The sequence below is a fragment of the Cupressus sempervirens genome, chromosome 1, assembly GCF_028749045.1.
Source record: "Cupressus sempervirens isolate cs-2001-9-10 chromosome 1, ASM2874904v1, whole genome shotgun sequence".
In the NCBI taxonomy this organism is placed as follows: Eukaryota; Viridiplantae; Streptophyta; class Pinopsida; order Cupressales; family Cupressaceae; genus Cupressus; species Cupressus sempervirens.
In genome coordinates, this window is record NC_143118.1 from 191,875,853 (window position 1) to 191,947,941 (window position 72,089).

The 72,089-nt window shown below is 35.0% G+C and overlaps 1 protein-coding gene and 1 pseudogene across 5 annotated transcripts; both read right to left on the bottom strand.

Annotated features, from left to right (window-relative positions):
* Window positions 1-14,395: 14,395 nt before the first annotated feature.
* LOC149576762 (chromatin remodeling protein EBS-like) lies at window positions 14,396-54,349 on the bottom strand. Of its 5 annotated transcripts, none has more exons than XR_016362156.1 (6): window positions 54,112-54,349; window positions 53,653-53,995; window positions 53,479-53,547; window positions 18,497-18,635; window positions 16,309-16,675; window positions 14,396-14,818 (listed from the first exon to the last, which is right to left on the bottom strand). XR_016362156.1 is itself a non-coding variant. In XM_089819726.1 (6 exons), exons 1-5 carry the CDS (start codon window positions 54,182-54,184, stop codon window positions 16,351-16,353), a joined length of 690 nt encoding a protein of 229 aa, XP_089675852.1. In that variant the 5' UTR covers window positions 54,185-54,349; the 3' UTR covers window positions 14,396-14,818; window positions 16,309-16,350. The 5 variants fall into 5 exon arrangements, 4 of the variants coding, with proteins under 4 accessions (XP_089675852.1, XP_089675844.1, XP_089675871.1 ...); XM_089819726.1 differs by having other exon boundaries at window positions 16,309-16,416; XM_089819718.1 differs by having other exon boundaries at window positions 16,309-16,422.
* On the bottom strand, window positions 19,789-23,315 carry LOC149576763 (glyoxylate/succinic semialdehyde reductase 1 pseudogene; annotated as a pseudogene).
* Window positions 54,350-72,089: the final 17,740 nt, after the last annotated feature.

The window sequence follows — 72,089 nt, forward strand, 5'->3', positions numbered from 1 at the left end:
TATCAAAGATATTCCAAGATATAACTAAAGAACAGCTACAAGACATTAAACAAGATGCATATTCATATTTAGTTGTAGAGAACATAGTTGGACATAATCCCCAAAAGTACCTAGCAATGATTTTGAGAAAATGAATCAAAATTCTTTTTGGTTTTGATGTTTCTACATTATGGCCTAAGAAACCTTTAGCATTACATGATACTACTTCCCAACTTTCGAAAAATATTGTGGTATCTCAAATAATCTCCATTCCTAAAATTTCACAAACAATGACATTCCAAACATCAACACATATTGGATCCTCTTCTGTGTGGGTACACAATCAAGAACATATGACATCTCAAGGGATTCCCACTTTGCAAAATGTTGCTAGATCCTCTTCCATGGCTATCTTGTATCAAAAAAATCCTTCAACCATCATCACTCCAAACATCTGTGTCACCTCTTCAACTGGCCAAGGTTACTAGAACCCCCTTTTTTAGGTTCCAACTATCTATATGAATCTTAAAATAAATCAAGACAATTAGGATCCTTCCATTTGGTCCTACGTTCAATCAACCACCCCCAAGAGTAAAATCCTTGTTCCAACAGAAACCATGTCAACAACAACAATCTTATCTGAATCAATCCTATTTTCAATAGAACCTACCATTTGGCATCATTAATCGAATCTCTGACATATAGATAATATTCATGCATGATTATTCTAGAATCTGAGACAATCTCCTCTACCAGTTGCTAGAAAAAAGCTCAACCTTAGATACCTTCCTCAAGATCAAACTAACCTCTTTATTCAAGAATTACAAAACTTATGAATTGAGGTGTCAAACATTTCACCCTATTTCAACAGAACTTGTCATCTGACATCCATTATCAAATACTTGGTATATCTAATATTCATGCACAATGATTCTAGAATTTGAGAAAATCTCCTCTACTAGCTACCAAAAAAAAGCTGAACCTCATAGACCTTCCTCAAGATCGAATTGACCTGCTGATTCAAAAGTTGTAAAACTTGTGAAATGGGGTGTCAAACATTCTAATCAAGGGAAAATCACGTCTTGTACCTCAAAATACTTATACCCTTACCCTTTGACCACTCAATATCGATGCCTCTATTCCTTGCACACTTTGTGGTGTTGAAGTTTGACAAATACAAGGGAAAGACATATCCTATATTTGGTGCCCCTAAGAAAATAGTGGTTGATAATGCTATTAGTTCTTCGTCCTTTGAATTTTATGTATTTTTTATAGTTATGGGATCAATGATGCTCACTCTTCATATTATTACCCACAAGGAAATAGGGAGAATGAATCAAGCAATAAAAATCTTATCTTTATTATCAAAAAGTTGGTAGATGAAAATGAAAAAGAATAGCATAAATATATTTATGAAGCTCTATGAGTAATATAAGAGGGCAGTAAGGATGTCTATTTTCCAATTACTATATAGGATTGAAGGCATGCTACCTATTCCATTAGAACTAACAACATTTAAATTACAAAATATACTGAAGACAAACAAAATCCTCTCTAGTAAAGAGAATTGTGTATTTGGAAAAGCTTGGTGAACAAAGGTATGAAGCTGTAGACAAGACAGATAAACACCAAGAGGTTGTGAAGAAAATCTTTGATAATGCTAAGCAAAGAAAAATTATAGTTAGATACTCAATTTAGTTATGAGATCAAGAAGAGAGCACAAAGAATTTCAAAAAAAAATTGATTCCTTGTGGAGAGGATTTTTGCAATCCAATCAATCATCGAAGAAAATACTGTCCTCTTGGCATATCCTAATGGGACACCATTACCTCCTTGCCAATAATGGGCAAGATCTTAAGATGTACTAGTAACTTGACCAATTAATATGTTTTTTATACTATGATTTGTTATTTCCTTCATTTTTCCTTTGGAATAACACTTGGCCAAGTGCATTAGATTCTGTGTCTTTTTAAGCCCTTGTCCCCCTTCAAAGTATGTTATTTTTTATTAAGAAAATGGGTTTTGAAGGGACCCTAAAACCCAAGTACAAAGCAAGTGTCAAACTAAACAACCTACAAACCCAACCGAAAGATAAGCATTACGCTCTTCAAAATGAAATGGGGCAAAGACACAGCAAAACATAGACAAGAGAGGGGGTGCCACACATCACACAACCCCCACCAACACGAACTCGTGGTCAATGAGAGAATAAGCCTTTAAAAACTAAGTACCCTACAAATAGAAAAGACTATGGAATTAAGAATTCCCATTAACCCCCAATATGTGGGCTTTAGGAGGAGAAAGAGATGGATGTCTTTTTTAGTGTTTGCCTTTATAAGTGTAATTCATCCCTCCTCAATCTTGGTGGCGACTGAATGTTAGGCCAACAAGTTAGCGGAAAAGTTAGAATCAGCCAACCCACCACTAGTAAGATAAGGCCAGCAAAAGTACAACCAATAGCACCAGATCCACCTTTCACACAAACATTAAGGACAAGGCAAGTGGTATTAGATTTACCTACGGAATCCAAAACACCATCACTACCCACAACTCCAAGCTCAATACCTTGTTGGACTGAGCCAGAAGCATTGTTCTAATCATCAACATTAACTAAGGTAAGCACAGTGGCTCCTTGAACAGAGCTAGTGACATGACGGATCAAAGCAACAAACTTCATTTGACCAGGATCAACTTCTAGCAAATGATCAAGAGAGTGGATAGCCTCACCTTCTTGACTCTGAATAGCAACATTAGGATCTGAGGGAGCTACCCCTTCAAGTGTAGCTTTCTTGCCTACCGAATAATGTTGCAACAAAGTACCCTACCACAATGAGGAGTGTTTCTTGGATTTAGACACCTCACACTTTGTCGCGACAAGTCTGGTATTAAAAAATCTTCTACATCTAAACGGAAGCCCTCTGTAATCTAAAGAAAGGATCCAAGAATCAATAGGAGTTTGTAGTTTAATCTCTGTTGGAAGACCATTAGAGGCATCAATATCAACAAGAATCCTTGCATGGGTGGAATGCAACATATCATAGGACTCCAAGTCCGCCATTCAAAAGTCACCTAAAGCCTCACAAATTTCCTCAAGAACATAATCATGCTAGAAATGAAGAGGGAGATTAGGGAGACATACCCAACTAAGCATTTTACAAAAAGATTCATTTGCAAGGTTGAAGTCGTTGTGCCAAGGTTTGATCATCAACACAAATGATTTTCCCATGTGAAGAAATGTTCACATAGAGTATTTCTCCTATCATCCGCATTATCAAATCTAGCAATAAAAGAACCCTTCACCAAAGGAAAGATATGGATAGATTTAATAAGATATGGTTCCCAATTCTTAACAATCTACGCATGAAGCTCCTTGAGAGATGGTCGAATACCCCTAAAACGACAAATAAATGTGCCCTCCATAAGAGCCGCAATCCTTTGCACAATCTCTGAAACTTTATCTTTATCCAAATCAACTGCAATAGATTTACATGTAGGAAAGGTTTAGAAACTGACAGCTTAGTGTCAACCCCCAAACCACCTCCTTTGCAAACAAATTGGGCGTAGGAGAGGTCATTCCTACCCCCCAAACCCCCCCACAACAGCTTCCTTCCAAGCCCCAGCTTCATGCAGGATTGCATCAGCAGCAGCAAAGCGAACCATTGAAGACAACCCAAAAACTAGAGGAACATTAGAAAGTATACCATTACCATCTCCCTCAGCCGGAGGAGGGACCAGGCGACAGGCGTCAACCTTGGCACCATGGAAATAAGCTTGGGCCTGCTAGAATCACCTCCAGTAGCCTAAGTAGCCACATCCATAGAGAATGTAGAGCCAGTATCATTCGCCAACGTACTCAACAGGAGACAAGAAGCTTGCGAAGGTGCAGGATAGAACACGGGCGCCTGCAGGGGATTTTGGGATGGCCATGCGCGAGGGCAGGAGCAGTTATTATGCTTCAAAGCATATTGTTACCCTCCATTTTGAAATTTCATTTCCCATTTACAAAATCTAAATAAATATTGATTTGTGTCTCGCTCTTTGTTTGAAAACTTGGCCTCATAAATATGCAAGGCTTGGTCCATCATCGGCCTTTTGTTAAGATTTTATAAGCAGTTAGCAAGTTCATTGCATTATTATTCTGATTAAGCTGCAAAGAACATTATATCAGTATGAGCATCATTCAAGAGATACAATAATTGTAATCAACATTAACAATAGGCTAAGTCTTAGTCCATCGTCGGCCTTTTGTTAAGATTTTATATGTAGTCAACAAGTTCATTTGTTTTGAAGCTCAATTGTTCAACTTCTCTTTGACTGCACACCTAAGTTAGTGGTCAGGTTTCTAGTCAACTAATTAGACAATATTTAAACTTATGTAACCCTCACTACCAACTACGGAATTGGCTATATAGACATCAAAAGTACCATGAGAAGAATATTTCTTAATAGTAAATAATTGAATTGAAGTTAGAATACATTCTACTTTGATTTTTAATTCAAATATTTATTATCAACAAATAATTGTGTCAAAGCAATTATGATGTATGTATTAGAAAAATAGAACAACAGAAATAAAGAAGATGGAACAAATAAACAATATGCTATATTATATTGATCAAAAGATCATTATTTATACAATCATAGAGACAAATAACTTTCTTATAAATTAGCCAAGCTTACTAACAACTACATAGGAACAACAACTAACTATAAGGAAGACACATTTACAACAAGTTATTGTTTCAAACTAACTTATATTGCCAGCAACTTATTTACATAGATTACCACATTTATCACTGTTGGAACATTAACTCCAACAATATGTATATCCATTGTCGTCAACTATCCCATAGTCTAGAAAATCATTGACCATTTGAAACAATGGAGATATCTATTTCTCAAGGCTCGAGAAGTTGGCAAGTACAACCCATTAATAACCATTTGGTAACAAATGACCTAGAAATGTACTAACCCATTTTTTAAAGAAGAATGGTGGTACCTTCACTGCAAAAAATATAAATCAGATTAATGCATCCTCCATTAAGAGGGTGTTATTTACATTTGCACCTTCAAAAATGATTTTGATAATATATGTCAAAAGCTAGTGGAGACTATCGAGAAATTAACAAGCAAAATCAACATCACCGAATTTATGAATATTATGTCGTTAGCATTGATCATCTCCAAATACAAGGCATACAAAATGAGGATATTAGCACAAATAGAATAGAAATGAAACAAGAAAAGAAGCACAGCAAGGAAATCGAAGAGGTGAGCCTCATTATTTAGTTTTATGTTTAAAATGGTTTGATGTTTTAAAAATTATAGGCTTTACCGGGTTGTCTCTTTCAATTTTTAGAGACCTAAGATTCTCTTGAAACCCATCATCCTCAAAATATCGTTATTTTAAAAGACTTACACAGAACTTGGATATATATTTTTGATAGGACGTAAAAAGAGGAATCTTTGGGTGTTGTTTTGATAACTTTTTTTTCATATATATTAAAGCAAGCTATTTGAATGGGTTGAGTTTGTAAACTTTGTGTTATGGTTGATGAATGGTTTGTTCTTAACTGAATGTTCCCTTGTTTGGATATCTTATTCTTAGAAAATGAATAATTGGATTTATATTTGTGCATACTATTGCAAATAATGCGTCATTAAAAGCAATACCTTTATTTTCATTTTGGTTAGACATATACAAGGTCTATATTCATTGCTCTTATCAGAAAGTAATTGTGCCTTGTAAAATAAGCAGAGTTGGTATAGAAAATATCAAACTAAACAAGTAGTTACATTTATCACTTATGTGGGTGTAAGAATATATAGACAACAATGTAAACTAACAATAGAAAATCTTAATCCAAGTACCATTATCTTAAGACACGTTTATTCAAAAATATTTTAATAAGAACATTGAAAACACTATGCTCACTTAAAACATTGTTCACATAACCACTTTCATAACCATTCTCAAACAAGAAATTTCTTAATTAGAGATTATTCGCATTGAACCAAATTCATATGGTGTTTTGAAGACTTATCCTCTATTTCCATAGTAGAGATGTAGTCTCCTCCATAATATTCCATCTTCATCACCTACTCTTGTCGCTTAGAAAATGAGAAGTTTTACCACAAATCCCCTTGCCAGGCCTTAATAAGAGAATAAATGATAAGTTTTACCTCTCCCCCTTACATTTTATCCTAAACTCCTCAACGAATTTTGAGCTAATCCTAATTCATTTGCTCACGTGTATGGAATAAAAACAAACAACAGCTAACCTTCAAAAGAGTTTTCAAATATTTTCACTCAAAAGATTCTCCTTCAAGAGAAGCCTCTACATGTCTGGACTCCACGTGAAGGGGTGAAAAACTAACATTGACCGCAATTCAAATTTCATCAAAACCAAGTTGCCCAAAAAAAAAAAGTTATCAAAACTATTATAAGTTAAAATGTGATCTCTAAAAGGTCCTTCAGGGTCATACCTAGGGCTCCTAAGACCTTTAGCAAAATATTAAAAAATTGAAACACTTAACCACTCTAATTCAAAAATATAAAGAAAGCAAACAACCACTCTAATTCAACAAAATAAAGTAACTCTCATCCCAATACAAACTTATTCAAACAATTAAATTAACAAAAAATAATAATTGCTTATGCTTAACACAAAATTTCAGTGAAAAAATGAAAAAATGAAAAATATAAGCATATTAAAATTGTAATAACCTAACTCTCTCAAAAGCCTAATCAACAAATATAACTTTGATTAGCAAACTATCTCAATCAAATTTTAGTGATTCTCCCTTTTAACAATCGTTGCTAGTATCTTACACAATAGTAAAAGTATTAGTATGCATTTATCCAAAATATATTGATATATAATTTACTTTTTAACTATTCCTTTCTAAAGAAAACTATTCAACATGATATCAAATGTATGTCTCTTGCCACTTCCACTTATCCTAAGTTCACCCTTTGTTGAATAGTCACCTTGATTGCACCTCCTAATTGACTAGTGATCCCCTTGAAACTCTTACAAACCTCGAAGGTCCTAGTCCATTACTAAATATTATCCTTGCCAAATGACATAAAAACACATTGTTAGTCATTTTGACTAAATTTAGATACATATTATCCTTATGTCCTACCTAGTCAAAGCTATTCCTTATTGGTAATGTCAATCTCATGTATTCTCATATATTCCTACTAGGTTGGATAGCCACAAATCCAAATTCAATGATGGACACTAACCACAATTGTTACATAATTAATGAGGTTATAATGGCAAAAAATATTTTTAGGATTTAACAATACCCTTGAAATATGAGACGTGATAAGGTGTTTGTGTATAGCGAGTACATTTGTGTGTGCATGGACGAGTCTATTACATTTATATTTTACTTTCTTTATATAATTTCATTTCCTTTCCCTCTTTTTATGCCTATATGTAGTCTCAAATTCCATATGCTTCTCTTCCTAATAATTGATCACTATAACATAGATAATTTAAACAAAAACCTTGCATTCTACTTCATGGGTTGTTGAAAACTCATTTCGGTTTGCATTCTACTTCATGGACTATGAAAACTCATATCAACTGGTAAGTTAAATATTGAAAAAGATAAGTGTGTGTAAACCCAAGTCATAAGAAATAGAACAAACATCATGCAAGGTAAATTTGGAAAAGAAAAATAAAACCTTGGTTCCAAACAAAGCATGTATTCAATGCCACTTTTGGAACAAACTTTTACAAACATCACACATGTACATAGATCACACTTCTCAGGCAAAAATGATCAAGCTTCACTTGTACATAGATCACACTTTTCAGATCCTCAAAACTGTTTCTCGGAAGTCTACATTCTTCTGTCAATGAGCCAAATACTTTTACTTTCTTATTTACATTTTGCACATTTAGAACTCAAAAATCTGCTATACACTAGCTCATATTTGTCATCTATGTAAAAGCCAATTTGTGTTTGTGTTAGTACCTTATATTAGCCTAGATTAACTTGAAATATTATTTTCCTTTGGCGACAATACAAATTCCATGATAAGCAAGAGCTCTGAAAGAGCTTGAGTCCCTGCCCTTTGCAAGGAAGAGAAGATTGATTTTTGTTAATCTCATAAGAGCATAGTGATTGAATGCAGAAGGGGGAGCCTAAGCCTTTCGTTGTTTGTCGCTATGGCGATGGTTGCTGAATTCAAAACTTCTATTTGTATGCTAGAAACTAGTAGCTTTGCTTCTGAAGAATGATTTTTGTTTTGTGTCTGCTAAGGCAGAGATCAAAAGGCATGGGAGAACACAAAAAGTGCATGGCTTCCACATTTTGTTAATACATCCTCTATATTACATATGGAAAATGTGTTCCTCCACAGAAATACATGCAAGTTGACCTACTTTATGATTGACAACATCCTTATAGTGCTAAATGGAACCTCTATAACGTGGTATTGACATTCTTATGCCTCCTTATGTTAGCAGTGGGTCTGCATTTCAAATGTTTGCACCCCTCTCTAAAACTCAACCAACTCTAGTTAAGAGTTTTGACCTCTCAATTATTTGCTTTCTAATTAGAGACAGAGTTCCAAAATTCATTACAAGCAGTTCTTGATTTTGGCCTTTGTATTATTATGTTGCTTGGCGAAGGAGGCTTCCACCATTAGCTAGTAAATAAAGAAATAAATAAAATTTGACTTCTTCATTGTCATATTTTCAATGAATATTCATATAAATATGTCATCAAATAAAAAAAATATTAGATTATGTTAAATAATATATTATATGATAATCATAAATATATGAATAATTATATTAAGTTTTAGAAAATAAATAAAGTAAGTTTGTCGTGTTCATTGACAAGAGTGAAGCAAATTTTATTGTCTTAACAAATGTAGTCTCATCAATGGAGACAAAAAGTTATGTGGGTGAGAATGCACTAGAAGAATGCTTTAAACCCATGTCATAACTCCAATCTCTATCTCTTTGTATCCCTACTGATAAACAGTGCCCTGCCTCCAATCCTTGTGAATTTGATATGTTCTGGCAATAATAGCTATCTAATAGATAATAAAGAAAATAATACAGCTAGGATTAGTGATAGAAATGCGTGAAAATTCCTTTCCCTATCCCCGCCTCTGATACTTCTTATTGACCAACAATCAAATCAGATAAAAATGTAGAGGGTACTCGCTACGGAACCTCTCCTCTAGCTCATTGACTAGCAGTTCAACTTCCAATTAATTGGTCTCGCTACAAATTACACAAATCCAGAGGATCCCACACGTGCAAATTTGGTCTATAATTTTATTCTGGAAATAATCAATCCAACACAACAATGGAAGATATGACTGTAACAGGCCCAAAGAATGTGAAACTAAAAATATAAAATGAAAGAGAAAAAATATAAAATGTTGAAACTACTGATTCAGATCATTTGGATACACAGACTTGATACTGAAAATGATATTGAAACAATACTGAATAATACATTGGAATGATATGAATTGATATTGAATAATTTACATTGATGTTTGAGCATCTTTATATAGTTTTATTTTTCCTTACAACAACTACTTACGAGATACGGGAATAACTTATTGAACTAATTTTATTAATCTAATCTAAACACAAAAAACTAACCTAATTAATGTAATAAACCTAACATTCCCCTCTTATTACATTAATTTAACAATCATTCTCGCTTATTAGAAACTAACCTAATTAATGTAATAAGTCCAACATTTCTCCCCCTTATTACATTAACCCAATAAAATTGAAAAACATTCACCAATATTATAAACTTTGATGAAGCTCCTTCACCAAACTTTGAAAGTAGTCTGCAACTTCAGATTGCAAATCCTAATCCTGAAGTTGAGCTCCTTCACCAATCTTTGAAAGTACTCTGCAACTTCAGATTGCAAATCTTAACCCTGAAGTTGCCCTCATATCCCAACTTCAAATTGCAAATCCTGAAGTTGGCCTCATAAAAAACATTGTTTCTACCTCTTTTACACAACGAGACATAGTTCCTCCACAATTTCACATTTCCATAGAATGTGCTTGATGCCTCCTCTGTGTTGCACATGAGACACCTTTCCTCCGAAAGTCCACATCTCTTCCGAGTGTCTAACGCATCCTCAAGTGTCATAGACACAATCACCACTAATATGTCTGGATGTCTTTCCTCTGAAAGTCATCTCCTCCGAGTGTCTCAAATGCCATTGTTGAAATCCTGCCCCGCTCCCCCCCCCCCCCCAACTCAATAGAAGGACAATCATGTAGCCAAGCCCCCTCTTTTCTTCAGGGACACAAATCTATCAATTCTCCTCTTTTCATTAGAGATGAGTTTGTCAAGCCCCAACTTGACAAGGACACAAATAGGTGCTTCTCATTTAGTAATCATCTCTAAGCGAGAAGCTAGCTTGAGATGATAAAAATCCTCCAACCTCCATTTCCTCCAACCTCCTATTTTATTCACAATAAATAGGGTCTGGTCATCCAAAATCTATTAGAAGCACTCTTCTCCCCATTGATTAACTTGCTCTGATACCACTGTAACAAGCCCAAAGAATGTGAAACTAAAAATATAAAATGAAAGAGCAAAAATATAAAATGCTGAAACTACTGATTCAGATCATTTGGATACACATAGACTTGATACTGAAAATGATATTGAAACAATACTGAATAATATATTGGAATGATATGAATTGATATTGAATAATTTACATTGATGTTTGAGCATCTTTATATAATTTTATTTTCCCTTACAACTACTACTTACGGGATACGGGAATAACTTATTGAACTGATTTTATTAATCTAATCTAATCACAAAAAACTAACCTAATTAATGTAATAAACCTAACAATGACGTAGCAAAACTTAAGAGCAGGTGAAATAGCATTCATGGATTCCCATGATGTCAGGCTCAATTATCAAACATGGACGATGAAGGTGAATATCTGCAAAGAGGAAAGATGGAAATCAAAGTGATAATGGTTAAGTGCACTGCATACAAATGTTGTAGGAGAATGCTTTGATTCTCTCGGTGCTTAGGAGTGGGGAAATTGTGCTTCTCTTGTCAGGCTCCTCATCTCTTTCGTACCCATTTTATTCAACTTATCTCTAGCTGCTTCGTTTGTCCGGCTCTACTACTGACTACAAAGACAAATTTCTCAGTTTTTTAACAGACTCTGCAATAATAAATTAAAATCAAAAGTCATTCTGAATTTATCAGTTGCTAATAGACTTTCTCTTATGGTTTTTGGCAAAACAGGCATTCGACTAGATTTAACTACTCGTGAATGATTCGGTGGTAGTTCAGAGGATGCCCAGGCTATTTTTTTATTTTTTATTTGGGTCTAGTGCCACAAGTTTGCTGCTCAGATGCTAGCAGGGTTACAATGTTCTTAGGACGTAATTGATGGTGGTTTTACCAAGATTTATTGTGGTTTAAGGGGGATGCATAGAATTTTTGCACAGATTTTCTTTCAAATTTGGATAAGAGAAAGGAAGATGAAGAAACAACAACCCAGAATCAAGATCTTCTGAGAAAGCGCATAGTTTGATATTATTATCATATTTTTTATTCGTAACCAGTACTGCTGGAAAGTCCAGGGTAGGCAGGCGGGCATGGCTATTGATTTCAGATCATGTTGTCCTCTCAGTTATCTGTGAGAAATTCTAGAGATCATGTTGTCCTCAGTTATCTGTGAAAAAATCTAGAGAAATTCTAGAGATCATGTTGTCCTCAGTTATCTGTGAAAAAATCTAGAGTTCTCTCTGTAAGAAGAAGTTTCCAAAGTTCTATATAAGAACAAGATTCCAGAAACTATTTTTTCCAATTTTTTGTATCCAAAAATCATTTTTACCACTGCCAAAATTGCCACAAGCCAATTAGAAAATAGAAATTTTTGATTAAAAATTAATTTAAAAATAAACTGAATTTTTAACTTTAGAAAATGATTTTTGTTTGGTAATAAAAATTAACTGTACCCACAACTGAAAACATTAGTTCCCACATAGGCAGGGACTATTAATTATTTTCCTTCTGCAATATAAAAATTCCATGATTCTTCCTCCTTTATCCCCCATTTTGCAATTCGTATGCTAAATTGCCACCTTCGTTATATCTACTTTCTTGTGATCTATCTTAATTCAATTTAATGCTCGTATAAGTTGGAATTGTGATTGTCAGCATGTAACGTATAATAAAAGGTTTTGGTGTCCAACATCTAGCATCTGTTACTTTGTATCTTATATGTTTCGGTGTCAATTTATTTATAGACTTTAGCCTAACGTATTCCTTAATTGCGGGACAAATACTAATGCTTGAAGTCATCAGCTACTAAATTATCCAATATTTGCAATAAATTCGAAGCGGGACTATAGTAATCCTAGATATTTTATCATTCGTAAAATAATATTGGCGTAGTCATCTATATGCCGCATTTTCAACTCGCTGTTCCCTTCAAAAATAAAATAATTGTTTCTTGTTAACTGTTGCGCTAGATAATCCAAACATCACATTTGCAACAGTATTCCCAATTTAGGTAAAATAATGGCTAGAACTATATTTATTAATCTGAACATCACTTGACGAACTTAAGTCCGGAAATAAAACATGATTTTGAGTCTCTCACAACTTCTCGAGTCTTTGCTTGAATATTTGACTGTTCTTTAGGTACACTTAATCACTGCCTTCACAACGTAAAAGTGTTGATCCATGGTGTTATGGACTGTAAATATATAATCTTAATTGAAAATGTTTTTTGATATTAATGGCATACAACTTTCCTTGTGATGCTTTGTTATAGGTTGCCTTGAGTTATCATGCAAAAGATGTTTAGTGTGTTCTTTCAACTTAGTCGTACAACTTTATCAGAAACATAATATATTGCAGTATGACGGCACGAATTAGCTACATGCAGATGTACAAGTACAGCCCAGACGAATGACAGTATTTCTAGCTATGACAATTTAAGGTATAAATTATCAATGTACTACATAAATTGACAGTATTTCTAGCTATGATCGTTTAAAGTATAGATTATCAATGTACTAAATAAACTAAAGCTAGAATACAATAACTGTAGTTGGTGCTCCATTATATACTTACCACCACTGAGATTTCCAAAAGCAAATTTCTACTGAGCATTCAAAACCAATCACTCTTCAATTAGTTGATGAGGGAGCATTTTTGTTGCCCTTATCCAGAGCTTCACAACTATCTGCCACTACACAAAAGTTTGTACAAAATCTTCTGTTACACCCACACCTTCTGACAATAAAGCACCTACAAGGATACATTCCATAGCTCGCTCATATGAATGATGCAGTTTAACACCTTGTTTAATATCTCATTTTTGTAAGGCATGATCCTGCAAATCCAATTCTATTTTTCCACTGTCCTGGAGGGTTTTTTGCATTGGGATGCCGTACCTTTTATATAAATCCTACAAATTTACCCAATGCTACCTACCTAAAATAATTGTTGATGTCTAAATTCATCTAAAAACCATAGCAATCTAATCCAATCAAAAATATTTTAAGGGGTGAAACCAATACAAACATAGCTGCCCAAGGAAGTTAACTATCGATGCAATAAGAGCAGAGGCTGCCTCTTAAAGATGCTCTCTTAAGTTTGTCAAAATTTAATACTAGGGAAACCCGTTGTGCTTGAATTCTGAATAATGTTTGATACAATTTCCTCTTGGTCGGATCTGGAGTCCCTTTCCCCAATAATACACCTCCACATTACAAGCTTGATGAGTATCATTTCGTTAAAATGGAAGGCTTGATCTTTCTTACTATAATCAGTATAATTTTCAGCATTCATTGAGCTTCTGAAAATAAGAGAAAATGAGAAATTAATATATTATTATGCAAAATCAATGCACTATATTCAACTGATACTGGACATCTGATGAAATGGTGAGATCTAAAATTTCAGATTTATTAGTGTTCGGTAATCAATTGCTCCAATGTCCTTCCGACTATTAACAAATTGCCAATTCAGTGAAACCTAAAATTTCATACATCTAAGTGTTCAATAATCGATTGCTCAAAAGTCTTTAATAAGATATCTTGAATAGTACATATAGGAGTTATTTACTAATGAAGCTATAGGGGGGAAAATTAACAGGTAGCTCTTAGCAATTAGCAATAAACGATGACAACTAGTACATGTTAAATATCCTTGTATAATTTTGATGTATGAGGCCGACAACTAGTAGATATTAAATATCCTTTTATAATTTTGATGTATGTGCTTTACCGAATTCATGTATGTCATCAGAACCAATTTTTTAGCTATTAAAATTTCAGCATGTTAAAACTATCTGATACCCTTTGGTTGAAGATCGATATACGTAAACGACATATGGGTCAAGTCCAGATCACAAAAAGTCTAAATATCAAACATTATAATATTAGACGGATAAATAGTCCTTCCCAATTAATAATGGTCCCAAAAGAACCCAACTTCAGATCCAATTTTGGTGATATAATCTCAAAAGTCATCACAAGATGCTCTCAAACACAAAATATGTTTCAAGTTGATACACTTGCATTAAATGCAGAGTTCACATCCCACCAACCGAGATCAGTTTTGACTTCATTGCCCATAGATCAGATCTCAAACTGTACAAGGAAACCTCAGGATGGAATACACACTGTAACACTGATGTCTGCACTGTGAACATCTTTATATGCATTTTCGTGGATACTTCTAAAACCATACCACTCATCCAAAGAAATTCCCTCAAGATTTTCTTACAGTTCAATGTATAATCTTAACAATAGAGTTACATCCTTCGACGTTTTGACTCCAGCTGCAATTTAACAAATAAAAACATAATAATAAGAGCTTCTCTCTAACAAAGGAATCTATAACAGATAAACCCAGTCAGAAAAATACAAAAAATATCATACCACTCAGCTAATGTCAAAATAATTTACAAACTATTATATACCAAGCAGATGTCACAAAGCATAAGTAATGTCTCAGACTCGTCAAAATGAATAAGAACGAATAAGAGCACAAGTAATGTACACTAAAAAGGACTTGAGAATGGTTCATGGGGATCAACATAAAGATGGGAAAAATTTGCACAAGTACAAACCCATGCCACCATCTAAGAATATAACAGTTCACAGAACTTTTATTGCAGAATAAAATGTATGTTTTTGTGGAAGAATCAGAAAGATGACATAATTTCTACCTTGCATTCATTTTTTCACTCTAATGTATGTAATGCATGTGAAGGTCTTTCGTTCATGGATGGCAGAACCATAGAATGGTTCATGGGGATCAACATAAATATGGGAAAAATTTGCACAAGTACAAACTCATGCCACTATCTAAGAATATAACAGTACACAAAACTTTTATTGCAGAATAAAATTTATGTTTTTGTGGAAGAATCAGCAAGATGACATAATTTCTACCTTGCATTCATTTTTTCACTCTAATGTATGTGATGCATGTGAAGGTCTTTTGTTCATGGATGGCAGAACAATGAATCCAGTTAATGATAGGATATTCCATTACCACTGTGTCAATAGTGGCATCAAAAGCTTACCATCGGATGAAGAACCTCCACGAAACAATATATGGTTCAGAAATAATACTACAGTATACATACTATAACAAATCAAACTGATATAATAAAATTCAGTAAATTGAGAACTGGAAGTAAAAATATAGTTATAAGTTGAAATAAAGTATGGTATTACAGCAATCTAGTGCAGGTTACAGCAGCATCTGGAAATAATGGATGCAATGGCTCCAACAAAGATGCTAGGTAAAAGAGAGACTAATATTTAACATATAAAGGTCACAGGCAACTATTAACCCTGTTTGAAGACAACATGTCAGAATCATAATAATAGTAACACGCAAAAAAGCCCAATAAGCAGATTCAAAATTTTAATCATTCTTTCTAGAGCCCAACATCTATTTATAGATTTATTTGACAGGTTTTTACCACATTAACAAATTGACATTTTCTACCCAGAATGTTCTCAATAGAGACATACTCTTGTTCCTAAGTAGATAAAAATCCACTGATGCATGCACATTTGGATACTATAGCTAAGTAGCTCAACAGTTGCAAAGTTTTAGACAGTTTAAACGTTCAAGGTTTACTTTGCACTAGGATAATTTGTTCCCAAAAAGAAAACTTGTTGGCAAGCCAAGAATAACATTATACATCATTTCCTAGTTAAAATTGTGAAATACTGGAAGTGTTATAAAACTTGTAACTTAGCAAGAAAAATATAATCATGACACAATGATTGTACAAAGGATTAAATGGGAAACCTTATTGTGGGTGTAGCTCCAATTTCTTTCAAGCAAACCAGCTCAAATCACATCAACTACACAATCCTCATTCCCTAGTTCTCTCGTAATCCTCCCTTGAATATGCATCTGCAACTGACAATACTCGGATTGCAGAGTAAAAGACAAACAAAAATGCATGTCTATAGCGTAGTCTCAAACATTTGCACATTTCAAACCAAAACTAAGATTTTTTCTGAATTTTTATGAGTATCAGCTAAGTACAGCAGCCATTATCAAATCATAGGTTTGAATCGTAATCTTTCTTTTCGTTCTTGTTTACAATGTTGTTACTGTTGCTGCATAAGTCAGAAGGTAGCTACAAGCTGGGGCCTCCATGCTGAATCAGCTGCCAAGTTAGCATTTGATGGCAGAGGAATGTAAGAGATGGGATAATAAGATAAATATACAAAAAGTGAAATTTTAAACCTAAACTTCAGGAACAGCTCGATGCCTTTTGCTTCTTAAATGTCCATATCTCTAGAGTGCACTTTTCCATCGTTTCCCATGGTAAATATCTTCTGCTTCTTAAATAATAAAATGATAAATGTTGTTTGTTACTTTTTGTTTCTGGAATTTCTGTTATAGTGATAAAACTTCTTAATAGAGTTTTATGTGTAATATCATACTGAGATTTTTTCTATATTAGTTTATTAGAGTAGGTTTGCAATCTCAGATAGCAGTTTATTGAGGCAATGTTGAATCAAAAAATAATATCTAGAGCGAAGACTACAACAGAGATACTGTAGATGTCACAGGATGAGCATCAGAATCCACTACAATATGTGCTACTTTCACGCATCAGACTTCCAGAACAAATACAACTGAAATTGAGGGATTTTGATTATATTGCTGAATACACTCTATAAGTGCAAATAAAAAGTATATAAATATTTTTATCAAAATATGATTAGTAAAACAAGGGGCATTTACATCGCAAATAATTTCTGTACTTTTTATAGCTGCAATGTATGCCAAACATGTTATATAATCACATATCACGATTTTGAATGCAATAAGTTTTCTCATTTATTGTCTACGAGATAGACTGTGTAATAACTGTTGTTTATAATTAACAGTGTTCATCTTCAAGGTTAACATATGAGAAAATTAAATAAGCATTGAAGTTCTTCTTAATGACACTTATTGAATCATTTTACAAATCAGTCCATTCATATTTTTGGGATCACTCAATACAACAAGAATTCACACACTACTAATTTCAATTTAGCCTGTAGAAGAATTGTGCTGAAGTTTTTTGATGTCAACAGTACATTGATGGAGTTCCATAATCATGTGTCTCGTTGCGTTCCCAGTCTCCTCCTGGAAACTTCATATAGATGAACCCACTTTATAATTGTCATTGAATGCAATATATATCACTTAACCCATTTGCAGTTATATGCAGATGCATGATGTCAAAATGGCTATTCAATAGCAGAGAATCAGAAAGAGCTAGAAATAATTCATTAGAGAGCGATTTCAAAGTCAACTGATAATTATGGCAGAATACATCAGTCATTGCAATGCTTGAATCAATGCACAGAAGAGGCATGTATGTATGTTGATTGTTGAATCTGCATATTGTGAAGTGAGGAATATCTATCCCTAAGAGAAATGGAGGACAATCCTTTGCTTGCATCATTTGTGGAATTTGATTTCAAGTTTTTTACATCAGGTTGGGCAAAAATGTGACTAGGGCACAGCAGAGGCATGTACCTATGTCGAACCCCATACTGTATAGCAAGGAGCAATGAAACCTATGAGCAATGGAAGATCAATAATTTATTGTTTCTCAATGTTGACTTTAGGTTGCCGACATCAAAAAAATATACAATGTAGAGGATTTTCTTGATCTACCACTGTTCCAATATGAAATGCAGAATGTAGAGGAACTCACAAGGACATGCATCCATTAAGACTCAGGGAATAGAAAGCAGGAAAAAAATGATAAAACTTGCAAGAGCATGGACTGGAAAGAATTGCATAAGACATGCAAGCAAAATTTAGAATCACAAATCTTTTCTCTTGTGCATAAACATTTCCATCAGTTTTTATATTTAATGTTTCATTGTGCAGATGTTCTCGTATCTGTTACCACACAAAGTTACTATTTTATTGGCAGATTTCCAAGAAAACTTCTGTGATGCACATAGAAAAGAACACTTACCTTTGCCTCTATGGGTGCTGAAACAACATGAGAATTCCGTGACTTCTTGTCCTCATCTTCAGAAGAACAACTGGGGCAATAAAAGTGTTCAATTTTCTTTGCCTGTTCTGGAGTCATATTCATACAAGTAGGGTGAAACCTGTCAAAAAACGATGACATCAGATACAGGAAAGTTAAAAACAAGGTCAACAAAGTTGACAGGAAAATAAATATTCTGTAGTTAAATCAAAAGCATGTATTATATGAAAAGACGAAATGCTCAGTGCATGAAAAAACTTAAAGATGAACGTTTACAGTTATGCTACAGATTAAGATTGCCTTCCATATTTAAATAATATATAATTAAATAACAGAAGTTCTAATATGATCTAACTTCTGTTAGCAATACAAACATACATATTTACCCAAAGAAAAAAGGTAAGATATTAACAAAGACCTCTTCAAAGAACTTGAAATTTGAGAATAAGGGCAAATCTTGTGAGATGACTATAGTTCAACGACAGCAAAGAAAGAGACTCGAGTCCATCAACGGGACATTTGAATAGACTGCTTTGAACAATGAAGACTTTGGTGTCACAAAAAAATATTCTGTAAAAACATGCCATTATAGCAAGAATAAAAGAAAAGCTATTTATTTTCATGTCCTATGATCATAGAAGTCAATTGGACTCCAAACTACAGCAACTTAAAATATCTAATCAGAAGTACTAAAATTACTTCTGACAACCAAACATCTAAAACTATATTTAGGGAGAAATAAACAACAATTGGAAAGGATTTAGACCAAAACAGATGAACACCAAAAATCCTAGTGTATACAAATAAATGTATATTCATGAAACATTATATTAATCTACACAATTTGACCACAGATTAAGATCTAACATGCTAAATATCAAATTGAAAGACTAAAATCACTTAAGACTAAGGATGCTCTCAGATCTTAAGCATTCCTAAGAGACAATCCTAGAATGAGATATGCAAGCTATGATGAAGATTTACGTAACTATGTAAACATTGCCCTATCATGCTCAATTACATTCAAATTAACACTAAATTGCTCCATTGTGCCACTACAAATGTAAATCACTAAAAATGCATGCTTAACCTCTCAAGAATGATTTGCCTATACTAAGAACCTTAACATACAAGTTTACAACATTTCAATACTCGATATGCATTCATAATTTGGAAATAGGTATTCATTGTCAATAGCATATATGCATATGATAGCAAAAAATATGTATATAGGTTTAAGTTAAATAAATAAAAAACAAAGCACACTGCTGCTCCTATTCCAGTTCAGCCAACTCTGCATCATAATCACAGCCATAATCGTCGCTGTCATGGTCCCTAAATGTACCCCACCAATCCTCTCCCAACCCTAAACGAAGTTTGTTGTATGCACACAGCTGTTTAATACCCTTCTCTGATTCAGTAAGCTGTTTTCTAGTCATCAATGAGGCATTGACCAGTTAAATTCCAGTGGGTGTATTTTTCACTTCAGTGGATACCTTTTTGGCCCGAGAAGGTATATCAGCAAACTTACAACACTTTTTCTATCTTATCTTATCTTATTTATCACAAACTAGATCCTTGCTCCAGCTATATTGGATAGTCACCCGGCATCCTCAAAGTAAAGAAACACAAAAGCTAATCAGTTTTAGGGGCTTTGATGACATGAGATGGTTGGGAAAGGAAGGAAAGCATTTATTAGCAATTCAATACATGTGGACTGTGGTGAATAAATTCAGAAATTGTACTAATCATTTTGCAGAAGACAGTCTATTAATTAAAGTAAAGACTGTTGATAAAAAGATCTGAATTGGACTGGGCTGATATGGATAAATTGGCTGTTAATTATTAGCAATTATGTGTTGTAGAAAAAATATTACACACCATGTCCAGTAGTTGATAACAAAGACGAACTCATTAAACTCAGATTTTTGAGCGACATACCCAAGTTTCTGGAACATCCCCACCTAATTTTCATTTTTTGGGGACGAGAGGGGGATGTCCCAAAGTCTCTGAAATGTCCCCAGTACTGTGACAGGGGAAATTAGGTTTGGGATGCATCCTGGGTAACACTGGCCTATAGTAATGGTGCTCTTTTATAATGGATGATTTGCTCTCATAGTAATGGTGCTCTTTTATAATGAATGATTTTCTCTCAGAAGCAGTCCTATTCATAGGATTTTCCAAAGGTAGGATGAGAGTTGGGTTCATGTTTCAAATATTGCGGCAAAGAGACAAAATGAGTGGCACAAGATTGAAAAGCCAAAATAAAGGGTTGAGACAGTAAAGGTTATTAGTAATCCATGTGATCAAAATACTCCTCTCATTTGAGAGAATTTTGGATTTTTATTTTATTAAAACAATTAATTGATTTAGCCACGCCTTTGATTTAATGGGTTGGATTTAATTAATTGATTAAACTCTGTAATTAATTGATTTAATCAATCACAAAGTTATTTGATCTTTTGATTTAATTAATCCAGTTGGCTTGATTTCAATTAATTCATGCTATTATCATTAATTGCTTGATCTTTGACTTGCTTGACTTTGGTTTGACCAATTTAGGGTGTCTACACCTAGCATAGATAAAAGCCATATAATCAGAAGTGATCCTACCAAAGAAAGGCACCTTCCAAAAAAAGATCCTCCAAAAAAGCAAAGATAACAAAGAATGGAAATCAAGGCTCCAGACTGTGCCATAATCAACAGTAGAAGAAACGGTCAAGATACTCGTCAAGCACCACAAAAGTGCCAAAGCAAAAATCCACCCTTAGCCTTCAGGAGAATGATCTGAGCTAAGGTTGTCTACCTAATCAATCCTAGGGTGAAGCAAGGCACTACTAAAAATCCAAGGCAAACATTACTCTTAGAGATGATAAAAAATTGGCCTTCACAACTATCCCTGTGGCATAGACTGCAAACAAAAAGTAGGTGGATGACCCTCTGCAAAGGTTGCAACAAGTAAAATTTTGAGTTGCCCCATGCAAAAATGGAAAGCTGCATCTTCTCCATATTCTCCTACAATCTGCATTAGTGACTGCAATAATTATATGACACTCAATCCCCCAAATTTTCAAAATATAACTGAGAATTGATATCATCTTGTTAGCAAATAATTTTGTCACCGTGCCTCCTTGTCAATTTGCTCAATGGATAGTGACAAAACCTTGCAACAGTAGATAGATCATCACATAAGTGATGATTCTCACCTGCTTCTAAAAGAGGCAGCTGTGTCAACTAACTGGATATTTTTAATATCCTTTTCACAACTCTTCTTCGCTAAAATGAAAATTTGTAACCAAAATAAAATAAAAATGTTCATTAATAAAACAAAGACTTCAATATTTTCTGCTGTCCATATAGATGATAAAGATCAGTGAAAAATGAGCTCACAAATAAGTGATCAAAACTATTTCTGAATATTAATAGCACATGGACTTCTATTTATTCTTCCAAATCTATAAATAAATGAATCCACATATTGATAGCACACAGAGTATCAATACCCTCGAAAAGAATGATACACAATCCACTCTCATTCTCAGTAAGCTCAAAGACTACCAGCAAAAAGTTTCATGCGGAAGAAAAAATATTTGTTACTTATCAACAAACCATTGATTCCACCAACTTTTAAAATAATTACATTTGTATTCTACAATAAAAATATTGTAGATTATTGTTCAGTTCACTAAGGTGAACCACCTTAATGCACTTATGACCCTTTGCATAAATATTATAACTAGTTCATATATGAATTAATTATAATGTTTTTATGATGGTAACTAAATTAATTAATTCAAAGAGTTTAACTTTTCATTAACTAACATTGACTGAGACTGGGTGGTTGCATTTTCTGGCAAGATGCAGATAACTCCAGAATCTCTGTATGCTGTAGATTAGTGTCTTGTCCATCGGGCCAGGGTCATTTCATCATTACCAAATTGTCCAACTTGCTCAACAGCAAAAAAGTTGTGATCACCAAGCCACATAATTTTAGCCTTATTGAAATCCTCATTAGCTATAGAAAACTACAGGCATAGATAATTCATTCCCAAGGGCAAGTAACAAACACATATTCTTCTATTGATGTTTCAATGGAAATGTTGGACAAACTTCTGTCGAGCTGAAGATCACTATTTCGATTTAAATTTTAATCACAGGTTTGCTCATTGTACCCAATTCCAAGACATTTAACATTGTTTCTTGACTTAATCTACTGTTATTAGTTAGAAGTTAGAACCAGGCCTTCAGAGAATGTATTTGTCATACCGCTGATGATCATGTTGACAACAAGCTTCATCTTGGCTCCATTTCCAACACTCCCTACAAAGAATGTTTTATTTCCCATTACATCAAAGGTAGGCACCACCTCATCAAGCAAATACTTAATGAAGGTTTCTTGTTGCCTAGGAGTGGAGCCTCAACAAATATTCCAACTCCGGCATTTATTCCATTGTACATTTTTGGAGATGTGGCAAAATCAACTGTTGATATGTCAATGCATCTTTTTTCAGAACACATTTCCTTCAAGACACTACCCTAATCGAAAACAACTAGGAGTGCAACAGGAGGATCAGCCTACATGACTATACTAGACTCGCTTCTTCACAACTTGTGCAAGTGTGAAGCCTCTATAAGCACCATAGGTAACAAGCTATTCACACGTGGGTAATGTTCTGTTCCACAGAATCACATTGAATCCATGAATATACAGAAAAGGATTCTCAAAATTATGTAAATTTAAGCAATCACTCTTTCTATACAACAATAGTCCTTTAGCTACACCTTGTGCAATTCTTCTCATGCATTACAATGACAAGCCAACTGCAAAAAGTACTCAAAAGTTTTGCAATATGATGCCTATTTTGTCTTAAGACCTCACAAAAGACGTTGCAAAATGCGCACGTATGAAGAATCATTGGAAATCTTAATGCATTAGCCAGCTCAATTTTCTTTTCAAAGTAGTCTTTGAATATTAACAGCAGATGTTAAAAATGATCAGAGTCCAACCCACAATCCCAATGGCAACCACCTTCCCTATGAAGTTCCTCAAGCTTTCGTTTCCCATCTTTTGTCTTGTAAAATGTAGTTTCTGTTATTGCAATAAGATGTTCCATCTGTGAAGACATTGAGTTGATGACCTTTACAATTCTGTAATCTCCAAACTTGTTAGATTGAATTCTGCAAATCTCTCCTTCAGCTCACCAGCACTGACACCATTGTAGTTTCCCTATTTGGAAATCCTGCAGATATTCACAATGATATCCATCCAGGGATGACCAATGAGTTCTTTGTCATTTGGTCAGAGCAGGGTCATCCTCTCCAAATGCACTGTTTTCATTTCATCTCTTGACAATACTCACTCCTCTTGCATGTTGTGGGTCTTCCTATCTAAAATCCTTTTTTGAAAGAGAACAAGCATCTTGAAGTCCTCTAAATATTCTTTACAATTTGATTTCCCTTCATTACATCCTTGTATTGTTCTCATTCTCTTCATATTCGTGTTTCTTAGATCCACCAATACACCATCACTGTCACTGTTTCAATACTAAATTCACAAATGCCTACAGCAGCAGAAAGAAAAACAAAATGCTGGCTCATTAACCACTATTTATAAGTTGTAATTTTCCAAAACGAACTGCTATGGTATGTATAACAGGTTGTAAGCACCTGACCATGGGAGGTTGCCATTAAAAAATAATGAGAACATAACTAAGGAACTCTAAATCATTAACTCAACTTTTCTAAATTCAAAGGTGAGTATTCATGCTTGTAGATTGGACAAAACCAGTTAAATTATGTTCTCTATATATGGAGTATGTTGATGGCTGACTACATCTCTAAACCCTTTGGGAAATTCTTCCGGAACAAGTAGAGGTCTGTCCCTCCAACCATTACAGCATTGATAGTTACAACTTGTCATCCCTTCCTGCTTTCGTAGTAAATGTTTTCAAAATGCTGAGTGTTGGATTCTTAAGCTTGAAATTATTTCCAGTAATGGGACTAAATTGACAATGGGGCTACTCACAGTTTTCATTGATTCTGTCTTAGTCACTAATATAGACCTTCCAGCATGAGGGATTCAATGTTATGGTAATTGATGATTATCAAATGACAGGTCTACAAAAAGTTCCACATTTAAGCTACATTCTTACCAATGATTTTTATGTGGCTGACTTAGGAGAGACCAAGGCTATCTTGGCCATTCAATGGATGGTTTCCCTCAGGAAATACTCCCAGAATTTCAAAAAACGGAGCTCTCATTAAATGTGAATGGAAAGAAAGTGGTTTTTAAGGGAATGTCCCATGGACCACCCAGAGTTATTCAGCTTATAGGATGCAGGCCATTTTCAGCAACTATAACATTGCTTGGCCAGCTAAATGTTCGATTTCTTTTAAATCTTCTAATGACAAACCTAACAACTATGAGGATCATCTTAGGAGGTGTTAACTGGACACGATTTAATTTTCAGCAAGATTCCTCCAGGGAGACCTCTAGACAGAGGGTTTGAGCATACAATTGAGTTGGAGGAAGGAGGAAAATCAATTATCACAAATCCTTACACATCAGAAGAAGTTCAGAGTTGACATCGAGAAGACATCATGGAGTTGTTAGATATTTACTTATAAATGATAGCTTTATCAAAGATTAAAGATTCGTGATAATATTAAGATCAGTAAATCACAACACAATTCTCAAGATCAATCATATTATGAATTCTTTGGAAATAATTACAAATCTTCTGAATTAGAGGTTTCCCTCCATAATTCAACAATGGCGATATCAAGGATTTTTGTCGTCCGTTTGATAACACTATGTAAGGGTTTTCGCCCTTCTGGCTCCTAGTCTACCTTAGAGGGCTTTTGGCCTCCTTGAGCAAGATTTAGCTTTTCATCCAAACTTGATACAAGTGTTTTTGTCCTTACTCTCTTACAAACTTAGAAGGGACTTTGTCCTTCCTATTTGCAAGATACTTACTCAAATTCAAAGCTAGTTCCTTGATGTATTTTATCATTATTGCTGACTGATATTTCTTAATGGATTGACAAGTCAATATTTGAATGATGCTTGGGTGATTTTATGGAGACCAATGCTTGACTTGATTTTCTGCTTGAGTGAATTAATTTCATCAAATAATCTGTGTGGGTGCACAGTATATACACATGTATGTGTACGTGTAGATATACACACACATACATATATACATATTACATATACACAAAAACATATAATAGTGTATACAAATATACTTTCTATATATACATATGCATATGCATACATATATATACATGCATATATATGTGTATATCTTCTTTATGGAAGAGTCAAACCCTTTCTCACATCATCACTACTCTTGAACACATAAATTGACTTACTTGCAAACTTGTAGTGCTTCTCACAGTTGCATCTTGTCATTGCTTCATTTTGATCTAACCTACACTCTTTGTAATTATTTTGTATTGGCATTCACATGATAAACCTAGTTGCAATTATATAGTTTTGAGCTCATAAACATCACCACTGATGTGGATAGTATTATTGATGTGAGTTTTGTTCCACTACAACATACAAAACCAAATGCTTAGCATTCCAGGATGAAACACCAAATTTCCAACCCTCTCTCGAATAAGGATGTTATGCTAAACAATGTAAATGAATTGTGTAATCAAATGAAACAAGCTCAAGGTTCCTTCTTAATTGTAAACTTTCACTCAGTTACGATGATTGGATATGTTGGTTATCACAAAGGAACTTACGCTATTCAATCAATGGATATCAACTTGACTGCTTCAATCACTTCCAACCAAATAACTTGCAAAGAAATAAAAACTATCAAACTCTAAGAATGTAAGACAATGTTGATGATTGAAGTTAGCCACTAACCAATCCTTGCTCCGTCGTATCAACTAGGCATAGGAGGGTGTCATATCAACTAGGCATAGGAGAGTGCTAGCTTCTACAAATGAAAAAATTATTTTCACATTCTTAATATTCATTCAAATACCCTATGAAGGTGCAATCTAAATGAACATCTCCAATAGAAGTTAAACACTTACAATTTAGGCCCAGACTAACCTTGCATTGTTACTTACAATCAGCAGGTACCAAAAGGTATGAACACTAGCTACACCATTATTCACTGTTCAACAATATCTTCTACTTCTAATTAACATGAAATGAAATCTAATATAAGTAAGAAATTGAGGAAATCATGTAGCACTTCAAAGCAACATTAAGTAATCAACCCCATAAAAACCAACAATGAATCATCAATTACTTTGATAGCCGTTGACAACATTTTCATCAAGTTTCCTCTCCTACTCTACTTCTACTACTAGCTTCTCTCTAATGAATCTACCATCTAACCCATCATAAATGAGAAGGTCTTGGCCTTTTATAGTTGTTCAATTACAATGACAGGCCAAAATCAATTCAAGGTAAGTGCTGAGATTAGTCTTTATAAACCCTAATTAGGGTTGTCACCATAGTTACAGGACTCTACGAGTCCGAGCCAGAGTCTACCTTTCCGAGGCAAATGGCCTCTAAACTTGGACTCAACAATGTCTAGACAGAATCTACGTAGACTCGCTAGACTTGCCGAGTCCCGAGCTCAAGACTTTTGTCAGCAATTGAAGCAAAAAAGGGAAAAAAAAATTAAAATAAAAGGTTAAGTTGCTTTTTTTGTTTTGTATAACATCCATTTGACCTAAAAAGGTCATTCCACCCTTTACTAATGCTTGTGATAGAGAGGAAAGAGTTAGAGAAGAGTATTGGGATTTTGAGACAGAAATTAGCAAACCGGTTAGCTCTCCCATATCAATTGCTAATGGTTTATGCAACTTTGTAGCTTGCACTTAAGCATTAAGAGGAGCTTAAGGAAGCATTTGGAGGAGGCTTCTACAAACTTACTTGCATTTCCATTGTTTGTGCAAATTTGAAGAGGTAAGCAACAAGTTGCAATTCTTTGTGTTGCTTTGTAAATTGTTTTACATTCATATTTTTTACTTTCCATTTTGTTTACATTTGTTTTAGACTCTACTTTTAGTATCTAAAATTTAGATTTATTCTAATTTATCTCGATGAAAAACTTGATAAGTAAGAAGGCCCTAAAGTTTAAAAATCTGATTTGATGCTAACTTTTTTCTATTTATAATATATTCATATTGCAGCAGCACCCACATTGACATCATGCCTCAAGGTGAGCCTTGTGGAAGTGGAACTAGGGCTGCATGTAACCCTGATGCAAACCCAACTACAATAGCAAGGGATAGGGCTTGGAAACATGCCATCTCGGGCCACAAAAAAAGGGAGTTGTCACGTGTTGGCATTGCGGTGTAATATACAACCGGGGAGGCATAAATAGATTTAAGTATCACTTAGCACATATACCTAGGCGTAATGCTACAAAATGCTAAGAAGTACCCCAAGATGTTATGCGAGACATGCAAGCTCTTCTAGAGGAAAAAATGGAATTGAAAAAGAAGAAATGGAACAACTAGCTCAAAAGGGATCTTCTAGTTTTCGCTCTCCATTATCCCCTACTCCACCTACTACTACTACTGCTTCTACGAGTGTGACCATTGGACCTTGCATTCATAAGCAAAGATCGACACTTGACTCCATCTTTCTTCCACGCACGGCTCTAGGTGCACAACCATCGCTTGAGAGCATGGATTGGAACAAAGAGAAGCATGATAATGCAAAATTGGCACTTGGAGACTTCTTCATCTACAACAACATTTCATTCAATGCAGGAAGGTACTTATTTATTTAATTTATGTCTTACTTCTGTTGCTTTCAAGTTTCAAGAGAGAATAAAATGTTTATTTTGTTTATTTTAATTTGTTTTCAAATATAATACTAATAATATAATATACTAATTTGTTTAAATTTTATTTTATTTGTTTTAGGTCCCCTTATTGGCAAATTACAATCGATGTTGTTACTGTTTATGGTCCGGGGTTCAAAGCCCCTAGTGCTGACAAGCTAGAAGGCCCTATTTTGACCCAAAGGGTGGCTGATGTAGAAGGTGCAATCAAGGAGCAGCATAGGGTGTGGAAGATGAAGGGTTGCACCATCATGACTGATGGTTGGACTGATAGGAGTAGAACACTCCTCATCAGGTAATTGTAGACATTAAAAATTTAGAAGTAGAACTTGTACTTAAAAATTTAGAATCTTGATTAAGTGATTAAGTTTATAAATTACGAATTTATGATTGATCATTGATCATTATACTAATTTGTTTCTTTTTCTTCAGGTGCCACAGTTTTTTTAAAATCAATTGATGCCTCGGGAAAAACAAAGAATGTTGAATATCTTTGTGAGTTAATGGATGAAGTGATAAAGGACGTGGGTGAGGAGAATGTAGTGCAGATAGTTACAGATATTGCAGCAAATTATGTTGCTGCAGGAAAGCTTCTTATGAAGAGACACCCTCACTTATTTTGGACCCCTTGTGTTGCTCACTGAATTGACCTCATGTTAGAGGATCTTGGTAAACTCCCTTGGGTAAAAACAAATATAGAACACGGCAGGAGTGTATGCAAATTCATATATAATCATACATGGGTCCTCAACCTCATAAGCAAATACACAAAACAAAAAGAGTTCTCTCGTCCGGGGGTCACTAGATTTGCAACCAATTTTCTCACATTGCAATACTTGCTTGATTCAAAAGGAGGTTTAAGACTCATGTTTGTAAGTGAAGGGTGGATCGTATCATCATATGCAAAGACCACTCCAAGGATTGATACAGCTGATCACATTTTTGATGAGGCTTCCTTTTGGACATCAATCGCTAAGATTGTGAAGGTAATTTTCCTTTTTGTCCTCATTTCAACTTTTTTGTTTATGAAATTATGTTATAAATTATTGTTCATTTTAAAAAAAAAAACATAAAGCTGATTGTTTCTCTTTCAACTTTCATAAATGAATGCGGTTCGTAAAACCGCTTGTTCTCCTACGAATTAGTGATGGAGAGAAGCCCTCCATGGGCTAAATTTGTAAGGGCATGGATAGGTGAAGGAAGCCATTCGGACCTTTTTTTGCAGGGAATCGAGATAGGTATGAGCCTATATGGGATGTCATTGATAAACGTTGGCACAATCTACTTCACAGGCCTACACATGTAGAGGCCTACTTCTTTAATCCAGCATTACAATTCAGCCCACATTTTTAAGGCTGATGATGAGGTGTGGAGTAGCCTCTATGATGTTGTAGAGAGAATGTCACCTCATTCAAGAGTTCGAACAATTGTAATCCGTGAAATTGAGTTGTTTAAGAAAGCTCAAGGGGACTTATTTGTACGAGAATTGTGCAAGAAAAATAGGACAAAATTGACGCCTGGTAAAAATCTATGATTCTACATCCTAATTTCTAATTCTATTACCAATTTAATTTGATAAAGTCAAAGTTATTGAATTGATTTAAAATTACCTTGTTTCAGATGCATGGTGGGAGATGTTTGGCACTAAGGTGCCAAATTTACAGAGGAATGCGATCCGCATCTTGAGCCAACATCTAGTGCATCAAGATGTGAACGTAATTGGAGTCTATTCAAGCATATACACTCAAAGCACAATAGGTTGGCAATGCAAAAATTGAATGATCTTGTCTTTGTTCACTACAACCTTCACCTTCACCATAGACAGATCCTGGGCACCGATACATCACCGATTGTATTAAAGAATGTTGATACACATGCAGAGTGGAACACAAAGATTGTTGATCCTATCTTTAGTGAGGAAGATGTGGAGTAGGTTGATCAAGTGGATAGAGAGGTTGAGGCAATAGCAATGGCAGTCGAAGAGACAAAGTGCAGGACCCTAAGGCTAGGAGTGATGGATCTGAGTCTGATGATGAGGATTATGTGAGTGAGGGTGAGGGTGAGGGTGAGGATGAGGATGAGGATGAGGTTCAGCCTCAAACAAAGAGAGAGAGAGTGGCTCTACAGTCTTCCATGACTTATCTTAGGCGTACTCGTAGGACATAGGCTACTATGAGCCTTAGTTTTCTACTGTTCTACACTCTAGTTATTATTTTGATATATGTTTTGAACTTTTGATACCATGGATTTTGTAATCCATTAATATTTTAGACATTTGTTCTACACTCTAGTTATTATTTTGGTATGTGTTTTGAACTTTTGATACCATGGATTTTGTAATCCATGAATATTGTAGACATTTGACACTGTAGTAACACTATGTTTATTACTTTATATTGTGATATTCAGCTTTTTCCCTTCAGAAATTCACTTCTATACTTAAGTGATCTATGCAAAATCTTGTATGTGTATTAAGTAGCTTCTATTTGTGTATTTGATGTTAATTGACTAAAATGCATGAAAATAATCTTAAAATCCTTTAAAGTCTTTGAATTTCATGGGTTTTTTCAATTTTCTTAGTCCTTGCCAAGTCGGTCGCCGAGTCCAAGTCCAAGTCGGATTTTGACTTTACGAGTCAAAGGCGAAATCGAGTCCCGAAATACTGGTTGTCACCCTATCAACCAATTACATGAAGTCATCACTCTGTGGTCCAATAAGAAAATTAAAATGCTTTTGAGATCCAATGAGAAAATTGTACACTTGGTATAAGATGATTGAATGTGCTAAGAACATGTAATTGAATTTTCTCATTGTTAGAAGACAAGTAGGCACCACCTCAGTGTCTTTATCCTATAGACTTGATCAATCTCTTACTAATGAGAAAAGATTTTTGATACTCAATATTATCGAGCCTTCAAATGTTATGGCATATTCCCAAATTGTTTCATGTACCCAAAATTTTTCCGTCTACGTTCTTGGTAATTTTCTCATTGTCGTGATTTTAACGCAATTGTACTTACAACTTGAACTTCTTCGAGTGATTAAGTTTTTCCATGCAGTTGGATCCTCAAAATAAAGATGGATTTTTGGAGGAAATTCATGTCGGTGATAAATATTCTCTAATTTTCTTTTCCAAAGAAAATCCATGTTGGTGATAAATCATCTTTGATTTTCTTTCTTATTGCTCTTTGTTTTCTTGGATTCCATCTTGATCTTAATTCTTGAATTCACCTTTTGATAGTCAGATTTTGAACCTCCTCCTCATTTGAAGTCCTCGAGAAGGATCCATTTTGTTGGCATGATAATGGAAGATTTGCATACTATCCATGTTTTGATCTTTCAAATTGCTCCCATGAATGAATCTCGACTCAACCTTTTGCAAAGACCAGGGGGGAAATTACATTAAGCACACGAAATTGAAAAGAAAACATGAAAGAAATCTTAGAATTTTTACAAAGGAGGATTGCATCAACATCAAACAAGGAGGCAAAATGGATTTAGTCATGGATTCTTTCGAGTTTAAGACCAAATTCATCTATATCTTCTTACAAATTTGAATTTCGTTAACAGTCTGGAAATCAAATGAATTTTGCAATATAGTATACCCAGATTTTACTATCTCCCCACCTTTAATCTCAAAATTTTAACAGGATTTTGCCCTTACAGCTCCAAAATCGATGCCCTTTAAGAGAATTTTGCACTCCCTTCTCTTTTGGATATTTCACTTCTCTCCACAACAGATCGTTGCCTTTCCAAGATTTTACTTCCTCCTATAGCAGGTCCATGCCCTTTTGGATGGATTTCGCTACTAAAATGAGGATAGAGAGAGATCGATGTCAAATGGCAAAGGTAGACCTGTTTTGTTTTGATGATACAATGAACTCATTTTTCCTCTATTATATAGGCAATGGATACTTTGGAGAGGTATGACTATAAGAGGGTTGACCTAGCCTTTTTTGGCCAATAAAATCATTTTATTTAATCCTTTTGTTCACCTCTAAATGTCAACCTAATTGGGGATCAAATGGATGTTTTTTTTCCTTTGTTAATTTACCTTAACAAATCACCCTCTCGCCTTTTCATGGAGCCTTTCTCAATAAGAGAAAATCCAGCAAGGGAGAGGAATATAGAATTGGACTCCTTACCAAATCACACTTGATGAGCAAAATATCTATGTTTTCAGCACATAGACATCACCACTGATGTTTTCACACTTGATTGGACTCCTTACCAAATCACACTTGATGTGCAAAATGTCTATGTTTTGAGCACATAGACATCATCACTGATGTGGATAGTATTGTTGATGTGAGTTTTGTAGAACATACAAAATCGAATGCTTGGTATTCCAAGATGAAACACCAAATCTCCAACTCTCTCTTGAATAAAATCATTTTATTTAATCCTTTTGTTCACCTCTAAAGGTCGACCTAATTGGGAATCAAATGGATTTTTTTTTCCTTTGTTAACTTACCTTAATCAAATCACCTTCCCACCTTTTCATGGAGCCTTTCTTAATAAGCGAAAATCCAACAAGAGAGGAACACAAAATCCTCTAAGGGTAGTGGAATCCGCCATTCCTATAGGAATTTTCTTCTTGTTCATTTTTTCTCAAATTTACCATCCTCTACATTCATAAGACTTCAATACTCCCATTGCATTTTTTATGTTTTTGATGATCATTTTGTTGTTTTTGAAGGGCAAAATTGTGTTTCCAGCAAAGCAGAAGTTGAGGCATGGAGAGGAATTTTCATTCCCCAAACTCATACTTCCATGAAAATTGATCTTTGCTCCAACCTCTTGTCTTCCCCCCTTCTTATCCTCCCATTTCATGCAATCTTTGAGATCAAGGATTAAATTTAAAGCATTGCAATACTGGGCGAAAATTAGCCCTTCTCGAGGAATTTGGATTCCTCTAGGGGTGTGACAGAATCCACCACTTCTAGAGGAATTTTCTTCTATTCTTCCTTTTCCTCAATCTCGTGGTTTCTACTAAACTCGGTGAGTCACTAATTATCACTCGATTTTGGAGGCCTCAAATCATGTTTTCATACCATGAATACAAAGCAGAAATCAAGGGGAGAAGAGGAATTTTGATTCCTCTCCCAAACTCAAATGTCCACCTCAAGAAACGCAGCCCAATTCGTTTTAATTTTTCACTCTTAAGCTAATATTTCCCTCGTATTGTGTTTTGCTCAAGTTTAGGGGCCTCACATTGGCATTTTCTCCATTTCGTGTAGGAGTGGAATTCAAGCCTTGAGGAGGATTTACATTCCTCCAAGGCTAATGGATTTTGTGATGCCATGCCAAGAGGAATCAGTTTTTGCATTTTTGTTTTAACTTGACACCTCAATTTTACCTCCTAAACCCTCCAATTGGTTTCAAATACCCATCAATTTTCATTTCGCACAAGCCTAGGGGCTTTGCTATGTTCTCATGTTCATCATACGGTGGGCAGTAATTTGATGGTTGAGAGGAATTCTGATTCCTCTAAGACTAGCAGAATCCACCATCCCTAGAGGAATCTACTCTTTTTACTTGCATCCTCCTCATTTTGTCTTAACAACTACAAATATGTTTGCTTCACTCACTTGAGTTTGAAATCATTCCATGCCTCCAATCCCTGCCTTAGCTTGCTTCATCATGATGGCAGAACTCAAGGATAGGCGAGAAATTTGGATTCCTCTAGGGTTGGCTGAATATGTCATGCTTAAGAGGAATTTTACTCTTCAACAACTTAACCTCAAAAACCAACATTTTTGCAAGTTCTTTGACTTTTTCTCACTGATCTAGACTTGGAACGCACTTTTGCAAGATTTGGAATTCTAGAGGTCAGAGGAATTTGGATTCTTCTAGGGCAAGCAAAATTTGTCATGCCCAAAGGAATTTGCTCTTTGCAACTACTTCCATAGTTAGTCATTTTCTTTAGCACAAAGGGTAGGAAGATTTAATAAAATACAACATTTAAGTTCTTTAAGTTATATTTTATATAAATATTGTCAAAATGTTTGAGATAGGTTTCACCTTCATAAATGAGGATTCTAGATTTTGGGGGTTTTCCAAAAATTCCAAACTTAGCCAAATTTAAAGATTCAGCATGCCTTCAACAATGTTACCTTCCACAACCTTTCCTAGCTTTTGAAGGTCAAACTAAAACTAGGAAAAGGATTATCAAAAGTTCTTGACTCATTTTGTCACAAATCACTTGGTTTCAACTCCATGACCTTGACCAACTTAGCCCAACTCTCACTCAAATCCCAAACAAATTTGACTTCCCAACAATCCATAGTTGCTCAAGCTCATCTCTCAAACTTGCAAAATTGAGAACTACTACCAACTAAAGGCCACATAAGTACCTAAGAGTATCTAAGACCACAACTCCTACTACTAAAGCAAAAAGAGGGGGTCCCCATTTGCACTAGGGCAATGGGGTGAAAACCTCACAAGTAGTATACTTGTGATTTTAGTGATGAACATATATGCATAATGACTCTATGATGATGTTACATGATATGATGTGATAGGATGTGATGATATCTGGTTTATTTTACATAAGAGGATATTTGGTAGTATTGGTCTTAATGTGATTTCTTGTTGATTCACCAATGTAGTGTCAATGATTATTGACATATTGATGTTTACTATGCTTTGTGATTTATCTAGTTCGAGGATTTGATATGTGTTCATTATTGTTGTAAAATGTTGTAGATTAAATTAGATTATTATGATGTTTAAATGATTATTAAATATGAAAGGGGTAATTTCCTAACATTCGAATACATAAGAATGATTAAGTTGATTGGAGGCATAGTATATACATAGTTGTTTGTAGGACATTAATCAAAAATATAGTTTAAGCATGACCATCCATTAGACATTAATAGAAGCTTTAGTAGAGCTTCTTTGATTTGAGAAAGAATCACTCGAATTCACCTGGACCATCTTGTGTCATGTGATGACACTCCCACTCCTAAGTCTTTACATGCAACCATTGAGTAGGTCTGAGTATTAGTAGAGCTTCTTTGATTTGAGAAAGAATCACTCAAATTCACCTGGACCATCTTGTCTCATGTGATGACACTCCCACTGCTAAGTCTTTACATGCAACCATTGAGTAGGTTTGAGTAGTGACGTTGTGGATATTTGTATCTTGGTTATCCATCTCGTTAGTGTGGTTACATTGGGCTAGGTATGTCATTCTTTGATTTTATGCACTAGTATAGCGTATGTATGAGCCTACCTTCCTTTGTGTGCATTACTTCTTGTTTGAGTAATATTACGATCTCCGCAAGCACAGTAGGGTAGACCTAAGGGTACCATATGTTGGGGTAGCATGACAAGCCACTATTAGGGAACAATGTACAAGTGGTGGATCATGTATTTTAAACACACGCACCCCATTGCAATGGGGACCCCCTCTATTAGCGTTTTAGTTGTGCCTGTTTTTTGGGTTTTGGCAATCAAGCGTCAATTCTAAGCTCCAAAGTTCAAGTTTCACCTTGAGGTGTGGTCAAGCCTTCAAGTTTCCAAATTGCAAACATAAATAAGTCTCAAGAATTTAAAGTAAATAATTGCAAAAGGTTGTTGAACTCTTAAAGGAAATATTCCTAACTATCAAGGTCCTTTGACAAGTTAATAAATGATAACTTGGTGGACACTGAAGCAGTTCAACACATCCAATACTCCATATTCAAAATCCACAAGCATGCATCCAAGTCATCATCCTCCAAAAGGTGCTAGTATCCATTGGTTCATTCAGAAATCTAAATATAATACAGAAATTTACAAATATCAAGTTTTAAGGCTCTCCTCACTTTGAAGTATGCATATTGACTTATGCCTGACTATTCATTGTGCATGACATTTATGAATAATGGTCTTCTTTTTTGTTAATCAATAACAACCAATATACACATCATTAAAACAGCATAAAAGGGCTTGGACATGAGTGAAAGTATTTTTTAAGTACAATCAGCACAACTCAATAGGCAATAAAGTTGTCAAACATTTTTTGTTAACTCAATTGCAAACTACTAAAAAAGTATGAAACTTGTATTACCTAAAACAAGAAATTAAAGGCTTTTTGGCTGGAAGAATCATAATATTTTTGTAGAAGATTGGAAAATCAAGTACAAAGCTTTAACTACACATGAATCATCGATATTTAATACAACTTTGGCATTGACTTAATTGACAATCATGGTAGTCTTTGAGATGCTTCCTTATAAGAATGTTTTTAAGGATTTTGTTGCCAAGAAGTGGGGTTCTTGAGAAAGATATTTGATTTCTCTTGATTAAAATTTCAAATTTAACATATAGAATATTTTCCCAATTGTGTGAGAAATTCAAACTTGGAAACAAATCTAGACTCCACTTCTAAAGAATTAAGGTCCAAAGGCTGACCAATCCTAAAACGTCCCCCAATGATAATTAACTTGTCTTACCCTAAAATTCCCAACCAGGGTTTAAATTGCAATTGGAAATGGTAATTTACTCAATCTTTGTAATGTTTCTTGCAAGGACACTATCGATTCTCAATGATGAGCATACATCACTGTACATCTAAATCAGATTAAAAAAATTAATGATTGATAGTACATTTAGAAGTTAACATATTTAATCCCCAATTTCTTACTTATCTCCTAACATCAATGCTAAGGAGGATGCAAATTTACTTGTCATAGGGCGATTGAACCTTACCCGTATCCCATCTTGGAAATCACACACCTTGTGAGGATTTACTCTGCCTCTCCCTACACAATACCAACCTATCCTCCTAAGGGGCTATAGCAAGTGATCAAGGAATGGATACAAGTGTTATAACTTGAAATGGACTATGAATAACAAGGGATACACACACATACACAACTGATATACTTTTCTTATTTCACTATTTTAACTAGTATTAATGTTGTAGTGTGTGTGTGTGTGTGTGTAGAGAGAGAGAGAGAGAGAGAGAGAGAGAGAGAGAGAGACCATATATTGGCCCTATTGATGTGATTTTTACTGCACTACAACATGCAACAACCAAATACTCAATAATTCAAAGTGAAACATCAAACATTGAATCCTCTCTTGATATAAGGTCATCTCTCATTCTAAGCTCACAAATTAAGATTGTGAAATGAATTCGAGGTTCCATTAACTACGGATACTCGCTCAGTGAAATAATGTCATTTGTTGATAATCACTTCGTTTGCTATTCCAAATTTTGTTTGGTTCACAAAACTAAATTGGAATTCAAGTTGAAATTGAAATTTGAATTTTCAATGCAAAACCCATGAAATGCCTTCATTGCAAGGCAAATGACAATACTCTTGTGTTTCATCAAAATAAAAAACTAAACAAACCTAAAAAACAATATTTTTATTGAGATAATTTTCAATAATTTGAACGGCAGGTAGGCCTTCTACTACTTGTATTATCTCCATTATCAAAAAAAAATCACCTCTTTCGTTCAGATCGTTCAACCAGCTTTCCCAAATGAGATCTTGCACACTAGTCAAATATTTATCGACATCCCGGTGTGAATAGTATTCCTAGACTACAATAATGGTCAGGATTTTTGCAAACACAATCGCTGACTTGTATGTAATTATCGGGGTTTGCTTGGTAGAAAATTGTATGTCTGATAATTTGAATTTCTAGTTGAGAAGCCAATTCTATTATGTGGAAGCCATGGAAGCAAAGAAGGCATCTATGTTTGTAGAGCATCGTAAGCAGCAAACCAAATTAGAATTAGAATGGGAATTTGATCAATTTCACCTATTTAGATGGAAGATTAAATTCCAATTTTAGGGGTAAATGGGGATACCAAACTCTAATTTTTCCAAATTCCACTTCTGATTTTGTGCACTCAAACACTGGATTAGAATTTTTTTAGAATTACAAATACCAATTCCTATCCAATTCTGCCAACCAAATAGGCCCTTAGGAGATTTACTCTCTTCATTCTAGGGATATCAACTGCTTGTACTTCTAAAGATTTGGCTTCACAATATGCAATGAAAATATAACTTGCGATGTCCAACTTCAATTTTAACTCAACTTATACTAATTCTACTCCTAACTATAAAAGCAAGGAATCGTGAATGAGTTGGACTATACGACATGCGGCTTAATCAACAACTCCTCCCATCTACTGCAAGCTTCTAAGATATTACTCGAATAGTTTTCACATTGACATCTCTTCAATCCCATCAAATAGATGCAAACTCAAGATTTAATATCAATTAAAATAAGTGCTCTTGATCATCAATTTACCACACAAGGCATTCCTACCATAAGCAACAGGCTAGTGGCCCGGATTTGTTTGAGTCAAGCAAGTAAACATCTAAACTTGCTTCCATTCAACTAAACACAAGAAATCTAATCTAAGGAAACATTGAGGAAACTATGCAAAACTTCAAAGCAACACAAAGTAATTCACCATGAAAAACCAACAATGAATTATTTCATTAGTTTGATAGCATCGTAACAACAATTTGATAATGACTCTCATTTACCTAGCTTAATCTAATCTCTTATTCTAATTCTCACCTTCTACCTCCTCTATTAACTGTCTAATTTTCGTACCTCGAATCTTCTGTCCTTTGAAATTTTCCTCAGGGCCTTGACCTAAATTGTGCTAAACTTGTCTCGAATTTGATTGCATCTATGACCTTGATAAGATTGCTTTCATGTGGTTGGGTTTACTCCTCTGCTAATTTGATTCCCTAATCCGCCTTGACCAAACTGAAATTTCTTTCGAATGACTTGGCTTTAGTTTTTGCGAAGCCTACACTTGAGGCCTTAAAATCCTTGACCACCACTTGGTCATCATCTTCCCCTTACCAAGTCCTTCCTTTTTGAGAATTACCCTCCAAAAAAAGCACTAAGTACAATAAAATTGGATAATTAGACTTGTAGATTCAAACTGGACTTCCACTTCAATCAGCTCTAAAGTCAAAATTAAGCATTATTGAACGTAGGGGAAACAAAGATTTAAGTTGAAAGGATTAAAGTTACATTTATAAAACTTGCAACAGAGTCAAAATCCGAAGTTGACGCTGCAATCTATTCAAATTCGCCCCCTCACCACCTTGGATCTGAAATCTATGGCCTCCCAATTCTAATCAAAATTACACCCCAACCCCTTGGAACTGAATTGCAGTCCTAAGTTTGTTGCCTAAGAGAGATTCCCTGCAAATTTTAAAGAAAACCACTGGCAAACAAAGACTATCATTAGTTGGCTCTAGTGCAAAACCAAAATTGCATTTATTTTTAGGTCAATGGAAGAATCTCATTTATATAGGCATTAAATGTGAAAAGTTGCAACTTCCAAAGCAAGACTGACCTGACCCTTGGAAATGATTTTGTTTAAATGCCTCTAGGCCTCATTTGTTGACCTTATTAAAGGAAATGAACTATCTTGAACGCTACATTAACAGATTTGGATTTCAAACTACAATCAAATCTCTTTAGTGGGAAGGTCGTGGGCAAATATCCCTGAGTTAGAGGAATTTTTGCCAAGATTTCGATGAGTACTTCAATTGCATTTCTCCCTAAACCAAGGCTTCCTCAACTTAAACCTCCTCGTGAGTTAGCTAATTGGCAAGGAAATATGTGAGGGTAATATTTTTGTTTTCAAAGGAACTACAGGGTAACATTCCTAAGATCTCAGGAATTCCACCACGCCCTTATGTTGGTTCTTACCTCCTAAGTTTTAGGGGTTTGAAAATCTTGCTCTTGTTTTAGTATTTGCTCATGTCTTGTTCATTGACTTCGAACCAGTTTGGACTCTATAAAGGGGGCAGAATTTCCCACATGTGAGGACTTGAAGGCAAAAATCAGAAAGTCTCTAAAATTTTGCCACCTCGACTTACTTGTCTTGGTTAGAATTATCCAACCTACCTTAGCATTCTAACACCTCAACTCTGTCTAACCTTGTTTTCGTCTTATGGTTATCAATCCTCCTATCCCTCGCTCTGGCCCTCAATTAAGATCTTAGGGATTCCATATTACTGGTGGAATTCTTTTGATTAGAGAATTTCCAATAACAACGACCTCATGGGGTTTTATCCAAAAACCCCACTTGTAGCCACATTTTTAACTACTTGCCCCTCAAAACAATTATTTTGCTCAATCCAAATTGCATTTTAAAAGGGAGGAAAACTTGAGATTGGGTGGAGATTCCTTTAGCAGAGGAATTTCCATGCTGGAAATCCTCTGATCAGAGGAATTTTGCCAAGGTTTCCTAGCACTCAAAACTCAAACCTTTAAGTTACTTGAACTCGAACTTCAAGCTTCATACCCTTGACATCACTAAATTTGCACTAAAGCCACAAGTCTTGAAAAAAATTGTTATCTAAGGGCCCTAAAACTACCTATCCCTATCGCTCGAATGAAAAGAGAGGTCCTATTTACAATGGGGTAACAGTGTGAAAACCTCACAAGAAGCCCCTTTAATAACATTCTATAGACTGGTATAGATTTATATATATAATTACGGTGCATTGATATGTTGTTACACAACGCTTGCCAACAATTAAATATAGTCTACTTCCCCTCTAACTTTTCCTTGTGTTGAGTATCAAATATATTTACTAATCTCTAATTCTTCTATAATGAAACTTATACATTTCTACATATAAGCAAAATAACTATATCAGTAGTTGTAATATACATACAGATTGAGCATAGATATTTACTTTTAGACTTTAAAAACACTTCGCAAATGTAATGATACATTAAGAAAATATCTTTGTAGTTTCTTAATCGAAAACTATATCAGACTTCCTTGGGCAGAATGACAAATGTAATCTATATTCTATAATCTTTCAATGGTCAAATAAAAGGTGAGGATGGTCTTCTTATATTGTAAATCTGAGCGATAAAACATGATGTCAAAAGCCACACCTCCTTATTACTAATCGTCATATGGGCAAATAGCAATGAATCTATGGTTAGTCTTCTTACTAATCGTTACCTCCTTAAAGTATTCACCGCTTAATGAATCCCTTGTCTTTATCAATAATATTTGTTGTCAATATTTTAATTGTAGCAACTCAATATAGAACAGTCATTAATCATTTGCCTTGACTTAATATCAGTTGTTGTTTATCGATAGTGTTGTCAAAGGTGTTGATATCAATGACTTAATAGTTTCCTTTCTACTTCATTGCCTTCCCACATATGATGTTAGCATACTCTATCGTTGGTTCTTGTCATAACATAGAATTATTATCAACATAATCATTGCCTCTAACTTAAATTACTTGATTGGACTCCTTACCAAATCACACCTGATGAGCACAATGTCTTAAATCATGAACAACAACAGACCACTTCGCCCTAACTTCCAACGCCAAGGAGTTAACCGCACCCGGCCTCCAACAATAATTAACAAATGCCCACGATAGTATTATTGCCAATGCCAAATGGTCACCAAAGTATTCCACCGAAAAAATCTCCAATTGTAATCCCTTCTAAAATAGTGAATATTGGGAAGTTTGGCCACTAAAGCCTATTAAGGGACAGAGTTGGGTTAATCTAACATCTAAGTAGATGGAAGTGGTGAAATGGAGACGACCACGGTTAGGATGGATCAAAATTAACTTTGATGGGGCCTTGAAAGGCAACCGAGGACCGAGTGGGATCAGTTGTGTGGCTAGGGATGGTAGAGATAATATTTTGAGAATGAAAGCAAGAAGAATTGAAGATGGTACCAACTTTGTTGCAAAAGCATTGGCAGTGTTACAAGCAGTTAAGCTAGGAAAGAAGATGGGGATTAAAACATTACATTTAGAACGCGATTTGCAAAAATATATCCATATTATTCAAAAGGAAAGCATTTTTTGATGAATTTAAAATACACATATTGTGTGTTTGCAATGAAGAGGCAAACACACTTTCAAAATGGGCATTGACATTAACAATTGGTGAAGTTTGATGGGAAAATTTTCAAAATCTTCAATTTGCATTTGGAAATGATGAAACATTGTTTGGTCAATGGTGTTATAATGAAGGCAATGAATGTCGACATAATTGAATAGCCTAGTGAAGCGTGCAATGGGGCAGAGATGAGTGTGAATAGCTTTAAAATGGAATGTTTGGATGCAAATATGATATCAACTTGTGTTTTTCTCTTAGCAATGATAGAACAAATGGAAGCCAGCTTTTCCTTGGTGGCACAATGGCAACAACATACCTTTATGGAGAAGTGAAGATAAGAAGGTTAAAGCATATGTTGAAATGCAAGACAACAAACGTGGTGAAGGGGATAAAAGAGGTATTAGGAGATGAATTCATTGAGGCCAAGCACAGATATCACATTAACATGAATATCATTAGTTTAGTGTTGGCATAAGGCAGAGGGAGGCTTGGATTGGCAGAGGATATGGATATCAACAAGTGGGTGTTGAGGAAACCAGTTGAGGAAGGCATGCTAATGGGGTTGGATTCCATTTTCGAGCGAGCACGACCTGGAGTTGTATTTGACATTTCAAAAGTAATTGAAAACCCTCGAGAAGCAACAAAGTTTGAGATAGTTCCATTGCTTCGCTAGTCAAGTTGGATGAACAAAGACAATTATCAAGGAAAAGTGTGGATGGCGTGGGGCAATTTGAAGAGGGCACTCTAGGAAGATGACGAATAGGAGTTTCTAGGCCAAAATGTAGTCATGCAACAATAAGTGTCAAGGCTACGACCCACAAGGGCAGCAAAGTGAGCGAGAGGAAGGAGAAATGAAGCTCTTTGAGGTAATGGCAATCAACTGTAAGGATCTTCAAGAAATTGGTTTTTGTGTCTTTTTTGCTAGGCAATAGAAATCCCTCTTAAAGGGAACAAAGATATTGAAGCATTTGGAAAGTGCCATAGAAATACTAGTATAGGAATATACATGTTTATATTGGGAAGTGTTTGTAATGTCGGTCTTTTGGTGACTATATGGAATGTCTATTAGTTGGGTTGGGTATATGTAAAACCACTTCAAATGCAGTATTTCGGTTTGATGTCAAGGTAATTTAGGGTTTGGTGGACACTGTGGCTTTATTTTTTGAAAAAAATGCAACGTACTTAATTTTTTTATTAATAATAAAAGTATACAATTACCGATCAAAAAAAAGCTTACCCAATGAATAGTTCCACAAAAACAAAGTGATGCTCTTTATTTGACTATGGTCTCCAATGAGATCTTATTCCAACAAAGATTATTATATTGCACCTTCAAATGCATCGATATGTAATGCTGAATGGATTTCCTCTATTGATGCTTTTGTGATCTTTGATAGTCCTTGTTACTTAGATGAGAAGACTAGTATTGTTTACCAATTTATTTAATTATTATTTTTTATTTATTTATTTATTTATTTATTTATTTTATATATTATTTATTATTAAATTTTATTTCAAAAAGAGGACATTACAAATCCCTTGTTCATTGACTGAATATTGTAAGGTGCATTGTTGAAGGTGTGATGAATGAATTCTACCTAGGATTGTGTGAAAAGAAATTGATATGATCGTGTTAGTTTGATGGTTGTATGTCAATCAATGTTTTCACAACTAACATGGTGTAATTAGATATGCAACCATATATGATCTTATCGTGGTGTAAAATACCACCATGCCTTAGGTGTCTAATAGTATATGTCTTGCCACCAACATGTTGATTTTGGTTTTATATATGGTTCATCAATGGTTCAGTTGTATTAGCAGTACCCTTTTCATGGCATGTCATCCAGTCAGCTAATAGTAATCAGACATGAAGCTCAAACTTATGAATGAGGTAGCAGTGCAGATTGGCACATATATTACAATGAATTGTCTAGACCTGAAATTGTGAATAATTTATGCACGAAGAATCTTGTGACTTTAATAAGGTAAATAGCTTTAAATCCTTTGGATTTTCTTTGGATGTACCATGCCCTAACGAGACATAAGTTCATTGAGGACTAAGTAGTACTATAGCAGAAATGTGTTGATAGCAAAGAAATTTTTGGTTAAAGAATGGATATGTGGGAGCATTGAAAAAACAAATAGTATTAACATGTCATAAATACTATAGGCTTAACTGTACCAGATTCTTATAACCTTTCGGCCAACTTGCGTTAAATTATTATTACTATACATATCATGCATAACATTACTTCCCCTTTCAAAGAGGCAGGGGAAGAAACCAAGATGTAGCTGCTAATAAGGAAACTCCCCAAGTTCCATGGATCTTCTAGTGTGATGGAATGTGAAGATGAATTCATAGTATGACCACATTATGCCTAAATTTTGGGGGAAACAAGGGACGTGCAAAGAGACAACAACTCAATGAATCAATTATTAAAATTATGCATTTTAAAATATAAAAAGAGAGGTGTTATAAATGTTAGGTTTTCATTTGCAAAACTAAGCATAATTTAGCAATCCAAAACATAAATAAAAGCAATGCAAAGGAATGTGAACATGTGTTGATGCGAGTTTTGTGTCACTACATAACATATTAGTAATTGGATGCTTGATACAGAATATCAAATACACAATTCCTCTCTTGAAAAGTTATCTCTCATGGGACATGAGTATAACTCCAATGTTCCTTACACCGTTGGATACTCGCTCAGTTTTATCAATGTGATTTGCTGGTAATCACATAGGCGGCCTTACGTTTTCTTGTTTGAGAAAAATTTGGATCTTGGTGAGAAAATGGAGATGGTGGTTCGGTGTGAATGCTAGATGATGTTGATGGCGCGATGATGGCAATGTAGGGTGAATGGCGATGGAAGGTGAGAATGCCGATGTTTTGGTTTACTTCTCTAACTAACCTCTTCTAAGCATGAAATTTGGCTGCTCAACTACTCCTACTCCTAAGAATGGAAGGTTAGCAAATGGACGGGGATCGAATCTAATGAAGGCTAACCAGCGGCCCTACCTCCATAGATGCAACGCTTCAAAGGAAAGTAAACTAGATCACCACACAAAGCCTCCCAACCAGCCGCTAGGATGCTAGTGGCCTAGTGTTGACCCCTATCAAACATCTACCAAAGCTACCATGCAACAATCCATTTTATTTTACTCTTACTCTAACAACTTGAAATGAAATTGCTTCAACTTGAAAAGAAAATTTAACTATGTGGAAGTAGAAAACATGCAATAACACCCAATGTTCTTAGTCAACATGCAATGAAAAAGAGAGCACTTTGGTATTATTTTCGCAACAATTTCTTCAACCCCCCCTCCTTTACAAATGAGAGCCAATGGCCTTATATAGAGGTCCAAAATACAATGGACGGTAGAGATCAAAACAAGATCGACGATCCAGATTGGATCCAAAAACCCTAATTAGGGTTGCCACCCCATCGGCCAATGAGAAGATGCCACCTCATCAATGGACCAATGAAAAAAGTGCAAAAGTGGCAACCAATGAGAAGGCACCAAAATGGTGGCCAATCAGAAACAAACACTTGTCCTATTCTAGAAGAAAGAGAAAGTTGCCACTTGGGCTTACATAAGATGATCTTCTAATATAATTCTTCCTTTTTCTTTTGTTCTTTTAGCTAAGGCAATGAACTTAGCTAGCCTTTCGTTAACTTCTTCCATAGGAGGACAAGGTGTGTGCTTCGCTCGGAGTTCTGCTAACTTTGCCACGCTGTTTGCTGCTTGTAGTATCCTTTCGTGATCCTTCTCATATTCCTTTGCAAACCCAATAAAAGCATTGAGTGAGGAAAGGGTGTTCAGATGTTTCCTTTTGACGGCAGCCTTTCCTAACTCATCCAATCTCGATCCAAATCCTGTCTCACTGACATCCTCCTCTCTAATACCCTCAAAATCAAGCGCCACCCCAACGTCGCTCATCATGGTCGAAATGGAAGTGTCGACGCTTGGGCCGTGTTGTGCAATCTCATCATGAATTTCTTCAAGTGTTCTGAATCTAGTAGTCAATGCGACATACCAAGATTCAACTATGCTCAATCCTCTCTCATCAACCAACCGGGCTCTTTCCAAATATGCCTCCGGTAGCCTAATGAACGCCTGCAGCCTAGGAATAACCAAATCCTTGATGAGAAGAAAATTCTTCCATTCCTCTTCAAATAATCTGAATTTGTTTCTAACAGTCACCAATGACTGGAATGTTGAGATGAAGGAGGGCAAGAAATTTCGCCCATCTTGGATTGTATCATAGATCCAACCCCTTACTTCATGTAACTGAGCTGATACCTCTTCTGAATTGCTCCCGCTGTCTTGAGGAAGGGCTGCCTGATGCAGCTGTTGGATTGGCTGGCAATCTCTCCAATATTTGTTTTCGGCCTCCAACTTTACTATCTTTTCGTTTGCCTTCCTCAATCTTTCTCTGATTGATGCTATGCCTTCCTGAACCTCCTCACATTCCATATCATCTGTATTTCTTCCCAAATTATGTTCTACTATTTCGTACTCCTGGGCTGCAATCTCATCCGCTGCCTTATTGACTGTTGGTATAGCAATCTGAACCCTTCGGTGACCATCACTGTCGCTTCTGATTACCCTTGCCACCGTATTTGCCATCTGTTTTTGGTTCTCGCTATCATCCTTTTCTATTAGTCCTTGGATATCATCAACTGCGTGAGCCATTACCACCTCGCCTCTCGGCATAAGCATTTGCCTTAACCATAGTGGTGCAGTGCATCTCCCCAAATCCGGATTCGGTTCGACCAACAAAGCATCACCAACGACCTTAGACGCCTGACTTATCTCTTCAATATCAATCGGCCCATCTTCTTCTCTACTAGTTTCTGCCATATTTCCTTGCTGGTTCTCCGAAAGCCCTCTTCTTGCTATTTCTAACTGTCTCCGATTGCCGGCCACTTCCTTCACCCTTCTGTCCGATTGATCCTACTAGACCTTCCTTCGGTTTCATCATCTCATAAGTAAGGAGAACCTTTTGTCTTTGTAGCTTTCTCATCTTGGCATTATACCACGACTCGGTATGCAAATCTACTGTCCTTGTGACTGCCTCCAAGGAAGGATCCTGATGATCGTCCCAATCCACTGGATTCAACTCTGTTCCAACTACTGTCTCATAGTCTTCTCTCAACACACTACGATCATCCTCCAATTGATCGGGAATATCAAGGCCTCTCCATCTGATATCTCTCATCATGTTCACCGACAATCTCGAGAAAGCTAGCTTTCTCACGTGAAAATCATCCTTTGCATTGGCCCAAAAGTCCTCTATAGTGGGAACATGCTTAAATTCGCTTCCATGAGATGCCTTGATAAGACCAACGAGGTCGAATCCTTGCCTTGCTCTGTACCATCCTAGATGATACCACTTCAATTCCTTTTCCACAGCCTCAAAGGTGGCCCGATTTGGGCAACTATCATTGCCAATTATAATTGAGAAGGAAACGCCTGTTTTCCCCTCATTCCTCATTATTCTATCATAGTGCTCAAGCTGCCTAGCCAATTCCATCAAAACTACCTTGTCGGGCGGGTATCTTGGAAGCCTCTTGGGACAAACTGTACTTCCTGCCACTCTAATGTATATGAATTGCGGGAATTGGATGAACCAACTCCCAAACTTCTTAATCCTTGCTTCTGCTTCCGATGAAAGTCTCTTAGCAGGCGCCCCTTCTAATACCCTTATTGTCTTCATGGCGAATGCATCGCAAAACATCTTGTAATCCTTGTTATTGTGCAAATGAAGCTACGGATAGCATTCATGCACCAAATATTGCCCCGGCCCATTACCAATCTCTCCTAAGGCCCTAAGTCCCAGACTCTCATACAATCTAGCAATTAAGTAAAACAGATAGGATCCCATGTAGAATTGCCTTTGGTTTTGAACTGTTCTAAGTTGCAACTCTAAATTTTCACTTATGATCCTAGCCCAATCAAATTTTCCTTTTCCCCTTTCAATTTCATCAATGAAGAAGTACATCCAGTTTTCGAATTGCATAGCTTGAGCTAGGCCCATGATCCGGCTGAGAAGAACAATGAGATCGCCATATTCCGGCTTGAAATCTACCACTGTAAGCCTTGTTGATTTGTTAACTCCTTTCCTTCCTTCGTGTATCCAATTCCGCTTTAGATGTGAGAAGTAGGCCTCTTGGTTACCTTGAAATGATTTGGCCGCCTGATCCACCATTACAACTGTCATGCCCTTGCTCTGGGGAATATTAAATGTCTCTTCAATTGCTTGTTCGCCAATGTTGGCCAACACTCTCTTCCCTTCGCCAAAAATGATGGATTTACTGTCTAGATCAAATCTGGATGCACACTCCATAATCAATTCCGGACAAGGCAAAGTAGGAGGAAAAGCTGCTACATGTACAATTCCGCTCTTGTATATCCTCTTTGCCAAGGGGGATTGTCCTTCCTTTAGTCTGTCCCTCATCCGTATCATGTCCACTGTAGCGATATTAGTATCGGTTATTTTCTTCATTTTCGAGAAGAAGGAAGTTTTGGGCGTCATATCCTCTTTGTCTTTCTTAGCGTTTGCCCGCTTGGGATTCTTACTTGCACTATCATCCTCCATGCTCGTCGCCCTATTACGGGATGGTAGAGTGGTGGACCAAAAGGCAAGAAGAACCAAGTAGTGCAATTCTTAGAAAAGAGCGAAAGAATGGATGTCAGCTTAAGCACTCCTTGCAACTCTAGATGATGACTTTCACCTTAACTAATAATCTTACAGCAACTTTTCGGAACCCGGGATATGACATCAAAGAATTACAGATCCCTTTGCAAATTAGAAAACAAAGCCTCTAAGCTTATCCAACACTTGCCTTCTATGCAAAAATCAAACTTTCATATGTATCTCTTCTCCCAACAAAATTGCCCAAATCTGATATAAAAATTGCAGCCCCTCTAGAAAATCAGAATTTTGTCTTCCACAAATTTCGGCCCCCACAAAATTCGGCTAAGCATGAAAAAAAAATCTGCCCTTCCACAAAATTCGCCCAAGCAAAGAAGGAGCAAAATCTGTAAAATCTGCCACCTAGGGCACAAATCGCAGCCCACAAAGTGGAGCAAAAATCCCCAAAAACGCAAAAAATCTGGCCCTTAGACAAATCGCCCAACAATGGCAATGGAGAAATTGCCCAAAAATCGCCAAAAAACTGCCTTCCACCAATTTCGCCCAAGTCTGGAAATCTGCCCTTGCTTCAAATTCGCCCAAGCATGAGGAGCAAATGAATTGATGAAAATGAAATGGGAGGGGACTCCCTTTATAGCAGCTTTCACCTTCCTCCCAGGCTGGCCGACTTGGTCCTATAAAGGAAAAAAAAACCAAAATTAAAGCTAAGTTAGTGGCCCACTTTAAATACTTTGCCAAAAATTTAATTTTCTAAAATGAAAACTGCACTTTTAATTTACTAATTAACCACAAATTGCAAAACGAAATTGAATGGTGCCTTGGGGATGCTAAAAATTTCTATTTAATGAGGGTTTGCTAATTAATACATCCTTGAAGTTGAATTTTGGCTAACCAAAAGCCATTTCTTAATATTAATTTACCAATTTCATTAAATACCAAAAGCTTTCAAGGCAAATTTAATCTATTAAAGCCAATTTTTGCAATTTTCCTCTAAATCAATTTTGCTAAATAATTAAAATTTTATGACAAAAAATAAAATTGCCTCTAGAGTAAAAATCGATTTTGCAATTTAACTTCATCTTACAAAATTAAATTCTATTTCACCAAAAAAAATAAGATTTTCCAAGAACCTAAGTCTAACGAAAAATTTCCTTATTTGAAAATCATTCAAATTTACAATTAAATCCAAATTTTCAAAAGAAATCGTCTAAGTACAAAATTCACACTCTTATCCTGCCAAGTTGAAATCAATTTTGAACTTATTCGGCCTAAGGATAGAACTGATAGCTCTGGAAAATCAAGTTGAAACCGGGCAAAAAATACATCTAACCTTCTCCACTGGCCCTAAAGGCGATTAAAAAGGGGGTCCCCAAGATTTTGGGGCGATGTGTGAAAACCTCACAACAACATGTAGTTAATCATAAAATTATTATTAAAATGGTCTAAAACTCAAATAATAGAAGAATACAAAACAATCAAATCTAAGCCATATGGCCTTGAAGACGGGGTACACATACACAAGTCCCTAAACCATCTACGAGATCTGGAAAGGAGCTTAAACAGCATGAGAAGTATCCCCAAGGCACATTAATTGAACATTATCACCAGATGGATCTCCATAGATCTATATATTATATTATTGGTGTCATCTTTGGACATCTGTATATCATGTTATTTGTGTCATCTTTGGATTGATAGTTGCTGCATAATCATTTCATTCCCATGTTCATCTCTGCAACAGATTAGAGTACATATTGATCTTCTATGGTTTCCAGTTCAAAAATTGCTTGTCTGCTTCCATGCATAATCATCCCTTTGCCAATTGTCCTCAATTTCAAACGTTTGGTCAAGCTGCTAATAGACACTCCAAAATTAAGAAACCATCCACTGGTAAACAAGCATTGAGTGAATATACAATTAGCTTTCATTAGTACAAGGCTTCTTAATAAAATTCTTTAATTGAGAATGCAAAGCACAACTCATCTTGCATTATTCAAGAATGTCAATTTCATGTCATGGATCACTTTATTTAGTGGCAGATTTATACACCCTAGCTATCTGGCTTTGCCACATAATTTCTCCATGTTCACATTCAAATTGCATATGCAGAAACCAAATGCCGCCCTTTATGCATTCAGATGTGCTGCTCCCCATAGCAAGAAAATCTTTGATGTATTCAAAAGCAGTATTCAAGTATAATTCATTCGATAGAAAGACAAGAGCGGATAAACTTGTGCAGTAAAGTATCAAATTATCTAAAACAATCTATAGGAAGACAGCTTAGTCAAGCTATCTTTTATTTTTAATATCATGAAGTTTTGCTAAATAAGAATATTTTGGATCCTTAATAAATATATATTTGGATGGTAATTTCATTTTTCCAATTGCAGAAGTTCATTGTTACCATCAATGTTTGGGTTTTCAACATTTGAAGCACTCCCTAGAAACAACGTAAACACGGTTTCAAGCTTCCAAAAAAAAAAATTGTATTAAGTGAAAAACCACAATATTTGGTGAAATCACAGACCTTTATGCATGTTTTAAGCAATCCTTATGCAAAATATTGTTTTTACCAAGTCTGAGTCTGGCTCTTACTCTTTGTCTTGCTAAGTTGAGATAAGGTGGTCTCTATCTTAGAGCCACTTACAAGTGCCTCATAATGATAAATTCAAAATTACTGTGATACTTCCAAAGCTTCAATTTAAGTGATGCAAAGCTTTGATTGTGTACTTACTATCTTGTAAGAAAAAACTTAAATGTGTACAAGAATTTAGTAGTGCAGCATATGAGCCAAATCAAGCATTTTGCTGGAGAAAAAGTTTCTACCATTTGTGCTTCAATCAGCAAGGTAAAAGAATCTGGTAGAGCATTAAAACTAAATAAAATAAAACTTTCTTGCCTAAGAGTAATCTCAAATACATGACAGTTTTTAGATTGGCTATATGTAAGTCTGACTCTCACCGTACACTTTGCCAAGTCAAGACAACACTAGCTGCTATAGTCTCTATCCTAAGGCCATTTCAAAGTAGCTAGCGCATTAGAGTAAATTCCAAATTCCCAACTAAAGTGCGATCTGTATTTGCACTTTCAAATCAAAATGTAAACAATATGCATTGAGCAGAAACAGAAAACAAATGAAAATGTTAACAACTAAGCTAATTTAAGTTTGGCTTTGAAGCTTTGGATGTAGAGTCAAAATTTATATAGAGAACTACACCAGTATTGAATGTTGCTTATGAAAAAAGTAATGCCATGTGTTACTAAGAAGTAAACCCTAATTTCAGTTTACTTTGATTTCTGTTTTAGAGCCACTGAAAAGTGGCTAATAAATAAGTGTATTTTGTATTCAATATCTCAATTAGTGTTATGTGAATTTTTATTTATAAATAAATAAAAGTACCAGTTATGCTAACTTAACATTTCCTTAAGAAATTTGTTCCATCAGCAGCACAAAACTTGAAAGTAGGTTCTAGGAAATGTGGGCATGATAATGAAGGAAACTACCCTTGTACCTGCAGGCTGTACGCTCTCCTGTGGATATATTAAAGTGAAATATGGTCATTACAAATTTTGGATATAATCTTGTCCCATATTTAAAATAAAATATCTATACCCACATCCAGATCTATTACTCAGTGAAATAATCTCATTCCATGAAACTTCATATATTTATGTCTATTTCTAGGATGTCTTGGGCTGTGGGATTTTTCAAACCTTTACTCAAACTTGGTGAGTTTGACAGCTATACTACACACTGCCTGTTAAATTGAACAATCCATACTTGGAACACAATTAAAAAAATAGCTCCGTGGTAGACCACATCAGCATGCAAAATGTAGGACTTCGTTGAAATCTTAGTTTCAATAGCAAATAACATTGTCAAGTCAAAGGTTCTATCTTAGGTCAGCTTGCAAGTTCTAGAAAATCAGATTCATATTCACAACAACTTTGTTTGCATGTTTTTGTGCCAAAAACCTAGATACTACAATGTGAATTGAGCAAAACAAAAATGAAGAAGAGCTGGCATTTGACTTGCTTTAATTTTCTCAACTGTACATAATAATTTGTTTGCACGGTTTTTACTAAAACCCCTAAAAACTCCCATGTAAATCAAGCAAAAGAACATAGAAAAACGAGCTGCCACTTGTCCTAATTTAACATCATCTCCAAAGTACATAATAGATGTATATGCACCTTTTTTTATTAAAACCCTAATTAATACCACGTAAATAAACCAAAGAAAAAAAGGAAAACCAAGCTGCCATTTGACGTGATTTAACCTCATCTTCAAAGCACATAACAGATTTGTTTAAATGTTTTTGTGTTGAAAGTTGAAACCCTGAGCATTACCGTTTAAAATAAGCAAACGAAAAAGAAAAAACATAGCTATCATTTAACATAGACGTACCTAAACTTGCACAATTAAAATCTCCACAAATAACAAAAGTGATTTAATCACTACAAATACTAACCAGCATAGGTATAGAAACCCTAAGTTCCAATAAAATGGAAATTTTACAGAGTTCCACCAGGTTTTTGGATAAATTCTTGAAAGAAAAAAACCTAAAAGACAAAAGGAGACGGCAAAGGAGTCATACCAGTCTTTGCAACCCTCGCACTGAACCATTAGGTCGTCGGGATTGTACGGCATTTCACACTTACAATACCTGCGGCAGAAAACCTGCACTTAAAAACCTTCGCCCAGAAAACAAATAAGCAAACGAACACGAACTAGAACAAAGCCAATATAGCTAGGGTTCGGACGCTTTTACACTGCGACTCTGTCGGGCGTGAAGCCACCTGTCGCAGATTTATACTCAAACCGGCAGAAATAATCATCTGCACCAACACTGTCGAGCTTAGTATAATTTTTGAAGCTGTGAACCGTACACTTGCCCTCGATTGTATCGGCACTCTGGACATCAAAGTGGTCGGAAAGAAAGAGCTCCTTCTCGCCGTGAAACTGCCGGCGACCCCCAATCGACTCCTCAGGTCTGTAATACCACCGCACTTTCACCTTCACATTATTATTCCGGTCGCTCTCAATTTTCTCCACTCTAGCAACGTACGGCGGTTTATCGGAATCTGACGGGCGCATCAAAACACAGTCTCCAGCTGCAAAAACATCATTCCAAATTCATCCCAACATTATCGTCATCATTAACGCAACCAAACAATTGCTACGCATTATTCCATCACTCATTCATCTACTCCCAAATTCTCCGACTCACCTTTAACGATTTTGTTCGTTCCTTTGATAGTGTACGAGTCCAGAGATTTCTTCACAGGCCGCGTCTTCGCCATAGCTTTTATTCCTTCTCTGAAAGGCACCTGTTTGGAGAGCTCAGAACTTTCCTTCAACAAATCTTTGCATTTTTCTTCTACGTGTTATGCCACACCAATTGCCATCCTCGCCAAATCAGCTTCTAAAATAGAAAAGCGTAAACACAAATAAAATTATGATGTCCTAGTGTTGCTTCTCCAAGTATCCGCTATATTCTGCAGAGCTTTTGTGGCTTAAACCCTAGGTAGGTAACCCCGATTCTCTTCCAAGCTGTGGTTGGTTCAAATTTTGAACATGTGTGAATGAGGTAAATCGTATGCAGAGAAAAACATATACGTGTACGCCATTCGTATATGCTTTCCATACGAATGGACATTTTTGAATTTTTTATAACCATTTAGTTTCTTTACCAGTCCAGAGACAAAGCAAGCTGCTGTATTTGTTCCATTTAAAACACTTAATCTAGACTTTTGGTGATGCGCTCCATCGACAGCTGCAATAGAGTATTCCAGATATTAAATAAAATATGAAGCTGTCATGGCTCGGCAAAGGCTACTTCCCCAAAAAGAATTAGTTCCCATTTTTTTCAGGTTTTTTTTGTTCAATTTGGAAGTGTATATAGAATTATTTCAGTTTGTATTAGACAGCAATCGAGTTGTTAATTTAACTTCATGATTTATAGGAGTAGTCAGCAGGTAAAGTGGATAATTATGATTAAGTATTTATTTTTAAAAATATTAAATTAAATTATTTGATTACATAATGGAGTTGACAACAATTACATATAGAAGATTTGTCTTGTGTTTGACATTGTTCTATTTCTTTTCTAAGTCTCCATTCTAATTTAATTATGGTTGAAAATATAATTTTGGTAATCAATGTTATTTATGTTATTTCTTTAATGTTGATAAAGCATTCTCTAGAATTATAATTCTTTTACTACTATATTTGTGAGGGAATAATGTTTTCGTTTTTATTCTTTCCAAATTTGTCCATGAAACACTTGTTGCATTACTCTATCCTTGTGTTGGAAAAAATATAGTTAGAACTAAGATGATTGGCGATAACAGTAATATTATAACAATTTCATCCTTTTTAACTTAACAGAGCACTTATAAGACCTAAAAACATAGAACTATAAATATTATTTCAGAAAGTTTCCTTGTTCTTCAGTGCCTTGAGCAAAGACTAATGTGATGGTGGAAGAGGTTGAAAGTGAAATAGTAATGTCGTGGATAGTACATAATGCCATGGGTGGATTCATCAAAACTAACCTTCCTTGACTACTCCCTCCTCTTATTCTTTCTAATTCTAGTCATTCTATATATATGATTGTAATCAATATCTTCTTGATTTTAAAACTACATAATTGGACGTTGCACAATTTATAATGATCCCAATAATACATTGGCATAGCCTTGTTATAGGAACAAACTATAGGGAATCAAAAATAGTGTGATGAATAATTAGTAGTTCTCATCCCTCCTACCCTTTAATAGCAAAGTTTATTTGATCAATTATCATGTCTAACAAACAAAGCCATCATTAAAAAAATGATATGTTAAAAAATAGATTGTAATATGATTGCCTCATTTTTTGGCAAAATACCAATGACATAAATCACGCTTAAAATGTATAATTGTGGCAATCAACATTAGTAACATCCAAAATGGATGCTTTAAATTATTAAACAACACACATGTGCTCAGGGGAGACTTGATCAAAAATAAACTTCAATCGCATACAATCAATGTCACTAATATTAAATGAGATTTGTCAATCGAGGACAAATAGAAATAGAAATCAAGAATAGAATCAATTTTGGAGGCGATGAGTAGTATCATTTCTCTTCAAAAATTATGGAAGTACGTTTCTACACTTTCAATCATGTAGGTCATCATTGATGAGTCATATTTTGTGACTCCTCAAAAAAATTGCGTGTTCAACAATGCGAACTCCATAAAGTCAGGTGATTAGCAGTTTCTTAACTCCTTGAACCATGTGAAGTAAAGTGTGCATGGATTCTAATGTCATCCATTTGAGCAACTACAAGAACTTCAACACCGCATGGTATTGATAATAGTAGATTACGCAAAAAAGGTAGTTGGTTGATCAATGATTAATTGAGCTATAGAACTAGACAGTGTAAGTCAGGAAAATGTCTGACAACATTCAAGACTAATTAAAGTTATAATGGTGTGTTTAAGACAAAGGGGAAGACTTGATGAAAGGCTTATATTTTGCTACTTTTAACATTTGTCACTTAATTGCATGACCCTCTAAAATTTGCATTGTTTATCTTACAACACATGGCTATTTTTAAATAATATGCAAATTACATAACTTAAAATAAAATAAATAAAACTCCATAACACAGAAACTTTCAAAGTTAAACTAATCAATAGCAAAAGTTAAATGCACAACTGTTGTGGTTTTAAAAGTGTCACAGAAGTTAGGCGATTTAGAACTCCCAATGGGATCCAATGAGGTTGTTTAGCCTTGAAGTTTCGTAACTTGGTTGATGAATCTATCAAAGGACTCACGCACTATTCAATCAACACAATTAGCGAGCTGCAACATTTCATGACATAATATGATAGGTCAAAGACAGATAAAAGTGCAACAATGTAGAGAAATATCAAATGCAGATAAACAATTTTAAACATGTGTGAACGAGATGAATTATATTTAGAGAAAGACATATACATCTGCATCATTCGTATAAGCTTTTCCATATGAATGTTCATTTATTTATTTTTTATAAAATGATTTATTTTCTTTACCAGTCCAAAGACAAAACAAGTTGCTATGTTTTTTCATTGAAAACACTTAATTGGACTTTTGGTGATGTACTCCCTCTGATAGTTGCAATAGAGTATTCCAGGTATAAAATATGACATTGTCATGGCTTGGCAAATACCATTTTCCCAAAAAATATTTTTTCTTTTTTCAACTTTTTCCTTCAATTTGGAAGTGTACATAGAATTATTTCAATTTGTATTAGATAATAATTGAGTTGTTAATTTGACTTAATAATATATAGGAAGAGTCAATAGCCAGAGTGGATGATTATGATTGTTTATATTTTTTAACAATTGCCTTGGTTGATTACGTAATAAAATTATCATTGATTACATATAAAAGGTTTTTCATGTATTTGATATCATTCAAAGTCCTTCCATTCTAGCTTAATAATGGTTGAAAATACTTAGTCATAGAAATCAAAGTTACTTATGTGTTAATCCTTTACCCTAATGTTGATGGAGAATTCTCTAAAATATTAATACTTTCACCATTCTGTTTGTTAGGGGATAATGTCACCGCTCTCATTCTTTCCAATTTGTCCATGCTAACTCTCATCACAACTAGTTTATCCTTGCATTAGAAAAAAAACATAGTTAGAATTAAGACAATTGACATTAACACCAATATTATAATGGTATCATCTCCTCAACCTAATAGATAACTTATAAGATCAAAAAATAGATAGCTATATAAGAAAGTTTCCTTGTTCTTTAATCCCTTGAGCAAAGACTAATGTGATGGACATGAAGAGAACAAAAGTAGAATAACAATGTCAATAACATAATGATAGAACATAATTAAATGGGTGGATTCATTGGAATCAACTATCTTTGACTATTCCCCTCTCTTATCCCTTCCAATATGATCATTTTGTCTTTGATTGTAATCAACATCTCTTTACTTTTAAAACTACACAAGTGGACATTACACAATTTATAATGACCACAATAATACAATGGCACAGCCTTGTTATGAGAGCAAACTATAAAGAATTTAAAATAGTATATTGAACTAGCTTATACATACATACATACATGTGTGTGTGTGTGTGTGTGTGTGTGTGTATGTATATATATATGTATATATGTATATAATATACATATGTATATAATATACATATGTATATAGATATATATACATATATGTATGTATATATACATATATATACATGTATATATATATACATACATGTATGTATGTATATATACATATATATATATATATGTATATATACATACATACATGTATATATAGATAGATATATATACATATATGTATGTATATATACATATATAGATATATATAGATACATATATGTACGTATATATATATATATATATATATATATATATATATATATATATATATATATATATATATATATATATATATATATATATATATATGTATGTATGTATGTATGTATGTATGTATGTATGTATGTATGTATGTATGTATGTATGTAGCACTCGAGAAGGATTACTCTCAACATATGTATACACACACACACACACACATATATACATATGTTGAGAATAATCATTCTCGAGTGCAACTATATTCATCAAATTGTTAGGTTTGTATGTGGGTTAGGATTGATGAAAATGGGCACCTCGAGAAGGATTACCTTGGCATAAGGCTTATTGTTATGATTAGTTTTATAGTTATGGTTACTTCTACTATTACAGTTAAGGTCAGTGGTAGGGTTATGGTAAAGGTGAGAGTTATTGTAATAATTAGTTTAATTAATGTAAATTTAGTGTTAGTGATAATGATTAGTGTTGCAATCATGACTAGACTTGGGGTTAATATAACTATTAACTTTAGCATTGAACCTGGGGTTGATTGTACAGTTATAGTTACGATTATTTTGATTAGTTTTGTAAGAATCTACCTTAGGGCAAAATTTACCCAAGACCAAGGAACTCAAAACACAAGCACAAATTAGACCAGAGTATGATCAGAATAACTGTATAGTATTCAATTCTATGTACAAGTACACTAGGAGTGCCTCAATATAAAGGCCTATGAGATGCATCTAGAATGCCTCGAAATCAACATCATGATAAGTCCAACAACCAAGCACATGTCCACCATATATGTGTTATCCTCCATTATGCACGAAAGTAAGTGTGATGCTGAGAGGATAAGCCTACAAAGGTGAAACAAGCACATCAGTGTTGTAGACAGCATGTGCTAAATTAGGAGTGTGAAAAATTGTGTTGTCTACATGACAACTCAATGAATGATGCAAACTCCTGTGGTGTAGACACCATGTGCATAATTAGAGTTGCGTACTTCTGTGTTGTCTACATGACAACTCTAGAAGTTGCACAAACTCCTAAGTGTCTCATAAAGAGAAATAATAAAATAATGCAAAATAATAAAATAATGCACTAACCTAAGAAAACTTAAGTAAAGTGTAAATAGTAAATACCTATTTACATCAACACCCCCCCTTAAGTGCAACTTAGGGGAATGCACTTAAGCTCACTAATGCATAATGGGTCTCGGCTACTAGGCCATGTTAGGTACCCATGTACAAAAGCAAAGCTAAAATGATGCAATGCAATCTCTCATAAAGCGAAGAAAGAGGGAAAACATCATGGGAAAAACCCTCCTCCAAAAAGAGAGATAAGTACAATAGAGAAAAAGAGAGAGAGAAGAAGACCTCATAAGAGGAAAAAATCCCTCCCAGAAGAAGAAGAAGAAGAGAGAAGTCAAGGGACTCCCCTATCTGCAACATCCTGAACCCCCAAGAGATCTCGCAAGGGAGTATACTTGACGTCGGTGAAGAGTTTGGTGAAAATATCAGTGACTTGCTCTGCTGTAGGACAGTACTGAAGTGCAATGATCTGCTCATGTATTAGCTCTCTGATATAGTGCATATGAACCTCAACGTGCTCTGTTTGCTAATGCTGAACTGGATGCTTAGAGATTTCAATGGCACTTTGATTGTCACAATGAAGAACTGTCGGCTTAGGTAGATCAAATCCAAACTCCTCCATGATATGCTGTAACCAAAGAGCCTCTGTAGCTGCATTGACAACCCCTCAATACTCAGCCTCTGTGGAAGAAAGAGCAACACTATTCTGCTTCTTACTTTGCCAACAAATAGGGTCGGAACCAAGCTGAAATGTGTACCCTAAAGTAGACTTCTGAGAGTCTAAGTCTCCTGCATAGTTTGAATCTGTGTACCCAATCAACTGAAGCCCTATACCTGCTGCATAATGAATCCCATGTGTATGTGTACCCTTGATATAGTGCAAAATGCATTTGGCAGCCTTCCAATGAAGCTCATGAGGTTCTTGCATAAAGTGTGAAACCATACCAACTACAAAGGCAATATCAGGGTGTGTATGTGTTGAAAGTAGAACTAACTGTCTGTATAATGTTGCATCAACAAGTGGAGTAGTGCACTTAGCTTCTAGCTTGACGCCTAATAAGAAGGGAGTAGGAGCAGGCTTGCAGTCACTCACGTGAAATCGAGAAAGCAAGTCAAGAGCATACTTGGGCTGTGAAAGTGAAATCCTTGCAGAAGATTGTATGATCTCAATGCCAAGGAAGTAGTGTAGCAAACCCAAGTCTGTCATGGAAAATCTATCTTGAAGAGAGGTCTTGACACTAGCTATGATGGATGTAGTGCTCCCTGTAATGATCAAGTCATCGACATAAAGTACTAAGATCAAGTGAGAGTCATCCTTCTGAAGAATGTAAACATTAAAATCAGAATGACATCTTCTAAAACCTACTAAGAGGAGAAATGAATCCATTTTGGCATACCAAGCTCGAGGATCCTGCTTTAAACCATAAATAGACTTCTTTAATCTGCAAACCATAGTAGAAACTTGTACGAACCCCTGTACTTAACATCCATCTAGTGTACAACCCATCCTTGAGCTACAGCAATTGCTAGTGTTAAGCGAATGGAGTTCATCTTGGCAACCGGTGCAAAAGTCTCTGTATAGTCAATACCTGGAACTTGCGAGAAACCTTTGGCAACTAGTCTAGCCCTTGTTTATCAATACTTCCATCCGCTGCAAATTTGATTCGATAGATCCACTTACATCAAACCACTTTTCTTCCCTTAGGAAGGTGAACTAAGTCCCATGTATTATTGTTCATCAATTAATTGTATTCTTCCTCCATAGCTTTATCCCATTCTGGAATCCCTGATGCTTCCTTAAAAGATTGTGGATCTGAAGCAATGGCTATGTATGCATGTGGAAATGACTTGTGCTGTGACTTTGTTCTCCGAGTATCTGAAGGATTTCCCGCTAATGAACCTGCTGCATCAAGGGTCTGTTGTGCCCAATGAGGTTTAGTGGAAGAAGATGAAGGAATGTCCTCAACTATTTGTTGACCTTGCAAAGGTGGTGTCCTGTGAGTCAAGGTTGGAGGAATTTCATCTTTCGAGTCACTTTCATCACTATGATCACTATCCACATAGGAGGAAGAAGGAGGAGTTGAAGAAGCCAAACTTGGACATGTCTCTTCAAAATGAACACTCCTCTCATAGAAGATTTCGTTAGTCTCTAGATCCATTAATTTATATGCCTTGAGATGATCAGGATATCCAACAAATATGCATGGTTTTCTTTGTGGTTCTAATGCCTTACGCATTTGTGGAGGTATCCTTGCCCATGCTGGAGAACCAAAAACTTTGAAGTGCTTAGCACTTGTTTTCTTGCCACACCATGCCTCAAAAGGTGTTATTCCATCTAAGGCCTTATGTGAACTTCTGTTTTGAATGTAGTTGGCACAACACATGGCTTCAGCCCAAAACACTTGATCGAGAGACTTGTGTTGAAGCATGCAAGTAGTCATTTCCTTAAGGGTTCTATTCTTTCTTTCAGCTACACCATTCTACTGTGGTGTGTATGCAACTAAATGTTGAATATCTATCCCCTCATGTGTGCAATAGTCTATAAGTCTAGAGTTGACATATTCTCTGCCATTGTCTGTCCTTAGTATCTTGATGGCTTTCCCATATTTCTTCTCAACTTGAGCTTTGAATGTGATAAAGTTGTCAAAGACTTCACTCTTATGACCAAGGAAAAAGACCCAAGTGTACCTTGAAAAGTCATTAATAAATGTGAGAACATAGCAGACCTTACCAAAGGAAGGTACTAGAAAGGGGCCAGCTACATCACTATGTACCAATTCTAGAACAGCAGTTGCCTTCCAAGACTTCCCCTTGTCATATTTCTCTTCGGGATGTTTACCTGCTTCACAACCTGGACAAACTCCCTCTGAAAACTTGACTTGAGGTAGACCAATGACCATTTCCTTGCTGCTTAATTGCTGAAGGTAGCAATAATTAAGGTGTCTAAATCTTTCATGCCATAGTTTACTTTGAGTGTTTGAATGAGTCAACAAGGCAAGAGACATGGACTTAGGTACAAAATGTGAGAAAGAATAAAGTCTAGTCTCATGGTTTGCCTTTCCAATCACCACCATTGAATCATCTTGGAGATTCTTCACCACTACTATGTCGGGGAGGAACTCTACTTTGTTGCCACATCCATAGTGAGTGATTTGATAGATGGAGAGAAGTTTGGTGCTAAGGCTAGGAACATGAAGTACATCCTTGAAGATGCCATTCTCTAACTTAACATTCCCTTTACCTTCTACCTTAATTTGAGTATCATTGCCCACATAGATGTAAGGTACATTTGAAGTTTTTAAAGAGGAAAATTGCTTCCTTGAAGCACCCATGTGATGAGATGCTTCTGAATCTAGAACCCATTCCTCCGCATTATTAGTACTTGCAACTAAAGCTTGGCCCTTGCCCTTTGAAGTGGATGAAGAACCCTTTTCTTTGTATGCATTAGGAACATCAATTTTGTGTTTCCTCATAATGTTTACCAATTCATCAATCTGCTTATCTTTGCACTCGTGTTCTTCATGTCCATTCTTCTTACAGTAGGAACATGTTTTCTTCTCCTTCTTGTTGGAATTGTTCCCCTTTTGATTGTTCTTGGAAGAAGATTTTCCTTGTTGTGAAGAAGAATGTTGAGTGGAAGAAGATTGACTTGTGGAAGATTGTTGTTTTGAGGAGGACTGTTGTGTGTTGTCTTGTGGCTTAGCCTTCCATTGCTTCTGCTTCTTGTTTGAGTTTTTGCCACTTGAATTACCTTCATTTGCTACCAAGGCTTTAGTTTTGGAAGACTTGAGAATTCCCATACCTACTAGATTGTCATGTTCAAGGATCAACATTTCTGAGAATTTCTCGAATGAAGGCTTAACATAGGCACTACCCATTGTTAATTTGTGTGTATTAAAGCTAGAAAAAAAAGGAGCATATTCAGGTGGAAGATGAGTCATGATGTGTTTGATCATCTTTCCATCTTTAATGGGTTCACCACAATCCTTCAACTGTGCCCTATACATTTCTACTTGGGTAAGATAGTCTTTAATTGTGTCAAAATTTCTAGGATCCAACTTGAGAAGTTTATCCTCTATTGTGTAAGCCATGTCTTCATCTACTGTCCCATACAAAGCTTCTAGTTTAGCCCAAACCTCTATTGGATCTGTAAGCTTCATAATGTGAAATTTGACAGGATCAGAGACATTTTTCAACAAGGTTCCTAAGGCCATCTCTTGTTTGGATTCCCAGTCTTCTTTACGAGCTTCATCAGCATCAGCAGGAGGTTTCTTGGCTACACCAGTGACATAACGCCATAAACCTTTTTCTACTAATGGCTCTTTAATGTTTTCTTTCCAAGTAGAATAATTATGTGGAGTTAACTTTGAAAAAGAACCCATAATCCAAGAACACAAGATAAAGGAGGCACAGTACACAATACACACCCCCCCCCCCCCCCCCCTTTTTACTCAATCAAAAAATGCCCCCCCAAATAAATGATTTTGGCACTTTATATATAGTGCATTTACAATGGGCCACTTGCCAAAATGGACAAAGTGGGCTTTCTGATTTTTCTTATTACAACCTTTGTATAGAGTACAAATCTGGACTATTACAATGTAGCTGAAAATTATATCAATTATGTAGCATTACAATGCAAAATAAGGCCTATCTCTGAAAGTGATACTTTTGTCCAAATAAGACTATAATCTGACTACAGATCTAAAAACTAGATGAAAAAATATACACTTTCAAAAAAAAGGAACCTGAAAAGGAGTCCAGATGAGCCCGTACGATGCCTTTGAAGTTGCAAAAAGCAAGATTAGCTAGATACAATCACCAAAAAATGCTTATACTAAGCAATTTGTTCACCAAAACTAGAAACTAGTTGCACCACTAAAAAATTCAAGAAATTTTACCCAAAATCAAAAAAAATTGCACCTTATTTGGAGTCTGAATGACCAAGTTATGGTTGTTTGAAGTCAGGCTGCCAAATCAAAAATGCATCTGAAGAGGGGTCTACAGAGGAAACCACTATGTTAAATTTGACGTCCAAATGGTTGTTTCAACAGTTTAAATATGCCCTCAACTAACGGTCATACGACCATCAATTTTAGGCTTGTAAAATAATGACGTCAGCATCTGCACATGCTGAGATAACGCTACCCAGTACGGTTGCTGACATCAACGTGTACAAACTGTACAGAAATTGTAGACGTGTTCGCTGATTCGATGTATGGATGCTGACTAGGTCTGCTTATGTAGATGCTTATTCGACGCTGAGTGTACAGGTTGACGTGGCGTCCTGTCACTACTAACGAGGCCGATAATTCAGCTGTGAAAGCTATCAGCGTAGACCAGATGTGTAGGGGGCTTCAGGGTGGGCGGCTTAAATTTTGTCGCGTTACATAGAGCGAGCCACTAATATGGCGCTATGTGGCTTGGGGCTTAGGCTACCAGATCTATTTCACGGTCGCCAGAGAAGTATTATCGCAACTACCATGCCAAATTTTGTGTACTATACCAGGTTTGTAGTTTTCGGTTGGCGGTGTTTAGTGGGTTTAGTCCCACATTCACGGTGCGCTGGGTTGAAGCCTTTTAAAAACTAAGCACAGTAACAATCAAAGAAAATGATCCACCAGATTGTTGAAAGGTTGTGGGTAGGTTATGGAATGCCAAAATTTGTTTGTTTCGCCGGTGAAATTTACTCACCGGAGTAGCGAAACACTTTCGCTGGTATGTTCAAATTTGGCCACTGTGAAAGGCCCTCTGAAACTTGCAAATAAAAAGAGAATATTCTTTGCAAAATATTCAGTGGGCAAGCTCTAGACGCTCCCAATTGCAGCTGATGCTTCGGATCTGAATCGAATCCCTTAAAGAGATGAAGCAACGAGGTCTCCAATGGCTATGTGACAAGTATCTCCCTCAGCTCTGATACCATGTAAGAATCTGCCTTAGGGCAGAATTTACCCAAGACCAAGGAACTCAAAACACAAGCACAAATTAGACCAGAGTATGATCATAATAACTATATAGTATTCAATTCTATGTACAAGTACACTAGGAGTGCCTCAATATAAAGGCCTCTAAGATGCATCTAGAATGCCTCGAAATCAACATCATGATAAGTCCAACAACCAGGCACATGTCCACCAGATATGGGTTATCCTCCATTATGCACAAAAGTAAGTGTGATGATGAGAGGATAAGCCTACAAAGGTGAAACATGCACATCAATGTTGTAGACAACATGTGCTAAATTAGGAGTGTGAAAAACTGTGTTGTCTAAATGAAAACTCAATGAATGATGCAAACTCCTATGGTGTAGACACCATGTGCATAATTAGAGTTGCGTACTTCTATGTTGTCTACATGACAACTCTAGAAGTTGCACAAATTCCTAAGTGTCTCATAAAGAGAAATAATAAAATAATGCAAAATAATAAAATAATGCACTAACTTAAGTAAACTTAAGTAAAGTGTAAATAGTAAATACCTATTTACACCAACAAGTTTAAACTTAGGAGTAGTGGTAGCATTACAGTCAAGGTTATAGTTAGAGTATAAATTATGTCTAGTCTTGTAAGAAGAAGTTGTGTTAAGTTTAGTGTTATAGCTATGGCTACATTTAGGGTTAGTATAATAGTTATGTTTACTATTTTACCTAGGGTCAATGGTACAATTATGATTACGATTAGAGGTAAGAGCCTACAACACAATGGTAAATTGTGAGCCTCTTATCAAAGGGTTCTTGGGTTCGAATCTACTTGTGATTGCACTTAATAAATTATAATAATATTTAATTACAACACATAATAATTAATCTTGGCTTCTCCCTCTTACCGATCAAAAAATAATAATTATGATTACGATTAGGGATAGATTTTAACCTTCGAAGTATTATTATGTTGTAAACACTTATCATTATTGTTATAATTAGTATTAAATTAGTGTTGAGATTGGGTTACATTTAAGATGTAGTGCCTGCCCCTAGTTCACATTCTATTATCATTGTCAAATTCTTTTAAGCTAATTTTATGCATTGATTAGTTTTAGAGATACTAGATTTACATTATTATGATATTATTTCATGACTTTGATTACAAATGCATCGGTTATTATTGCTTAGTTGATTTCATTCATGTGTTGTTAATGGTATTTTGATGATCCTAGTTAGTAAATGTGATTTCTTTCATAAAAATGTTAACATGATGTCTTTAATGATGATTATGTTGTATTGATAGAGATGCATTATTATATGTACGCATTTGATCTTAGATTTGTGATTATTATACTTATCCCATACTTGCATGTGTATGGTGTGTGTGTTTATTTTATCTTTCTGTCTGACGTGTATGATGTTTGGTTATGTGATGTCAGTATTGGATTGAGTGTTCTTTCTTTCTGGTTTATTTTATCTTCTTGAGTAGTATGTGTTACCTTTGAGATAGTTTTGGCTAGTAGGTATTCCATGCCTAGGAATGTTTTATGTTTGATAGCCGTATGTGGATCGTTCATTATCTTCCCTGCACGGTGGGAGTGGAAGCTTGACTAGGTAACCATGCGGTCGGGAGGTAGTGCCTTCTTACCATTTGGGTTCCCCTTCACATTGCCAGCTGTTGGATGTTCGTTGTAGAAGATGTACCTTTATCATTCTTACTTCTTATCTCAGAGACTTCTTTTTAGATGAAGTATATATGTTATCATGTATTCTGTTGTACAGTATCTATTTTCACATACCCTGCGACATGTGCAGTGGATGTTATTGATTGGATGTACTTTCATTGTATTGTTTATACTTATGCATTTGCTTATGCGACTATGTATCTGTTATTCCTTTATGATCTTGAGACATTGTACTTGAAACTTAAACTAATTAATTTAAGATTATTAAATGTGACTCAACGTAAAGGAACCTTTGAGGAATTGAAACTATATCTGTAATTGCAAATGTGTATTTTTTGTGTATGTTCATATTGCTTCCGCATTAATGTTATCTTGATGTTGTTTAAACTTCAAAAAAAAAAAAAGTTCAGTAAACATTGTAACATGTTAGGTTTATTTCTCTTGGGTTCCCGAGCGGGGCGTTACATCTGGTATTAGAGCCTGAGTTTCAACATTGGGAACTCTGGGCATTATGTGCGCCATCACTTGAGCAATTAGTAAACTTACAATGTATTTAAATGACAAACTTATATTGACATCAAACTTGAAACCAAACTGTTGAACAACAAACTTTGAAATGATATAGATTCTAAACATGGAACTAGAAAACTTATAAAACTTTTTGGATTATTGGTTTATGTCGGTAGTTATGACCCTATGGTTATGATGGATTCTTAGATGTCGTTGTTGTGTTTAGGTGTTGTAGGAGAGATGACTTCTAGTTCTAGATCCATTGCTAGGGGATCTATTTTAGTATTTGTTTAAAAGATGAATGTTGGATCAATATGATTTTCGGTTTATTATTAAACTAGAATCATATTGCTCTAAGTGTGTTGTAATGTTATTAGTAGAGTTATATCCTTCTATAGGGGGGAAGGGTTCAATGGGACCCGCACAGTGAGTCCTTTAGTGTTATCATTCTTGTGAGCTTCCAGGAGTAAGCCTAATTCTAGGGGGGGTGGATGTAGTGCCTGCCCCTAGTTCACATTCTATTATCATTGTCAAATTCTTTTAAGCTAATTTTATGCATTGATTAGTTTTAGAGATACTAGATTTACATTATTATGATATTATTTCATGACTTTGATTACAAATGCATCGGTTATTATTGCTTAGTTGATTTCATTCATGTGTTGTTAATGGTATTTTGATGATCCTAGTTAGTAAATGTGATTTCTTTCATAAAAATGTTAACATGATGTCTTTAATGATGATTATGTTGTATTGATAGAGATGCATTATTATATGTACGCATTTGATCTTAGATTTGTGATTATTATACTTATCCCATACTTGCATGTGTATGGTGTGTGTGTTTATTTTATCTTTTTGTCTGACGTGTTTGATGTGGTTAAGGGAGGGAGTCGTAGTCACCTGCTAGTCGGGATCTACACGATGAACCACTCCCCGCCATTGTCTGTTTAGTTTAGATATATTATATACATGTACATGCTCGTCTTTTATGCAAGATGTAGGTACCGGGCATCGACTTCCCTGAATTGCCAGGATGAGCATGCCCTATTACAAATACTCAAATGGTGAGAATGGGAAGATAATGATCAGGTCCAATCCTAGCCATAGCCTAAAATACTTGTCCTGCAAGGAGGACTCGTAATAGACTGTCTACCCTTTTTAAACCCGTGAGTATTTTGTGCGTATGTTGTTTTGTGAGTCTTTGATGAATTTCTATTAATTAAGTCTAATTAATAGATTAAATTAATAATTTAATTTAATGGAGAATTATTATGACTTTTTGAATATTTAATTATATTTAATTAATTGAGAAATTAATTAAATATAAAGAATTGAATTGGAAGATAAAAGCTATAAGATTAAATTTAGAACATGATAATATTTATTTAATTTAATAATAATATATTTAGAGTTCATTTTTAAATAAATGCTAAATATTATTGTTATTTAAGTTAATAAATATTTATCAATTTAAACGTTCAAAAATATATTAAAAAGGAAAAAGATATTAATCTATGGAAAAGATTTAAGTTCGCATGAATGAGTTTTAAATATAAGAGATTAATTTAAAAGATAAAAACATGTGAACTTGAATAAAGGTATTTTAATAAAGTACGCATGAGATTAAAATTATAAATTAACTTTAAAAGCAAAGTCAAAGTGGAAAGTTAAATAAAGTAATTTAACAATTCACTTAAAGTGCATGAAGGATTAATAAAAGAATATCTTAATTAAAAAGAAAATTAATTGTGCATGAATGAATTAATTAAATAAGAGAGAATTAAATATTGGAGATAAAAGTTAAAGTTTAAATTTAGAACGTGATTGATTATATTTATTTTATTTAATAATAATATATTTAGAGTGCGTTTTTAAATAAATGCTAAATATTATTGTTATTTAAGTTAATAAATATTTTATCAATTAAGTTTCTAAAAATGAAATTAAAAGTGAAAAGATATTTAATTATCATAAAGATTATAGTGCGCATGATTTATGCATGAGTTGAAAATAAAAGAAATTAATTTAAAAGATAAAAACATGTGAACTCGAATAAAGATATTTTAATAATGTGCACATGAGATTTAAAAAGTTATAAATTTATTAAAGTAAAGTGGAAAGTTAAATAAAGTAATTTAACAATTCACTTAACGTGCATGAAAGGAATAATAAAATAATAATTTTAATTAAAAGGGAAATTAATTGTGCATGAATGAATTAATTAAATAAAGTAATTATTATTTTAGAGTTGTGGGGACAGAAGCCCTAAAAGGTAATTAGATTCTATATTAGAGGGTTTTTGGGTCATTATTGCACACACAGGTTTTCAGGGAACACACTTTTGGAAAGGGGAGCAAAGAAATCTTTGGAAGCTTGGAAGGGTTCGGATTAGCAAGGATTTCACCAGATTGTTAGCATCAGATCAAGGTAGGGTTTGTGAACCATTCTAGAAACACTTTCGGATCTTTGTCTTCTTCGTGCTTGTTGGAAATTGCTTTCTCAAATTTTATTGAATGAATCTTGCTACCTTTCTTCTGAATCTTTTGCGATTTGATTTCTTCTGGGAATCGGGATTGAAAAAACTATTTAGAAAACCTTGTTTTACTTCTGAAAGAAATTTAGTATTAAATTGAAATTTGGGTTTTGAATTAAAATGGAATTAAGAAATTTAAATTTGGAAGGGGTTTGTTTTTGGAAATGAAAATCTTAGGATTGAAAATTCGAAGGGTTCAATTTATTTTTCCTATCAGTTTAATATGGTAAATGTTATTAAAATATGTATATATTAAAATAATATTGTTATGAAGTTCGTTGAGAAAAATATTATAAAATAAAGAATATAGAATTATAATACAATTCTTAAAATTTTCATATATAATAATTTATCTAAATTTATTAGAAGGGTTGTTCTTCTAATAAACAAAATTATTGAAATTTGACTTAGTAAAAAAAAAAAAAAATTTAAAAAAAAAATTAAAAAAAACGAAATTTTTTATAACCCCTGTCGGCGCCGTACGCTGCTAATGCAGGCTACGACAGCAGTGGTATGGTTAATAATATTTACTATTTAACCATTTGAATTATTAATGGAATTGGGAAATATTTCTATTTAGTAATCGAATAATTTAATAAATGATTAATATTACTTCTAAGTCTTGATATGTTATTATATGAACAAGAATGAGTTTAATTGCAAGGGTTAATTATGAAGGTTAACTGAAAAACTTACTTACTTGAAAACATGTATTAAACTGGAAATTTAAAACCTTAATTCAAACAAATACACGAGTGTATTGTATGAGTAATACTGAGAATCGTATACATTTGAACATACATTGAAACACAAATTGAAACTTATGTTGAAAACGAAAATTGAAACCTTACATTAATTCAACAATATATTATCAATCAAATCCAACTGTGAGACTATGATGTTTTCTATGTACTGTCTATATTTCTTTTTGGATTTTGGTGTTGTTTAGATGTCAACTAGTCTAGGATGTACACCAGAGGTTTTGTGAGATTTCTTTGATGCTATTTTTGTGGTTGGATGTCATGATGTGCTTTGTGATTCAAATTGGGTTTATACCTTGTGGAACTTTTATGTGTACTTGGATGGGAGATCCATCTTATTTCAGGTTGCCTGTTAAGGAACCGAGTTTGATCTTTATGGGTGTTGTGGTATGGGACACAACTATGTTTTTATGTGCTTAGGAGAGGTTGTCTAGGGACATGACTTGGGAGTGGCTTGCATAGGGGTCCGGGACCCAAAGTGGTCAGTACCAGGGTAACCTAATGCAAGTTATGTAATAAGTGATAATCTAGTAATTAAAATTTATGGGGGGAAACGCACTAAAAAGATAAGTTAGAGATATTTGATCCACCCATGCCTTGAGTGCTTGTATAGACTAAGGATGGGAATGAGATGAGTGCCTCGTCTTCTTGAGAGGGCTTTCTAGTTTCCATATGTGTGATGTTGAGGGTCCGGGGTTCAGAGTAACCAGTCCAGGGTAACTCAACGCTTGAGGGTCCGGGGTCTATTAAGAGATCAGTCCAGGGTAACTCAAGCAGCCATGTGATGACACTCCCTAGTATGTAGCCTAAGTCTCCTCTATAGTTTTTGTGTATCTCTAGTGGTGTACTTATTGTTGGATGTGGTGTACTTATTGTTGGTGGTGTATCTATTGTTGGATGTGTTTATTGTGGTTACTTACTTTCATTGATGATGATTGGTGTTTCATTATGTTGTACTTTTGACATGTGGTTTTTTTGACTTGAGGAGGATTATCTTTTGTTGACTTTATCTTGTGATTTTGGTATTTGGTTTATACTTGGTTTGTGTATGATGTTTGGTTATGTGATGTCAGTATTGGATTGAGTGTTCTTTCTTTCTGGTTTATTTTATCTTCTTGAGTAGTATGTGTTACCTTTGAGATAGTTTTGGCTAGTAGGTATTCCATGCCTAGGAATGTTTTATGTTTGATAGCCGTATGTGGATCGTTCATTATCTTCCCTGCACGGTGGGAGTGGAAGCTTGACTAGGTAACCATGCGGTCGGGAGGTAGTGCCTTCTTACCATTTGGGTTCCCCTTCACATTGCCAGCTGTTGGATG

Bases quoted from the DNA above. Each gene is read 5' to 3' on its own strand.
- LOC149576762 (XM_089819718.1), bottom strand. From the start codon at position 54,184: ATGGCGAAGACGCGGCCTGTGAAGAAATCTCTGGACTCGTACACTATC. The intron at 18,636-53,478 runs GTATGACTCCTT...GTTTTTTGACAG, and splicing joins TGCGAGGGTTGCAAAGACTG to GTTTCACCCTACTTGTATGA. The intron at 16,423-18,496 runs GTAAGTGTTCTT...GAGTATTGTCAG, and splicing joins CAGCACCCATAGAGGCAAAG to TTGCAGATGCATATTCAAGG.